Source organism: Lethenteron reissneri, chromosome 32, assembly GCF_015708825.2.
Source record: "Lethenteron reissneri isolate LAM-NWPU_2019-01 chromosome 32, ASM1570882v1, whole genome shotgun sequence".
Lineage (NCBI taxonomy): Eukaryota > Metazoa > Chordata > Hyperoartia > Petromyzontiformes > Petromyzontidae > Lethenteron > Lethenteron reissneri.
Window position 1 is genome coordinate 14000715 of NC_083810.1, and position 52317 is coordinate 14053031.

Genomic DNA, 52317 nt, shown 5'->3' on the forward strand with positions numbered 1-52317 from the left:
GGAAGAGCTGATACCTCGAACCTGGTTCATAAGTTGACAAGTCTGAAAATGCAAGTCCACGGAAACAACAAGCATGCAGCCTCTTTCTGCGGCACAGTGGAATGAGGATAGTATTCTAAACACAGCTGCTGCTGTAGGATAAGCACACCCTTAGACAAAACAGTTCTTGCATTCATTTGTATCATTTGTAGCGTTCAAGGAATCTGGAGTTCGCGAGTGGGTCACCAGGAGGGCTTTCATGCCGGTCCACTGGGAGGAAACCGATGCAGGGAGACTTCAATGGCCAAGGCCTCTGCGAGAATTCCTGAGGCTGCTTGTTCCTGCCCTGTGCACGGTGGGGAGCTTTAGTCCTCACTGTGTGTGTGTAGTCATCACTGTGTGTGTGTAGTTGTCACTGTGTGTGTGTAGTTGTCACTGTGTGTATAGTACACACTGTGTGTAGTTCACACTGTGTGTGTGTGGTTCACACTGTGTGTGTAGTTCACACTGTGTGTGTGTAATTGTCACTGTGTGTAGTTGTCACACTGTGTGTTTGTAGTTGTCACTGTGTGTAGTTGTCACACTGTGTGTGTAGTTGTCACTGTGTGTGTGTAGTTATCACTGTGTGTGTGTGTAGTTGTCACTGTGTGTGTGTGTGGTTCACACTGTGTGTGTGTAGTTGTCACTGTGTGTAGTTGTCACTGTGTGTGTAGTTGTTACACTGTGTGTTTGTAGTTGTCACTGTGTGTAGTTGTCACACTGTGTGTGTAGTTGTCACTGTGTGTGTGTAGTTGTCACTGTGTGTGTAGTTCACACTGTGTGTGTGTAGTTGTCACACTGTGTGTGTGTAGTTCACACTGTGTGTGTGTAGTGCACACTGAGTGTGTGTAGTGCACACACTGAGTGTGTATGTAGTTCACACTGTGTGTAGTTGTCACACTGTGTGTGTAGTACACACTGTGTGTGTAGTACACACAGTGTGTAGTTCACACACTGAGTGTGTGTAGTTCACACTGTGACCTCTGCATTGCTCCGTGTTGAGAGCAGCGCGTGGCAGCGCCGTGTGATCGAAGGGCCGCAAATGAAACTAAAATAACGAGGTCGGTAAACTTCCCACTCACGGGTGCCACATATCACGAATGCACGCGAGTGTATCGCTGGCGTGGTCATGGCAAACGGATCTCATTTTAAGCAGGATTTTGGTTTGTTTGTGTGTTCGCATGCGGCGCTACAACACGTGTCAGCGTCGTGAGCGTGTGACAGATGAAGACGAGGGAAGGTTAATCGCCGTGAAGTGTTAATTGGGTCCCAAATGCGCATGCAATTGATGTAGGCGACTTCAACGTGATTGTTCTATTTGCGTGGCGTTATCTGTCTTTTGTTCTGAGTTTCCATTATTTTAGTTCCCGTAGAAGTGATTCTATAACTGTGTTCATCGCTGTCATCTTTTCTCTTGCAGGGTCTCTTCCCTCGTTGATTTATAAATGTATTAAACAAATGGTTATGATGTTGTTTTATTGTTTGTAAAGATGCACGCTATTATGCCACAGCCTCACATCCAAAATAATTTGCTAGGGATTTGCATTTAGAAAATATCGTTTAAAAGCATTCATTTAGTTTTTAAAGATCTGTATAGGCACCAACGTATTTTTCTCTTATTGATGAATTGTAATTAAACGTTAAGTGCACGAGAAGCACGGTGAGGTGTACACTGGGAATTACATTCAGAGACAGAAAGTGGAGCATGTGGCCTCGAGAGCACTGCACTGTGAGTGCAGGTCAACCACAGGGGTCAACCACAGGGGTCAAACACAGGGGTCAAACACAGGGGTCAGACCGGTCGGCACGTGGGTCTTGAGCAGGACAAAGCGCTAGCGGGGATTGACGGCCGCTGCTAACGAATATCGACACAGGGGCAGCCTAGACATGGAACGCGTCTCAGGATCACGTCCACCGTGGAGATGGAGCGATGGAATCAGTTGAGATCAGTTCGTCGGGTGCAGCGGCTCAATGGATTAGTAACGCTGCAGGATCACCAGAGAGTTGCAGATTGGGGAAGATTTAATTCAGCAGTGGATTGAGCATGGCCGATGATGAAGTGAACTTGAAATGTTACTTTACATTTAGATGCAGTAAAGAGCTGTGGAGTGAAATTACTCTTTAGGATGCTACAGGTTAACAGAGTAATTTCCAATTTTAGTAGCTAGCAATACAGCGCACTTGTTATGGTTATTACCAATTAATGTTTGCTTATAAACTCGTGTTAATTTCCTTCTGTGTGTTTAATTCGATAAACTCATCTCCATTGCCTTAACGTGCCAAATCATGTATTCTCGAGTCTTCTCACCACATTAATAATCACCATCAGGCCAAATAGAGTGAGGTCAGTAGAATGAATCACGCAGCAGAGCTGACATTTCATTAGCGGAAATGAGTCACGCCCACAGGGTAGGACGGCAAAACCATTCCCTTAATTTTGTTCAGTAGCCATCATTTTACCAGCCGAGAGCCCATTGAGGCAATGCCTTTTGTTTATGAGGAAGGGACATGAAATACTGTACATATAAAGAACGTTTGTGGAGTTAAAGCGTGAGAGAGCAATTCCGCCAGAGGAGCAACAGAGAAGAGGGTGCGACCTGCAGTCCCAGGGCTCGGCAATGGAGGGTAGATCTCTGGTTGCTCGCCCGCTGGGAGGCAATGAGTGAGGCTGGGAGCAGAGCGAATTGAGATGAGGCGTGCCGAGTTGGAGAGAGGCCGAGAAGGACTTTACAATGGGGGAGAGATTGTATCGCGAATGCGCCGATAAAGCCCTGCCAGCTGAGATGCTGCTTTGTGTGTTGCGTTAGTCCTGTGCAATGTCTGTGTGTGTGCTGCACAGCTGTGAAGACGCAGCGATGCAATTGTAGTGTTGTAAAGGACGGACTTCTAAACTTCTTTATGGCACACATTGTTTATTATCTTAATACACAGTCCCTATCACACAAAGGGGGTATATGGTCCCCTCACCCGTTACCCTGAGACACAGCCTCCGGACCTTGCAGGCTGTCTAATCTCCCTGCTCTCCCAGCATCCTCTGGCTGGACCTAGGGGTCTCTCCCCGACCACTGGTTACTCTGAGCCCGAGCCCTGATAAGGGCTGGAGGGCTTGGTCCAGGGTCCTAGATGTCTTCGGCCGACTTGGGTCTTCGTGTAGCAGAACTGGCCAAGAGCTCTCAGCGCTCTGGCTTTTATACCTGTTCGTGGCCGAGTTGTCCAATCCCCGGCCACCTTGTGGAACCCTCCGATTGGTCCTTCCCAATCTGGCGTTTGGATCCTACCTCACCCCATTTGACCCTGACCGTTTGATTGAGCGGGAAAACTTTTTTCTTCTTCTTGGTTCTTTCGGTAAAGTCACGTAGAAGGGAAGTAATAAAATAATAAAAATAAAACATAATAAAAACTTTGTTTACGATCCGCTCTCTCACAGTTTGCGAACAGCAAGTAGTTAACACCACTACACAACGACTGCTGCATGTTACACATCCACAGGGTGGGGTTGGTGTGCGTCCTGCCATTTCCTTGGCTATTATTGTCCTCGCAACGGTGGGCTTCTGATCATAAAAATGATCAAATATACCATTTTGACGCATTAATAAACTGTAAGCATTTTAGCTTTCCGTATTATAGTTAACGTTATGTTATCTATAAACAGGTTATCCGGAGTATTTAGTTTATTTCTGTTTATCATGTGACAATTCAAGAAAACAGGAATACAGTATCATTTGTAAGAGTAATCTGGGATCCCCAACATTTTCAAAGTGAAATCAAACAAAACAATATACCGCAATGAAGTAAAGTAATCGGAACCAAAGTAAAAGCACTAACACGTGCCGTATCGAAGATTAACCGTGCCTAAGTCACTTAGTGCTCACATCACCTCAATTGTGCCTGCAAGTAAACCGTGTAACTTTGACGAGCAATACAAACACATGGCACTGTCAACATCTTCACCCTAATCATTCTATATAGGTTGGCAATACAGTTCGTGTTTTACAGCCACTTTTATATCTCCCCGGATAATGGAAGGTTGACTGTGGACGCGTTTAGTTTGCTGTTGTTGCTGCTGCTGTAATAAGGCATCGACTTTTCTGGTGTCCCCACGGCTCTCCCTTCACCCCACCAGTGACACGCGAACAAGACGTTGCCATCTGCAATGGGAAGGAGCTCTGAGGGTGCAGCACAGGACATGGGGCTCGTGGTCGATAACCTTGCCCAAAGAGGTGTACCAGACCCCCACCCACACTACAACCAAACTCCAATGTCTTCCCTCGTGTGATCATTGGTACATGATCAACTTTTCTGGGGTTATTTTGTACAAAGAGGAGCGAGCGTCCCCCCAAAAAAGTATGAAGTGCGTACATGATCGATTACGTCAATCCACTGCTGGACGAAGGCCTGGGCATGGGTAGTGTCGGTCATGGGAATGTGTTTGAGCGTCGGTCATGGGAATGTGTTTGAGCGTCGTGAACCGGTTGTGGTATCGTTAACCAGCGATGTTCTCGGTGTCCGAGAATTAAAACTCGACGGGTTCATAGTGCAACACGCTAACCAATGCGCCACCGTTGCCCCTCTCATCCTTAAACATCAGAAGTCCTGCAGTTTTGAGTGTGAATTTCGTTTGCCATTTGTTGGAGACCGATTGTAGTGCATTTCCATATCGGTGTGTGGACAGCACAGATGTAAATATGTTAGCGTTCTCCCATCTGCAACGCTGACCGCTGCACATTTCAACTCGAATGGACCCTATACAATGATCGAGTGACACTGCTCTCTTAGTCTGGTGATTCATCTTTTTCTGAAAATATGAAAAAAATCCCTTCCGTTCAACGAAACGGAGGCCATTTGAAATGCAAAGTGCCGCATTAGAAGATGCGGCACTTTGCATTTCAAATGGCCTCCGTTACCCAGATCTTCCCATACTTGCCAACCCTGCTGATTTCAGTGATAGGCTGCTGGTTTCTAAAGTCTTTCAAACCCTTTACTGACTTTCAAAACTTACCATACCGAACAAAGTATATACATTTTGGGGATTTTTTCTTTGAATGTTTTAGTTTGTTTGCAGTATAAGGGTGTATACATGTGGCAACCACACACATGTGTGGGTGCGAGGTGGATCATTCCATCGCAGGATCGTGAGAGATGGCGATGACTTGGGGAGGTCTCCATCCAGCATTAGATGAAGCGTGGCTGCTTCTGTTGACAATAACAGATGAATGCGTGCACATCGCAGAAGCAAGTGCCATGCAGCAGCACTCACCCATTTATTACTGCCGTTAGAGTGAATAGGAGGTAATCTGTTGTTAATTATACTGCATCACTGCCGTAGCTTCTCATTAATCTAATTAGCAAGCAGGGCATGAGAACAATCAAGCACGTTTTAAATTTTAACGTGAATTCTCAGCTTCAATTGCTGACTTCTTTCTCATGACAATAACCAAAGTGCACCGTGACCTCGATTTTTCAATCTACCTGTAGTAAAAAAATATTACCCCCATAAAAATACGTACTGTACAATGATGTGGATTGAGACGAAATTAATTGTGAAATCTCTGGCGTCGCAATTTTTTTCCCCTTAGCAGTTCCAGGAAGGTCTGAGACGTGCAATCAATAATCGTTAACATTTCAGCTGAGCGCTGTGTGTGTGTGGCAGCAGCCCGCTACGCTTGCCACAGACCGTCTAAATTAGCATTGTGATGACCCTTTGAAACGACTGTGGCCCACATACAAAGATCGCAATGTAACGTTTTCACGAGGGTCCCTTTATGTTTGTGCGATATTCAATCTTCTTGTAAGATTATAGTCGTAAAGTCGAAAAGATAACACTGGAAAAAATATAGAGCTATTAAAGCAGGCGGTGCAGTGCATTTGTACAAAGTGTGCCGCGCACATCTTGATAAATTATTTAAAGATTTGACACATTTTTCTTCCCCCCACTGCAAGTCTTCATTTATATTTCATGTTGAAACATCAATGCTTTCATTTCTGTGGAAAAAATAAATCTCCGTGCATGGTTAGTGGCATTGCCGTAATTATATATGCAGTGTACACCATATATGCATACGATAAGTATACATTTTATACATTCTGAGTACTGTATTGATATGTACAGTACATGTAGCACAATTCACACTGTGATTTCTCCCTCAAATGAGCATTCAGGCCGTGCTCAGCTCCTGTTTAAAGCCGTGAGCCAGTGGTGGAAATTCCACAACACGATGGCAGAGGTGAGTCTCTCCATAGGATGACCACTGTTGACCTCCCAAAAAAGTGGTACAAATTTTATTGACCCGAGAGGGATGATGGGCTGAGTCAATCCACCCTCCCCCACAACCATAATTTGAACTCGCAACCTTCTGGGTGTAAGCTGCCCGCTGTACTGCTGAGCCATCTGGCCGAACTTTATATCCAGCATCATAACAAAGTGTGCCAAAGCTGTCAAGCTGACGTTGTCTTGCTGACAGAGCCATAAACGAGGCCTCGGAGAATTCAAACTCTCCTCTTAAGGACAGACATTTACTGAGAAACCTTAAAAGGTACAGCGTCAGCATTGGTGGTCTCGTTAAAACCCCCAGCGATTATCCAGCATCAACTGTGCATTAAAAGGGCCGGGAAAAAAATCTATTGAGTGCGTCTCAGCGATATAGCACAAAAACTGCTTCATGCGGGAGATCTAATGGGCAGCGAGGTAGTTTCTGTGTTCGTGGATCTTTATGGAGACTTCAGGAAACATGACGGCGCCTGAATAGTTACGTGAATGGTAATTCACACGTGCTGACAGTTGAGCGACTTGCTAAGTGGGGATAAATGACACAATGAGATTTCCAGCGTGACTTCACAGGAATAAATATGCCGGGGGCACAATTTTGCAGTGTTATTGTAAATAATCTATGCGTGCATTGTTAATGCATGGAGATTTACACTTCTTATATACCAAATGTAAAATAAAGCTGTAAATTCCACTGCCTCAGTCTTTAACTCTTGCTTATGCCGGCTAACGTGCTGCCTTTTTTGTTTTCAATCCACCCAGCGGTTATTTATCGTTTGCACAAATGCACAAAATAACACGGATCATTAAACTCTCTTTTTAAATCGACGCCTGCCAGCTGCTTTTAATTTTGTCTCCATTGATCTCCACTGGCACGGAAGTGTAAACGGGCTGGTGTTTATGGGAACGACGCGAGCAGCAGCAGCGGGGTGCGTTTCGAAGGAGTTGAACGACGAGCCACAGGGCGACACTCGGGTTGCCAGGCTGGAGCTGGGCGTTTGGGTCGTTTCACCCTCCAGCAGACCCTGTGCAGAGGCAAGGGTTGTCTGAAGCAATGGCTGAGCCTCAAGTGATGTGCATGGCTGCGCTGGGCAGTCTACTCCAGTGTGAAACAACATCGTCAAGCGGGGCTGGCCTCGGTGCCATGAGGGCCAGAGGCTGCTTTAGAGAGAGAGAGACCCTCTCTGTATTTGAAGTTGCGTTTAGAGCATTTGGATGCTATAAATATCCACCCGATAAGCCACTCCACTAGGCTATCATTTGTGGGCAGGTTGCTTCTGAGAAAGAGCTGTGTAGCTTAGTGGGCCTTGACCTGGTAAAAATACAAAATATTTCAAAATCAGAATATGTATTCAGACTGCAGGAGGAATCCGATGAGCAATAAAGCTCTTGCTCATAGATGTCCAGTAGGGGCGGGTCAGAACGTTTAAACAAACAAAACATTATCGGAGTGCGAAGTATAAGAAAGGTAAGTCAATCACTTAAATCTTCCTTAACTGTGCTTTTTTTACCATCATCAGACGTTCACAATGCAATCTCGAAAACAGGGAAACCAGGACAGGTGGTAACCCAAGTAGGTACCTGAAGCAAATTCTGATCATCACGTTGGGCTGCCAACAATTGGACTGAGTCAAAAATCGTCCAAAATGGCGTGACGTCATTTATGGACGGCCCTTTATAGGTCATCGGATTCCTTTAGTATTAATAAATATTCTGATTCTGATGTGCGTCAAGTATTCCAAGCTATATCGTTGCAATGATGAGACATGCTAATGCTGAGGGAATTAAATTGAATAACTTTAACGCAATCTTTATTTCTATTGAATGTACGACGAAAGAAACCACAACATGCGAAATTAAATTGCAACGTTAAGTGGAACCGATATCGCGAGAATCGTTAAATATTGAAAATTATTGTCGGGCCGTGGAATATCGTGCCACGAAATGTGGTATCGTGGGATATCGTATCGTGGGATATCGTATCGTGAGATATCGTATCGTGGGATATCGTATCGTGGGATATCGTATCGTGAGATATCGTATCATCACAACCCTGGCGTGGAGTAACCGAACGCGCCCCCGCCCATCCTGTCTGCACCGTCTGTCGATGACAACGCCGCGGCAACTGGGCCCCGAGGTTGTAGCAGCCGAACGCGCTCCCTGGCGCCCACTCCACGTGGGCTGCTCCTTCCGCGCGGTAAGGCGACGCGGTACAGTGCGGGCCGCGTACAGTGCGGCAGTAGACCACGTGCCGCTGATGATGGTGGTGGTGGTGGTGCTGTGTGGTGATGATGGTGATGGTGGTGATGATGGTAGTGGTGGTGATGGTGGTGGTGATGATGGTGGTGGTGGTGATGATGGTGGTGGTGGTGGTGATGGTGGTGATGCTGTGTGGTGATGATGATGGTGATGATGGTGATGATGATGGTGATGATGGTGGTGGTGATGGTGGTGGTGATGCTGTGTGGACCGGCCCGCTCTGTCGCCGGTCTTCTCCACTCAAGCACGAGGGCTGCGCGGCATCGCGATCGCCCCCTGCTGTTGCAACGCGTCCTCGAAGGAACGCGCGTGGATGATTTACCGGGTCCCGCATTGCCACCGGGATGTTTGAGGGTCGGGAGAGCCACTAAAACGCGACATTGGTTTTAACTCGCACTCCTAAAGATCAACAACAGAAGTGCGCGCACAGCAATGCTGGAGGCAGCTGCGTCTCCACGCCGAACCAGGCGGCCCCGCCCAGTAATAGCAATCACAACGTTGGTTCTTTCGGTAAAGTCACGTATGTGAAAAAAAATAAGAATAAAAATAAAGAAAATAAAAAAAACAAATTTTTTTATTTGAAATTTTATTATTATTTATTTTTCTTCTTATTTTTTCCACCTACGTGACTTTACCGAAAGAACCAAAGAGTGTGGATCCTTGCAGTGACGAACACTTCACATCTAGAACTGTCCAACTTCTTGAGCAATGATGGCACGCACCGAGCGCACACAGACACGACCAGAGCCTTGAGTGGCGAATGATGACCGAGTGTTGTGAGTCTTGGGGCTCTCGCTCGTGGCACGGAGCAGAAGCCACCAACCCACACGAACTCAGCAGCAGCAGCAGCGACTTTGCCTCGACATCGAACAAAGACGGCGGCCACCGCATCGCGATGCGCTTTCAGATGCGCTTCTGTGGCCGTCTGGAACAATCTCCCGAGATTAGGAAGCCGCTGGAGCCATGCGCCTTTAAATCGAGGTTGACAGCTGTTTTGTTGTGTTTAGTTTCTTGTCCTTCCCCCGCACCTCCGATCAGCAGGGTTGGCTACGTGCGGTGCAGAATATGAATTCCTGCAGTCACGAAAGCTTTAAGTCAAGATTTATACATTCAATTGTTTTACACACACACACGGTTAATCTACAACCCGGATAATGAATTCGCTCACCGACAATTATAATCGGCCTTTAACTCCCGCTACTAATTTGCACTCATTTTTAGACTTTATTTACTCTTTGAAATGGGTGACTTGTTCATGTTCTGCATAAACCCGGCAGGTGGTGCTGTGCTCCTGGCTCAGCGGTGTTGGGCCAGAGCAGTCGTGGAAGCAGCCTCCTCCTCCTGCTGCTGCTGCTGCTTCTTTCCCAATGCCGCCCCTCCTCCACCTGTGACAAGATTCTTGTGAAACTTTTGATTGCAGTGGTTTCCTGAGTGGCCTCGGGCGCAAACTAAGCAATCGTGGACGATCATCGCCACCCAAACAAGCTTCAGCCACCCATAGCCCACACCGGGCAATATGCATCCTGCATGTGCTCCAGGATTAGACCTGCAATGGGGAACCCCATGTCGCATTACAAACCAACATTCTAACGCTACGCTTTAAACTGACTTTATAGCCTTGAAATAGTAAGCGGTCTATAAAAAGCAGACCCGTGAAGCTTCGGCGTCTGCGTTTCCTTTTCATTTCCCGAGTTTGAGCCGTAAGCGGAGTGTGCAATGTGTGGCTGGCTGTGCGAGGAGGTGGTGGTGGTGGTGGCTCTGTTACCGTTTCGCGTGAGGTGGTGGTAATTAGCTGTTTTGGGTTACATTGCAATCCTAGAAAGTGTCTGGGCTTTAGGTTTTGTCTGCTGAAAGTCTGGCGTCTTGTCTCAAGTTCACGCTTTCTTCTATGTCCACTTCGACCACAGACTCCACGCGTGGTTTTTCTGCCAAATTAATGCAATTGTAAGCATGCGTAATGGCCTGTGAATCATTACCAATTTCGCATTTTAGCTGCGAATACACATTTCTATTATCATCATCAGCCGTGGTCAATCCACCGGTGGATGGAGACATCCCCAAGCTGCAGCCATCTCTCACGATCCTAATAATCCACGTAGCACATGCACTCGAGCTGACTTCCTTTCTGATGGAACACATGTTCCACTCCTCGGCTGCCACTCCATCGTTCCTTGACTCCCACTCAATGTTCATTGACGTTGCGTATTATCATGAAATGGTCGTACGATACAGGATAACAGACCTCTTAAGTGTTACAGCATCTTGCTTCGCTAGACAATTTTAAGAGGGCAGGAAAGTTTCTGTGTTTGTAGTTCGTGGAGAGTGACAGGAATGTGGTATTCAGCTTCTCCGCTGATTTTGTGAAAAGGCTAACAAACATCCACATTTGTAAATAAATAAACACTTGCATCATGTGCCATGTAATAAAATAATAAAAATGGGAATGTGTTTTTTAATACATAAAATTTTCAAGGCATTGTTATGGTGACTAATTGGCGTTGCTGTGCCCTCTGGTTAGGCACTATGTGTTCTGCCCAGAGAGGCCCTGACCGACCGTTCGGTCCGCAAGCGTCGAGCGAAGCATGTTGAGTGACATTGATTTTAGCCGTTTCATCCAGCTGAACCAGAATAACAAGAGCCTTTCACTGTTTCAGTACACGTTTTTGTTTAAAACAACATGCAATAGTTTTCATGATATCCAGCAACATTTCGTGTTTGGCACAGATAAGGCATTTAAGATCGTTTAAGCGACCGGCACTGAACACCCCTGAAACAAAAAACATTGCAGATTTTGCACAGCCCGACTTTGTTGGAGATAAAGTGTCAAAGTCTGTGCCTTTATCTGGCTCCAGTGTAAAATAGATAGCAGGTTACACAGCTGTGTTAAATCAAGAATCAAACCGCCTTCAGTTTGCAACCACGTGCCCACATCAATCGCTTGTTTGTGGAGCGGGAGGCTGTACACCTTTTATGATCTGCTAAATGACTTGGTATGGACAACACCTGTCCATTTGAAGTGGTGGCTCTCTCTGGCTATGTTATTGGTTCCACAGCTAAAAAATGTTAACTAGATATCGGATAAAATTGAGAGAAGGTGCTTCCAAATGGGAAACTGGGGGAGAGATGGAGTGTAGGATTGAAATGACTTTGTGTGTACGAGGTGAATTGAAGCTGGAGAGAGCCGCAGATGAAGGCTTTGGCATGGAGAAGCATTTATCCAGCAGTGGATCGAGAATTGCATCATGGGGGCGTGGGGGAGGCGAGGGACAGTGCTATTAAAGGAAGATAGTTGACTGGTACGCTGATGTTATATCACTTGCTTTGGATTTTTGGCAGACTTTCCATAAATGTTGACAATCTGGAACTGTGGCTCTGTCATCTCGGGAGAGTTTTAATTTATGTTTGGCTTGTGCTCCCGGAGTCGATGATTCAGCCTGAGATGAGAATGCAGTGTTGGTGACGGACCGATTGGGGAGGGAGTGGAAGCAGTCAGGTGCAGCGTTGAGCACCTCCTGTTGTATCTCATGCCAATGTGGCCCACAGTAATGTAATGTGACACGTTGTAATTATTAAACAAAACGCACCAAAGGCAACCCATGAAATGGGCTTGTGCGTCCAATGTCTTTGCCCATTGACCAGAAGCTTGCAGAGTCTGAGTGTCTTCCAAAGAGAAAAGCAACAACAGAAACTATACCTGGTGATTTGTCATGCTCACTCAAAATTAGGCACTGGACAAATCACGCATGTTCCCTCGCCCTGTCCCCACCAGCGAAGTGGTGAATTTTCGTGATTAATTGTCACGCTTCAATAACAATTTTTTCGTCAATTTAATAAAAAATCATCTTCGCAATGTACCATCCACATTTAATTTGCACAAACGGTAATCATCTTACATGTATCATGAGCATAATAATCGTTTTTAAGCGACAAGTTAATGTAATGCATGTCAACTTTGAGGACTCCCACATCTGACGATAGCTCCCACACCTAATGCCCTCATGCAGTCGAGACGGAGGAATGCCGACGGGAATCTCTGGTGTCAGACTCGGCTAACGACGTGGAATGTCTCGCGTTATTCTAAGGGAGGATCGGAGCAGCGAGGAGGAGGAAGGAACGTGAATAGTGCCTGGGAGGGAGGCCCGACATGAGCCTTGCGCTGGAAATGAAAGGGTACGCTGGCCGCTGGACAAGTAACTCTAAATGTGCGTTGCGTGTTTTAAGGACTGACGTAATTGCAGTGTGGGATCGGAGTCTTTTAGTGGCCTTATCTGGTTACTTGTCAAACTGTCTGCAGCACGCTGCATTATTAAACACATTTTTTGGGGGTTATCAAAACATACGATGTATTGCATACAGTGATACAAAAAAGACCATTGCATTTAATTAACGTCTTAAATTGATTAATTTTGACAGCGCACCTAGTGAATGTTGTTGCGGTATAATCGTTAGCACACTGGACTTGCAAGCCAGAGGCTACCAGTTCTACCTCCCAACGTGGCAATTTAAACAATGGGGCAAGTTTCTTAAATTTACCCCTGCCTCTGCCCACACAGCACTGGGCATGTAGTTAGTCGAGCGGCAGGTCACGTGTGGTGGGGTAAAGTGTGGGTACTCCCACATCTTCCAAGATGTCTAGGCAGTGTGGAAGAGTAGGCCAATTACCCGTTAGAGCTCTTGAGGGGCTGTCTAGAGCACCAGAAGTGGTGTGGGCACGCGCTTGCTTGGCCGTACCTGGACCCCATTACATTTGACATGGTGAGCGCACGACTCGTCTGTGGTTCATTGAATGTAATAAGTCCATTTGAGCTACATGCAGTAAAAGACTCACAATTATTGACAATATAATGAATAAGAAGTCCGATGAGCTACTCGTGCCCTGTATTTCATCTCGCCGAGTCTTAAAACTCAGGAGGTGCGTTAGGATGTTTTGGCACGTCGGAAGAAACCAGAATACCCAGAGAAACCCCACACATTAAAGAGGATAATACTCAAAGCTCCACACAGATAAAAACCAAATTCGTCGCTCTCCAGTACTTTGGCCCCCTCTCAGGCAATGCCTACAGCACCTTCTATTCCCAGGCAGTCTGCCATGCAAGTGGCAGCCAGGCGAGTCATGGTATCGAATTTTATAGATCGTGGTATGCAAACACCGTCCAGATAACCCTCGGCTATGGTGCGTGTGGTCCCGTGCAAGTCCTGTGTGAGTGACCGTGCCTCGTTAAAGCTTCCACGGCATGGGTGCACGTTCAACGTCGTCGTCGCACAGATTGACGTGGGCCCGCCACCCTCACATTGCCTCCCTCCCTACAGGTAGAGGCATTCAAAGTGATTTACGCATGCCACTAAATCACCGTGTGCAGTTGGTGCAGGTGCAAGCAAGCAAGTGAGCAGCGTGCGCATGTTATGAACATGCTGGGATGTCCTAGACTTGAGGGTAGTGCGGCCAAACAAGTATCGTTGTCTTTGATAAAGGACTATAGCTCCACGATAGGTGAAGTGTGCAGTGGGAAAAAATCATGTTCACGTCACAAATGTATAGCCCCCTCGACATATGCTGCCTTTGACCAAGTCACCTCGAACCTGCCCGTTCTCATCAAATCTTCGAAGCTAAGTAGGTTTGAGCCTGGATCGTGCTTGGGTAGATGATCACCATGCCTATAAGGTTACCATAGGTCCCCATGTTGTCAAGCATATGGCAGCCTGTTTGTGCATGGCGGTCACACATCTGTACTCCCCACCTTCACCAACCCACACAGGTCGGTGTGGTGAAATATGGTCAAATAACCCATGTGGGTTGTGGGGCTTATTGAGTCCCGCATGCAGTCATGCATTGACATGAAAAATGGACACTAAAAGTTAGAATTGTTTTTCTTAATCTTGTTTATGAAATTCAGTCTTACCCAAAAATCTGACAAAATAACAAGAAAACATTCCCCAGCACTGGAACCTGCCCCTTCGCGTTTCTCTGTGATACCTGTCTTGTGGATCTTATAATCCACAATTTAGTTGAGGGCCTAAATTTATTAAGCACCGTCTGCTGGTGGAGTCTTGTGGCCTTCAGCCTTTGTTGTCACTTGTCTTGTCAATCTATTTGTGTGTAATTCTAGTGTTTATTTGTCTGTTCATGAGTTGAGGATGGGGTCAGGCCTGGGGTTTAATGGTAAGTGTTTCTCGTGGGTTAATGGCTCCGCTATGCGTGAGTGGAGTGCATGTTGGGCTGCGTCCAGTTTTGTCGTGGAATGTGGTTTGATGGGTCTCATCCACATAACTCTTGGCAGATCGAAATCCCCGGAAGCCCCTTATCAGTTCGTCTTGTCTGTTTACACCAGACACTTGTTTACACCTAAACCATTAATGTGCAAAATATTGTCTTTGGGAAGTGGGGGGAAAATGGTCACACCACAGGTGCAGTGACAGTTTTATTCAAATGCACCAGCCATGTTTTACACTGTGTAGGTTATTGTGGTTGTTTCTGCATGGCTCCCGAATGTGTGTTGTCGGGTTATGCCCAGGGCCGGATTAAGATTTTGTAGGCCCCTGGGCTGCAGGTACTGTGAGGCCCCCAGTAATATTTTCAAAAGGAAAACAAAGTTTATTTTTACAAGGCTAACAACAAATAAAATTCACCATTCACAAACGAAATAACTTTTCACTTCATCTCTGGAGGCCCTCCAGCTGGTGGAGGCCTCTGGGCTGCAGCCCCTCAAGCCCCATGCCTGAATCCGGCCCTGGTTGTACCCTGGATTTTTGGGCACAATGTCCAACGTTTCGTTGCACGTGCTGGGAGCTTCAATTAATGAAGTTCCCAGGAAATGAAGCGATATGTTCACGGAGTGAAACGTACGACATCGTGCCAAACAACTTGAGGTACAATCCAATAACACATCGGAGAACCAGCTATATTTTCCATTCCTAGAGTTTTCCCCGATGGAAATCAATCCAATGGGTCAGTCTCCTGCAAGACGATACTTGCTTGGCATGCGGACGATCCAAATGCACAGCGTGCAGTTACGCATGGTGTGTCCGTGTATGCAGCAATCGCACACAGTATGTGTATCATCGTTTAAATGTGAAGTTGGCCCATTTTATCGATGAAACAAAAAGTAATACTTTACAGTACTTTGTTAATCTTCTGTTGGATGAAGTCCTCCACACCATTCCGTGTTTGGGGGTTGTTTGACCATACTTCACCACACAGGCCAGTGTCGGTAGGGTTTGTTGGGGTGGCCGGAAACGAATCGGATACAACTCGCTGCCGATGTTAGACGTTGCCAAGCACAAACCTCGGGTCGCTGGATTTACTTTGCCGGGCGCTAACCACTGCGTCGTTGCTGCCCTGAAACTATCGATACCCGCTGGTGCGACCTGTGATATCCATGCTTATATTGCCTCATCCGGCCAAGGTTTCTGATGTGTCCAGAGTCAATAATTGTTGCGACACATGGCTTGAAATCTGACATTTCCTCTGACGTGAGGACAGTTTGAAGTAAAGTTTACCAATTTGAGTTTCTTGGCTGAGCCCGCGTGTGTTAAATCGATGAAAGGAAATTGCTTGGACCTCTTCCAGTGTTACTGATAAACAACGCGTGTCTGTGGTGAAGCAACCTGCACCGCCCAGAGGGGAACTAATACCGCAGAATTGTCAACATTCTGTAAACCACGTCACCGTTGTCTGATTGAGCTGCCGCGAATTTTGGGTGAAATGAGTAGGGGTGGAAGGAATAATTTTGATTCGTCGATTGCAATTCTTAAGCTCACAAAACGTTAATGAAATTGCACATGTGAGAATGCATATATTTGTATTACATTGACAATAACGTGTTCACAGGGGTACAAAGAGGAACCCACTCTGGAATATGATCACGACCCTGTGTCGTGACAATTGATTACATCACCAGGATGGTTAATTGAATAATAATTTCAGTTGCACAAATATTTGTTTTTATCAGCGTTTTACAGGAATACATTCGGCTATTTTAGTTTGACAATGTTGTTGCTGCACATTTTGAATGGGGAAAAAATAAGACTTAAACATTTGGAAATTTGAAGATAGAAAACTTGCACCCATCATGCTTTAACATTCCCAAAGGTGAAAGTGCTGGTTGAGGGTACAAGGGTGTGGAGAGATGGTGGCGGTAATGGGGGCTAATGTCAGCTTGTTGGTCACTCATGGCCATTCTTGAGTATATACTTTGAACTTCTTTTGCACCGTCTCCCTCATTCGCCCGCTTGTTCCCTCGCCCGCCCTGTTGCCCGCATGCCACGCGTCACGGTCTCACCTCACCGCCCAGGAGCTCGCTGATGCGATGCAGTCACCGTGGCGAGCGGTGCAGGCCCAACAAAGCACCTGCATGCGCTCGGTGGAAGTGAGTTTCTCTGTTTGGAATCCTCAGACTAAATATTCAGGAATATGCACTCTCGGAATGAAAACTATAACGCCCTGTCGATGGGAACCCGCTGCAGGAGTGCAGCAATAACCAGATCGCTGGGGTAGCCTTGTGGGTGTCTGCGCTTTGTAGACAAAATACTTGCGCGTTATTAACGTGCTCGGAGTTACGCTGTGATCGGCGTGGAGATAACGCGCTGATCGCGTCTGATGTCTTCCTTTTCTAAGATACAAAGGCTTACACGTTTAGCTTACATTTTTTGAACAATGGGCCTGCTGAACTCATTCAATGTACCTGCTTATATACAATGGTGCTTTTTACGTTGTTAAGTTGCGAGGCTTAGTTGCTTCCCATCCTCTCTGTGAATGCTTTTGTGTGTGCATTCCTCTGTAGTGGAATTCTAGCACGGCCTTTTTGTCAATCCACTGCTGGATGACGGCCTCCTCAAACGATTCACTTCACATTACTACGTTATTCAATGAACGCATGTGACTGTAACTTCATTTACATTGCCGTCTGTTTTTATTTTCACATTCATAACGAGTAATTTAAAACACATGTCGTGCAATATCAAATAATCTGTTCATATATAATTTGATGCTTGTATATTGGTGGTATAAAAAAAATGAATCTAATTTAAAGAGAATTGTATGGCTTTTGGGATATACTTGTGTTTCCGGGCACATTTTGAAGAAATAAGAAATACTGAATTCTAGCACGACAAAAATGTACTTAATTTTCTCATCAATTCAATGTTCTATTCTTTGCGTGTTTTTTTTTCTAGAGCGGTGACTTTAAATACTCGGTGGCAGCCATGGGTACACAGGAAGAGCTCTCTCACCTCTATCTGGAGTACACGGGCGCAGCAGGAGGCACAGTCACCCCTCTGCAGACGGCAATCACCCTCTTCTTGCTGTCCTACTGCCAGGATGTGTCCGTCAAGGTGTGTGCCAGCGGTGTGCTCTGTGTGTGTTTGTAAACATTACTGTGCTCGCCTTTAAATTGGTGTGGTTTTTTTTGGCAGGTAAAGCCGACTGAGCTATATAGTTATTTTTCAGAAGGCACCTGGCCACAGATGATGGCTCAACAAAGTGGCTTTTCACGTGGAAATTGATAGAAGCTAAATACTCTCAATGCATGATTCTAAATGTGGAGGGAAAAATCTGGAGGACTCGGAGAAAAATCCACACGAAAATGGGGAGAACATGCAAACTCCAAATATACAGCAGCAGGCGTCAGGGTTGGTATTGAACTCACGACCTCCTGCATACCAGGCGAGGGAGTTAACATCTCACCACCGTGGCGCCCTGGTTGCTCAGCGCAGGCCAAATACACCACTTGGCACTGTTGAGGGTTTTATAAATAAAGAGTTGATACGTTTATTGCATCGAGCGAGGTTTAAAAGATGTTTGGAAAAGAGACGATGGCAGGGAAGTTGGTCATTGCGAGTAAAGAATCAGAAGCGACGTATGTATGTTGAACTTCCTTTGCACCGGATGTAGCCAACCGTGCTAATCGGAGGTGTGAGGTGTAAGCAATGAGCAGGTGAAGGAAGATGCAAAGCTTTGCACGTGTCTACGACAACCACCGCATTTGCCCAAACAAATGTGAAAAGTATATCCAGACAAGTGAAGTGATTGATGGATCACAGATTTAGAATGCTTTGGCTGCAGTCGCTATTAACACACATTGATTTAAAGCTGAGTGTTTCTGACAGTGGTCGTTGTTTAGAGCATCCTGAGGGTAAGTGTGCATGACTCAACTCTTACCATCTGTCGCCTCGCTGTGGCAGAGTGGGGGCCAAATGCCCTTCATCGTGGGATGTCCTTTGCATGTGTGATGTCGGCTTTTTGCATCAGACACATAATCGCGTCGTGTGATGTGTTTTGCCCAAGCACCTACGTCTTTATAAGTCTATGTTATGTCTCTGATAAATATTTGTTCTCTCATCCACGTGTGCGTTTTCCTGTCTCGGCGTAATTCCACGCATGCATCTCTCGACAAACTTACCAACGTACTTAGATATGCTGTGCAGGGATGCCGTAGTGGAATGAGAGGAGATGGCAAACATGGGAGACGGGAAGCTGCGAGCATGCATGATGCAACCCGGCAGGATGCCAACTCATTGGCTTGATAGATGCTTCGGACGTGCTCAGCCTGCGTTCCGTTTGCTTTGTCAATGTCAATGTTTCCAATCTCAGTGGTACAGCTGGCAGAATGCGGCGACTGAAAATACTTGTCTTAGACACGTGAATATATACTGGTGTTTCATTATGAAGTACTACAGCATGGGTGAATTTGGTTCTGCACTTAATTTGTCTAAATTGTAGCTCGGATATTTTATTTTTACTGTCGAGCAATGAACATAACTCTCATGCCCTCTTATTTGTCGATCTTAGGTCACTGGAAGGTTTCTCGAAGGTACCTCTTTGATATCCAGTTCCGTGGGCCATTCTCTAACACGAAGGGTTCCACTGCTATGCGAGCGATCCTGATGAATGCTTTGTCTCATGGTGTGATACCCACAACTCAATTGGGATGGAATTGTAAAAAATGTACGAAAAAATGAAGAGTATAAACCTAAAAATCGTCTCATCAACCATACCATACGAGAACATGACAAGCGTGGCTCTTGTGGCTGTCAGGTTCACCTGGTGTCCGAAGAGGAGGGAGCAGCGATCGACGACACGCCGACCTGGGTGCCGCCCGGCCTCCACGTTACGTCCATTCGACGCTCGGACCTCCCGCCAATCGTCCGGCGCTGTCTGCTGCCCGCACTGATCGATGACGCCTCGGATGGGGCGGGTGGCCCGCAGAGCGCCGCTCGCGTTGGCCCGACGGAGAGCGAGTCCGGGCTCCCGGGCGTGCCGAGCTGGAGACGGCTCGGCCGATCCAGGGAAGCGCGCCGGGCCGCCCGCGTCGGAGCGTCCCGGCGCCGAGCTGTGCCGGGCCGGGCTCGCCGTGGTGCTCCGCTTCCTGGTGCAGAGGGCGGCCAGGAGACGAGCGACGCTGCTGCAGCTGCTGGGCTTCCGGCAGACGTGCCTCAAGGCCTGCGCCGAGGTAGGGCCCGTTGCACGCAGCCCCGCCGGCGATGCGGCGTGCCACGGTGTTGAGTGCGCGCTTGAACGTGGGCTCGTGGAACAGTGGGATGCTCAAGTAGATGGTGTCGTCTTGTACATTTGATATTTGCACCTTTTGTGAAAGCACAAAAGTTATCACGGAGGCGCTATGCTTTACAGGTGGGTATAGTTTGCTTTGTGATTTTACCCGGTTCATTAATTTGCAGATACATTTCAAACTTGGCAAATTGGAACCTTGACACCAGAACACATATGGCCTATTATTTTTCGAATAGCTTTCACGGGGTGACATTTAACGTCTACTGTGAAGCAGCAGAAGGTGCTTTATTATTTACGGGTCGAAGCCACAGGCGTCTGCAACAAGCGGTAAGCACGCTACCACTCGGCCACGTCGCTGCAGTTGCGCTGTCCCAGTTGCGTCTGGCCAAGGTACTTTGGCATATTTTACCTATTAACTTTGTGCGTTATCGTTCTCCTGGAGTCCTAGAAGTGAATATCGCTGGGTAGGAGGGAGGTGTCCCACGGGAGAACTGGCCTTGTCCCACATCAATGATCCCAGCCCTCAACCTGCACCTACCAGCGTTGTGAAGGAGTATAACTTTCAGTGGATTGAAAAAGGAACTCTACATAACACAATTTCAATACGATAATATATATTTTAACGAGGTTGTGATGTAAACTGTACACGAGCTACATTGCAAGAGCCGATTATTTAAGTAGTGAATCCAGAAGCTGATCACGATACGATGACAAAACGGTGTCGTATATATAACACGTGCAGTTATTGTTCCACACGTGAGTGCATTGTACTTTTGGAGAAACATTCAAACATTTAGTATTTAGTTTATGAACCCGACACAAGACGTCGGAATTAAGTGACGCTCGTGACGTACCATGATGTGAAAGTGCTTCTGCACATCTGTTCCTCCGCACTAGGCCAGCTGCACGTTGTCTGCCGCACACATCGGTTTTTGATCTTTGTTGTTTTTCTGCCCCCCTTGGAGATTATGGTCAGCTGCGTTTTGTTAGTTTTATCTACCTGGATAAACTTACTTTAAACTCCCAAGTGTATTTAGAGTGATCTGGATGCGACACAGAAAGAATGCAGGGATAACAAATAGAAACAACTCCATCATTCTAAGACCGTATAACTGTTTTGTTTAACCAATTTGAAGTCGTTTGAGCACATGTATGTATGTACGTTGAACTTCTTTCGCACTGTGCGTAGCCAACCGTGCTAATCGGAGGTGTTAAGGAAAGAACAACTAAACACAAAGATCAGTTCTAAAGTAATGAGTTTTCAATCTAGATAACAGAAATATACAATCTGAGAACAAGCGTGGCACAGAGGTGTGGTAGATCTCACAGGAAGTGGTTTATCCGCTAAGTCCCAAACATGCCATGTTGGTATTATGTCAGGGAACTTTGTGTGTGAATGCAACAAAACCAGCAGTGTGACTTTTTAATGTACATTTTTATTATTCCATAATAAAAAAATAATGTAAAGTGAAATATTTACAGCCCTTCATCAATCCACTTTTTTGATGAATACTCCCTCATGCTGCGTCAGTCATGGGGGGTATGTTTGACCATACTTCACCATGCCGGTCAGTGCAGGTTGGGGAAGGAGAATGCTCTGAATGGATTCAGATATCGCTCGCCTACTGGTGATGTTAGCCGTGGCCGGGGATCGAACCCGGGTTGCCAGCTTCAGAGTGCGGTGTGCTCACCACTGCACCACTGCTCCTCCACCATGCTTTTATTTCGAGCTGTTAACATCCGTGACCTTAAATGGAATGAAGATCACTTTGTTTGAGAAAATTGTACAATTAAAGCAGTGAACTGATGTCTAACACTTTACTACAAAGTGACGAAAATATTAGTTAGCAAAAAGCATCAATAGTTAATGGTCTTTTTTTTTACTCGCAATTAATTTTAGCAAATTTTTGAAACGTGTGGATTTTGGGTCCTGCACAGTTTTTTTTTGCTTTCCCCAAGAGATATTTTCTCGTAATCTTCCCTCGGCTAATCTTCACTGCAGTGGAGTCCACGAGTGCTGCTCTCAAGCAAAGTCACCGCGAAGCCACTTCACAGAGCCCCGGCGGAGATGCCCACTACGGAGCGCTCTCCAAACGCACAACAGAAACCTCTTCCACGTTTACTCGTGGCGAAGCCATGCACTCGGTTTGACCGTAGCATTTAATCTTATTAGCTTTACTCTTTGAAAGACCCTGTCCATTGTTGAGATAGCAGCTGCCTGCAGCCAATTCGGCTGGCACCTGCCCAATGCAATATTCACGTTCCCTCGAATACTGAAGCTGGTTAATTCTTTATACCCCCCCCCTCCTTGGAGTTTTCATCGAATAGCCTTTCGTCTTTGGAGCGATAATATGTTTAATTAAATTCCACCACGTGTAAACACACGCGTGCACGCACTGTACTCTGTAGTCAGGGTGTTGGGAGTGTTTTATGTTTACACGATGGGGGCAGTGGAGTGTGGTTGTCGCCTGGCGCTAAGAACCTGGTGCCCTGAGTTTGATTCCCCACCTCTATCCACAACTACCTCCAACACATCTGCCCAGTGTGGAACAGTAGTACAGGAGTAGTAGGCCAAATATACCCTCGAGAGGGGGTAAAGGGATCATCTACCTATAGCTTTGCATTTTTAAGCCAGAGACACTGCAGCAAACATCTTTTTCTTCTCAAAAGTTGTTGAACTAAAGTGTTTATAGATGAAGATTGTGTTGTGTGGCGCTGCGGGAGTGAAGGGTGGCATGGTTTTATGAGGGTTGCGTTTGACAGGTTGCATCGGCGTGCGGGGAATCGCAGGTAACAATCTTGACGCCCTGCTCGCTGCTATCGAGTCTGTTTGGAAAAGGTGTTCGTGGAGGATTTTCGTGGCTGAGGAATACCTTTTCACTAGTCAGGTCTTCTGGCGCACGGCACCCCCGTGCGATCTCTAGACAAGTTAAGCTGATGCGAGGGTCACCGTGAGTTCACTTGCAGTCCCACGATGCTCTCTTTCGAAACGCAACAGCACGTGCCGTGGTTGCATGAAATTTTTTTTCACGTACGAAGAACCAAGCAAATATTGAGGACACCCTGAACACTTTGACATCACGGGAAACGTGGCTCGAATAAGCACTGCGTTGTTGAGCAAAATGTTCGTGATTCGTCGTGCGTGTTTATCTAGCAACTAAAACGGAACTGTTTTTAAAAGTGTACCAGGTAAGGCCCACTGAGCTATACTGCTTTTTTCAGAAGCGACCTGTCCACAAATGATAGCTCAACGAAGTGGCTAAACACGTGGAAATGTATAGCAGCCAAACAATCTTAAACGCATATTTATAAATGTGGAGGACCCAGAGAAAAATCCTTACGTGACTACGGGGAGAGAGACCCGCAAACTCCACGTTAAATTATATATAAAAATTTACACGCAATCTTTTAATTCCTAGCTGATAAGTTTAGAGTGAGGAACTATTTCTTATTTTTCTTGCAATAAAAGAGATAAACTCAAGTCATCATTGGATATTTCAGAGACAAATAATGGAAGAGTGGGTGAATGATCTCAATGGTAAATGTTTAAAGTTGATTATTTTGTGTTGAATCTCAAAGATAATTATACATTTCCTCCGAGGAGTTGGCACTTCCAAGAGTTTTCATTGCACCTGCTGAGTGGGAATTTTTACAGCTGCTCCTAAGGGCCAACGGTGGACCGATGCTTATCCTGAAATTGCTCCCCGTCCACTTATTGTGTCCTCAAGCTGTGTCTCCTTTAAACAGGAAGGAGATATAGCTGAGGTCATCTCCCGATAAGTGGCGTAGCGGTGTATAATGAGTTGTAAACGTCGAGCCTTTGGGATGTGCTCAAAGCGCCCGTTTGGTCGGGAAACTGAGAACTCCAAATCCCGCGTCATCTCCAGAGAAACATTAATTATCGTTGATTTACATTGTCCAAAATACTCGCGTAAAATGTTATTGAGGACAACATTTCACCACCGCGCTGGCTTTTGCTGCACTGGTGGGCATACCATGGACATTGCTGGTTTTACTTCCACAGTTAAACGAATTCCACGTCAAGCACAGCCAAAAGGGTAAAACCAGTCCTGGTAAATGAGCGATGGGTGGTGCTCGTCACCAGGGTACGCGAAGTGTGGGTTGGCTACCAAACTTACGAGTGACCAACTATTTACAAAGTAAACATTTCAGTGATGGTTAAAATACATTGCCTGGCTTGACAACAACAGCAACAATGATACTATATTCAAAATAATAATTGTTTATTATTTGTACAGGCATGCCTGTTTGCAATAGGGTCATGCTTGGGGTTGGAGGGTCAGCTGCTGAGTGTTTTTGACTTTGCCCTCCCCCGTGCTGCCGTGACGTCGCGTGGGATCAGGTGAGCCAGTGGACTCGTCTCTGCGAGGTCACCTTCCCAGCCGCCGTGCAGTCGCTCGTGGACGCCGTGCAGAGCGGTCCGCAGCCGCCGTGTCGCCGGTCGTCTCTCCCGCAAGGTGCTCCCCTCCCCGCCCTCCCGCACGGCTGTGAAGCGATGAGACGCGTACCAGCAGTGGCACTCAAAGCTCTTTGTTGAGTCCCACGTGTAGCGGCACTGCTCTCCCGTTTCCACTCTTGAACCGGGACGTTCCGCATTCGTTTTAGTTTGTTGTCTTCCCCCCCCCCCACGTCCACGTCACGAGACGAATTTGAATCCATTCGAATGTCTTGCAGAGCAGTGCAACGTTTAATCGAGGTTTTTTGGGTTGGATCACCGCCCGACACAGCCAATTAGTAAGGTTTGTCACGTAAACAGAACCTGCGAATTCGTTACTAGTACAGCACTCACCGGTGTGTTTGGCTTTTGCCTGATGATGCTGGTTGTAATTACTGGTGAAACGTCATACTAGAAATATGAATGCTATGGGTTTACTCTCCAACACACCGGTGTGCTGTGCTAATAACAAATTGGCATGTTTGGTTTACGTGACAAACCTCTTATGGATAATATTGGTCGCGAAAGCCGATTGCATTGCAACCCTTCATCTTAGAGAATGCTTCACAGAAGCGAATATCTCCTCGGTGCTACCTCTGAGATCCGATCAGAAGACAACTGCCACACACAGGAGAAGGGGGAACCTTCTCACTCGATCTGCATATGGGATTAATGTTTTTTGCGTAACATTCAATCTGATATTTTCATTCTGAGACCTGGAATTTAGCCAAATGAAGTGCAGAACCAAATTTAATTTCATGTATCTTTTCTGTGTCTTGCATGTCACCGAACCGTGTATATATATATATCCCCATCCTATCCTGACCACCGTTTTAGAGGTGCTTGAGCTGGAGCGTCGGCTGGGTGAGCCTGTCCGTGTGCACAACGACGACAAATTACGGCGCGTTAAGCTGCGGGGACGGCAGCAGAAGCAGCAGCAGCGGCAGCAGCAGCAGCAGCAGCAGCAGCAGCAGCAGCAGCAGGAGCCGGCCATGTGCGGTGATGCGAGCCAGGTAGAACATACGATGCACTGAGAAACTGCACTGAATTCCTCTAGCACGTGGACGGACGAACTGTATTGGGTTAATCAAACACCAAAGCCTAGTTTTCACAGCCGTTTGAAAGCATGCTGGCACAATACTTGCGCTGTGCTGGGCCAGAGAAATTGCGTAGAGCCCAAACCCACCTCATGGAATTCAGACCCGGAGTCCTGAACTCGCTTCTTGATCGGAGCGATACGACTTGACCTTGGTCGACCTTGCTAATCGTGACAGCCTCATGGCTTCCGGCGCATGAGCACTGATGGCGTGGGCCCTTGTGCTGGTCCTAGGCCAGTGCTGGGTCACTCCTAGTCCAGTACACAGGGGTCATTGAGAGTGACCGGCACCACTTTGTGGGAAGCCAACAATGATCGTCGTAGTGGATGGACTCGCACCTGTCATTAATGTGGACATGTACACTGCTTAATCAAGGCCTCCAATGAGCGTTTCCCAATGTTAATAGGGAGTCAAATTTACCCATGTTGATCTGTGTTAAAGATAATATAAGCAGAATTCCATTCTGTATCTACACATGTTAATTAAAAATGTTCTAGTCCATCAGCCTATTTGCTTTCCAATCCGATAGGAAATGCAGCATTTGTTTAAGCAATACAATTCTGCACCAGTTAACAATCTTTTGGGTGCTCATCACCAGAGCCAGGCTTGTTAACTTATTCTACCGGATCACCAGCTGCTATTGGCGAGAGCACTCCTCACAAACGACGTGCTCGCGCCGGATTTCTTCTGCCAAGGAGAGCACGGTGGAGCTGGCGGCCGCTCTGGCGCGGTTGGCGTGCGTGGGGAGCGACGCGAGGCCCGGGCGCGAGGCCCCCAGCGTGCGGCGCGTGGTCACGGCCCAGCTGCCCGCGCTGGAGCACGTCTTCGCAGAGGGCCTCTACTTCACCCTCACGGACCTCGTCCTCTTCCCCTGCGTGCACCTCCTCCTGGTGAGCGCTGCCCTCTCCTTCTCAGCGCTTGGCCAGGGTGGAAACTGACGTAATCGCTGGGGAGTATGCGCAGTTGTGCGGTTGCGTTGTTTTTTGTTCTGTGGCTTTATCTAATAATGCATTTTTGGCCTCAATAAGTGTCGCTAAATTTCAAAGGTGGCCCTTGATTTTTAAAAAATATATAAATACAAACATTTTGCATCATTTAAATGTTTGCGCTACTTTACAAAGACATTTTAAGTCTGAAGCCGAGGCACTGCAAGGCTACCGCGGGCAGGTCATGTGATCGACTGATGCAACCGGTGAACCCGTACACGCCCCCGAGGCGCCTCGGTTTGTAGCGCGCACCCTCTGATGGTCACAACCTCGTAATCTTTAGCTTTTTTGGATGTAATTGTATGTGTGTACGTTGAACTTCATTCGCACCGTACGTAGCCAACCGTGCTTATCGGACGTGCGAGGGAAGGACGAGAAACTAAACACAAAAAGGAGTTTTAAAGAAAATAGTTTTCAATGTAGATGATTTAGAAAGGCGATAGCTCCAGTGGCTTCTGTATAAAGATTGTGCAGTGCTCCTGCAAAAAAAGATCCCCCCATGGAGTTTTCTTTATTCTCCGTAGTTTTTTACTTTTCCCAGCAGCTATTCTGGGAAACCTCAATCTGGTGTCACTGATTCTGGCTTCGAGAGATTTTACTGTGTGTATAACATTTTATTCGCAGCATCTATAATTTTTAAATGTTATATTAACTCTACCTGTAGTAGCTACATTTCTATAAGGAGTCTCGTGGATTGTAATTCTGGCTTCCTGGATCTTGTCCTGATGATGTATTTTCAAATGAACCGTCACGTCTAATTGATATTCGTTTTTGAGAATTATTTTTCTAAGCTACCGGCGAGTGAAAACAATAATAATTGGCACGCTAAACTCTTTCGCACGTGAAAAGTTTAATTTGTTTGGCCTTGTCGGCTGGTGTAGGGTCTTAACAAAATAAATGTTGGCCAGATCATTACGTCACCTCACCCAAATTTTTTATTACGAATCTCAATTTGGCTGTGTTTGAATTGTACCGCTGCTGTTGGCAGCTGCGCTTTGTCGATGCGTAACGCTCGTCGGTGGCTGTGTCGCGAGCGCAGGCCCAGCTCCTCTCCCCTGGCCAGGCCGAGGTCCTGCGGGCGGTGCCGCTCGTCACGGCGTGGTACGGCCGCGTGAGCGCCGTGCCGGCCGTCAGGCAGGCGGCCGCGGGGGTCGGTCTGCAGCCCCTCGACCTGCCCCCAACGCACGCCACGCCGCTTCCGTCCTCTGCAAGCCCGGGGCCCGCGCGCCCCGTAAACCCCGAGGCCCTGGGTCCCGACAAGGCGGCCCCGCCGGTTGCCTCCGCCGCCGACAGCAGCCGAACAGCTTCCGCGAGTCTTGACAAGCATTTCAAAGGCGGCCCTCGCCCCACGCTTGAAAAACTCAAGGTGCTCCACTTTTAAAATATTGGTAGCTTTTGTGAAATCAATGCTCGGTGGGGTCTGTCTATGTGCGGGTTTCTGTTGGCGATCCTCAGCCAGTGGTCGAAATTTCCCACGCAAAAGGCTCTCCGGTGGTACGCATGTTATTGACTTTATAAGGGACGATGATGATGACTTTGTTGACCCCGAACATGGTTTGATCTCATGGTTTCTATATAATCACCCTCCTGCCCAACGACCTGCGCTGTATCCTAGCTGTTTTGTTTAATGTCTGGCCCTTTAAGTTCACTGCTGGATACAATCCATGATGTGTCAGTCCTGAGGGTTGTTTGATCATATTTTACCACGCTGGTCAGTGTGAATTGGTGAAGGGAAGAGGGGGAGGGGAGGCCCAGGACCGGTTTAGATATCACTCACCACTGACGTTAGCCAGGTCCGGGAGTCAAAAACTCAAGTCGCCGGGTTCATAGCGCAGCGTGCGAACCACCACGCCGCCGCTCCCCTTTCCTTCATGCAGCCAAATATAAATAATACAATTGTGTAAAATATAAATAATACAATTGTGTAAAATATAAATAATGCAATTGTGTAAAATATTAATAATACAACTGTGTAAAAACACAATGGCGGTGACTTTGTGACACGTCGCAAGCCACCGGCTGACCGTTGCTTGTGTTTTGATTCTCTGTGCCGTCAGGAAGCGGGCATCGAAGCGTGTCTGGATCCCCACCCTTGCTGTCAAATCACTCTTCCGTGGGGTGACTATCCCGCGGCTGTGAACCCTGAAGAAGGTACCGATTGTCATCGCCACCACCACCATCCATTCCCCCTCCATTGACCGATGGAGACCTCTGCTTTTTGACTCCATTGTTCCATGGCAATTGCAGCTGTGGTAAAACTCATCTCCGACATGTGCACGTAGGAGTCATCGTTCCTTAGTTCATCGCCTCTACCCTGGCCCTCCCCTCCTCTCCGCTTCGTTTCAGCTCTCATTAGTTTAACTCGTCAGTTTAACTCATCTGTTGCGATCCTCTCGAGTGAAGTTTTCTGCTCTAGCCCATTTGCTGTTTTTTTAGATACTGTGAGATCATTGTTTGATTTATTCGTTTTTTTGCTGTTTAAGAAGGAGTGACGCCTCATTTCAGACAATACTTAATTATATTTTTTTATCACGGTTGCTGAGCAAAGGCCCAGAACCCAGCATGTGAAGCAGTCTGCAACAAACAACGCCATTGAACATGAAATCGATATGATTACAAATATTCTTCAGTTGAGCAAGTTGGTCAGAAACCTGGGAAAAGGGACAATGGGAGGGATTTGGTGTGTTTCAGCACTTTTTAAGCGACCTTCAGTGGGTTTACACAGATTTGCGAAGCTCCCAATCTCACTGAGCTGCGAGATAGCAACACAGCTGGTGGGTTTGTGAACCCATCTGTGCGGACCTTGGAGCACGATTCCTCCCAATGCCGGGGGTGTCCTCCAGGCACTCCAGTTTGTGTTTCTCGCACACAAAGCCCCTTCTTATTAAGGACTTGAACATTCAAATGCATGGCCATCCTGACAAAGTTTGGATTGTGGAGCTATTATGGATACATAGATGATATTAGTATCATTATAGCTATTCACAGAAGAGCTCACAGTCGGTCTTGCAAATACCTTTCTTTCATCCGACAACTTCAACCATCCAAAATACATTTTAAGTAAAAGTGCAACTTTGGTGAGTGGTGATGTCTTTCCGTGAACTGAAACCACCGTTTGCAAAAAAAAAAGAGATATAATAAAATAATAAAACTGCCCAAGTGGTCGTCTCCGCTGCGGTGGTCCCTCAGAGGCATTCTTTTTGTTTTATCTTCCCCTGAATTAGCGCTGAGTGATGGCGGCGTCGCGGATGCCTCCTGGCGCTGGAGTGCCCAACTCTCGTAGCTCATCTCACCGCTCCCAGCTGGCGCGCTGCTTCAGGTGGCCGTGCCGTGGCTCCAAGCCCTGTTGAGTGCAGCCGTGGAAACCCGTGGCTCTGAACACGACCCAATGATTCGGCATTACCATTTGGTTGTGTTTCTACTTATCTGTATTTTTGGGAAAATATTAACGAGTCAATCTTCATTTCCGCCTCTTGCAGAATTTTTTTTTTCCAAGTTGTAATTTTTTAAAATTCCTGGTATTAAGCATTACTTGCATATTTTGTTGTAACTGTTCTTGCAGTATTATATAATATACACCTAATTAAAAAGGCATCAATTCAAATCAAGAGAATTATTTTTATTTTAACATTGAAATCAATGATATCTCCCCAGAACAAAACAACATTATAGCCGCCAGATAGCAGATGACTCAAGACCGAGACGAGGTAGACGATTTCGGTGGCTGTGAGGGGCGATGAATCGGACGACTGGAAGACCGATGGGACGTTTTGTCTCAGCTAAGTTTGGGGCGGGCAACATCTAATCCAGCTCCACCCTGCAGAGCGCTGCAACCCGCTGTTAGGGGGATTTAGACTCAGCCCGGGCTGGGAGCATGGCAGGTGGTTGAGCCGACTCGGGGCGTGGATTACGGTCGCTCGCCGGGACATCTCGCTAGTGGAGAAACATCCCCAGGGGCCGGGTGGCAGCCGCGGCTGTATCGCCTTTCCTCCCTCCCTCCCCGCAGCCGTTCCCTTCCGGCTGCTTCGGCTTCACCCAGGTTGCGTTATTGGCACATGATTTAGCTTATCTGAAGAGCGCTCATTCGTTAAATGGGTTTTTTCTGCCGCTCTTTCTCTGCCTCTCCTCGGTTGATTAACCACGACTTGAAACTGGATATGTACCCGTGCCTTGGCTTATACCTCCAGCGCTGCGCTCTGAAAAGAAGTTTGTTTGTTCAAGTGTGATGGGCTCTAACGCCACACCTCTGGGGGCCTAAAAAGGCCATTTCTGCTTGTCTGAACAGAGGTGCTAACACTTTTATCGGGCCTGCGTCGAACGTCACTCAGCAGCAGCGCTACTTGGCCAACAATCGGGCCGAGGTAGCCCCGTGCCTGTGGTCCCAGCTGGTGCCAACGCGTGCGACTCGAGTGCTCGCCGCTTTACCTGCCGCTGCGCCGGTGTCTTAACGCGTCACCCCCCAGACTTCTCCGCCATGCCGTCCTCGGAGGCCTCAGCTCCGTGAATGAGAACAGACGAGGAGTGAGCTCGGGTGGCGAAAGTCGGGTGCTTAGCGAAGGCACGCCGTGTCCGCCCACTCTTCATTAATGTGCCAGCGTGGCCGTCTAGGGCGACTGCGAGTATAATGTTCCATATGCTTGGCAGACGCTAGTTAAAATGTCTTGCTAAATTGTCCGTTTTGTTTCGAGGTCGCAGGCAGGTCAAAGGTGTCGGGGTATTACATTTGGCTCTATTACTCGTCGGCGCCCGAAGAGGTATTGAATGTGTTATTGCTCGTCAAAGTTGGTTCGCTCGGTAAGACGAGTCGAGGCGTCGGAGTGACGAGACCTGAGACGTGCTGCCAGCAGCGAGAGATTCCATTGTTTGGCCGGGTGGCCATGGCTGCTGGCATCTCGGTGACTGGGGTTTGTGGCAAAACGAGGGCTTGCAAATGATTGCTGTGTTTGGAAACACGGCCTCAAAGAAGCCGTCCGCAGTGCCCTTTTCATCCAACCCTGAGGCCAGATTCAAAGCCCACCGGCTTTGTTTTTGTCTTGGTCACATTTAATCCAACAAGGCAAGACTTATTGCCTGGATTTGGGAGAAACGAAATGTAACATTCCACCCCTGCATCACTTTCAGTGCTCGTCGAGCAGATTTTCACAGAGCAACGCAATTACAAATTGTGTGCGCGCTCGTTATCAAATGACACGTGAGTGGGTGAAGACGTTCCGTTTTTCTAAGCAGTGGAACATATTCACAAGATTGGCACGCTATTTTTACATTGCAGAGGACAAACTGTTGCCCCTTGGCTGTTAAAATTAATGAATGGCAGAATGCGGGAGAACACCTCCACACTTTTTTTAAATCTTCCATCACTTTGAACAGATATTCCATTCTGTGAAATGTCACTTGGATAGCGGGGCTTGTTCAGAAACGGCGACGATGATGAGAGCGGCAGGTTTGAGTGAACAAAAGTGATCGTGTGCGATGTTTGTGGTTTATTTTATTGCCATCGCATGTATGTTTTATTGGTTTGTAACCAACAACTTGTCATTATTAAGTTGTTTTAATTTCTATAATTGTAACGTATGACTCTGTTTACGTGTAAGTAAGTGCGTTTACATAAAATCACTGTTCATTTCATGACACATTTAACGAGGAGGCTCAATTAAGCAGCACGCGATAATGTGCTTTGCAATGACGTCATGTCTGTACTAACGCACCGCGTAGGGTTTTGTGGCTGCGCTGTACAGCAGCCCTCTGATGTGCTGTTTTCTGGTCGTACCATGCGCTGTTTGCCACGGTATCCGACGTTCCGTTCCACGTGCTGGGAGCTTCTTCAGGAACTCAGTTGAAGAAGCTCCTAGCAACCTGAAAATGGGATGCTTAACGTCAGACGCTGTCTTTCCGACAGACCTGTTTTTCACCTGAGGACGGCTGCTTGTGTTGTGGCCGAAACGTCGTGAGAATTATTTTATTATGTTTTATTTGTATTATTTTATTATTTCCCTTCTATGTGACTTTACCGAAATAACCAAGAAGATGAATCCCTGCAGTCACGAAAGCTTTACATCGAAATATAGTTCGTCTGGAGGTCGCAGTTTATCCTGCCGCGCTGGTACAGAGCCAGAGTCGGGGCCCCCGAATGAGCCGACCTTGCGTCTCGAGGCGTTGTGCACTGCAGTGGAAGAATTTGAACTGGCTTAAGATTGTCATGGCCCAGTGCCTAAGATCCAAATTGTTTTGTTTCTTTGGGGTCTCCGTTGCTTACACAGCCCATCACTTGGCTGCCTTTTTTGCCAGTGTGATGAAGAGCAGTGCTCAGGAATTCTACCGTGTCACACTTTCCATTTGAAATGCCGTTCAAGGAAAGTAATTTTCTCTCGACAAGCTATATTTACTGTCGGTGCGTTGCGGCAGTTTTGTTGATGACCATCAGCGAAAATGAGATGTTACACTTAAAAAAAATAGGAGTGTAATGGTTCACCCCCCGCGTACAGCAATGAATTTCCACGATTGGATTCTAGAAAAATTCATCTCTTTAACTGTGGTAAATGTAGTGGCTGGTTCTGGTGGCTGGAAAGCGGGTAATGCGAACACATTACATACAACATCCGAACAGAAAACCATCTTACACACGCAGTTCAAAGATTGTATCTTATTGAGCTTGAGAATAAATATTGGTCTATAAATTAATTCACCCATATTTTTCATGTACACATACCTACATCTTTGTGATTTCGGAATTTATTCTGTATAGACTTTTGTAAATGGCGTCTTATAAGTGTAAACTATTAGTATTATAGATGAATAATCGGGCTCGAAATCCGTTGTAATGTCCTTTATCATCCAGACAGTGGTGCGACATCGCATGCTATATCCACGACTATAGCGTCGTTACGCTCCAAAGGCCGTGGCTCGCGCTTGTTAACAGAAATCTACTCGGGGCGAAAGACCCTGTTATGTTTATGTTTTGCCGCTACTTGAAAACGCTGGAGCCATGGCCTGAAAGCATTCTCTTTGTTTTTGCACTTTCGTTTTTTGTGACTTTGAAGTTGACAGCCAATAATTTATAGTCACTTCTCATCGTGACAGCAAGAAGCGTCCCTGGATGATGAATAGTCTGAACGTGTGCCGGGCAGTTGCTCAGTTGAGCTGTCACTGCTTTCCCCAACGGTCCTACTTAACTTTTAAATTATAGGAGCCCCAAGTTGAAATTACTACAGTTCAGTTCAAGGGCCTTGCACAATAACTTAAACACACCAATAATGAATACTGACGTTTTTGTAGAATATACGATCCAATTATAAGCAGTGGATAGAAATCATCAGATTGTATGCGTGCCAGAGTATGTAGTTGTGAATTCACTTTGACGAACAGCACACTGCAGCCCTGCAATTTGTGACGCCACTTCTGGCAGAAGGGTCCCCACTCGAGGGAGCTCTGCAGAGTCCCTCCTGTGGGGAGGGTATCTTGGCCTACTCTTTCTGCGCAGACCAGACATCCTGGAGGAGGTGGGAATGCCCACACTTTACTCCACCAAACGGGAGCTACCGATCGACTGACCGTGCCGTACCCATTTATACTCCGTCGCTGGACAAAGGCAGGAGGGATTTAAGAAACTTGCCAATTGTTTTGCTGTGTCAGGAGATCGAGCCCGCTGCCTCTGGATTCTAAGTCCAGGGTACTCCCTGTTACACCGCACCAGAATCCCTCGAAGGGCATGAATACTCTTTGTTATTCCAGACGTGGTGCTCTTAAGTGCCCATTATAGATGGGCTTTCATTCGATCTCCATGGGATGCATACGGCGTGGAGGACGCGATGAGAACGTTCACATCCGGGGAGAAACCTCATGTGCCATTCCCAGCAGATTGGGTTCCCTTTGAGAGCCTGATGCGTTTTCCAGACACAGAAGTCTGCCCATGGAATACATCAAACATTAAATCACACCGGCGTCTCAGGAAACGACTGAGAAGCTCGCCACCTCTGTGGGTTATTTTTCACGTCTTTGGTGCCTTTGGGTTATGTGGCTGCGATGGCATTTCTTGTGAAGATTGGCCACATTTTTGTACCACACTCACAGCACCGATATTTGCCACAGGCACCCATGACTGATCTAAGCAATTTCCTCACTGAACTTGATATTTTACATTTATCAAACTGCTAATTGTTAATGCAATTTAAAACACCATGGTCTATGCAGGTATAATTTTAAGTGTCATTCTGAATTAAATTTCACTGATGTGTGAAGCCTTGGCAGCATAAAGAAAATCATTAAATATTTCAGCCTTTGGTCAATATACTGCTGGATGAAGGCCTCTGGATTCAATACCTGTCCTGGGGGTTATTTTGACCATACTTCACCACGTTGGTTAGTGCAGGTCGATCAATGATACCAAATACATTGCAGGAATATCCAAATCCAGACAAACCTCCCGCAAAAGAAATTGTAAAAACAACAACACAGTGGGCTCTGTTTGAGTTGGCAGTGTGTATCAGATAAATGTATCTGAATGTGCAACAAGCGTTATACATTCTGCTGCTGTGCCGGACCTTAACATACTTTGGAAGTTTGATTAGCAAATGCAGCACGCTTAAAGGAAATACATTTTTGCATAAATAAAAAAAACCTAATAACGGTTATAAAAAAAATTGATTGTGGTCAAACAAACCCCTATCACTCGCACAGCATGGTGAGGTCATCCTCCAGCAGTGGATTTACGAAATGGTGGTATGTGTGCAATTATATCTGGATGGAAACGTAGGCGGTGAATGAAACTGCAACCCTTTTGCATTTTTGTTTTGTTTTAAAGACTCCGTTGTTTCAGGCCCGCGCTTGGTAAACACTCCGGATGAAATGTTACCACGTCAGGTTTGGTGTACGGCTGTACCAGGAGCCAAGCAGCCCCCCTCATTGGAAGTTCCTCTGGGTTCCTGCCAAACTCCGCTACGATCTGGCACCCCGGCGGCACGCGCTCCGCAGTCTTGACACATTCTCGGTAGCGGATCAGTGAACGGCGGATCGCGCAGTTGCTGCTACGCTGTTGCTTTCGTTACTATTCGGCCGAGCGCCGGGACTCTCGCGGTGCTCAGTTTGTGCGGTTATTAAACTCGTATCGATTTAGTTTTCTTCCACCGCCGCACGTTGATAGCTCTCGCCCACTTCTCAGCTGTTCCCCGGAGATAGTGCACGCCGCTTGCAACGGGGACGGCTGATGGGGCCCTCCCCCCGCCTCTCGCCGTGGCACGATGGATCGTAACTCCCACGTTCACCGAAAAATACGACGTGGATCTCGGCCGCTGCCGTAGCCGGTGGGTTAGCCAGGCGGGCTGGCTGACACACACGTGACGTGGCTCGCTCGCCCAGGCTGCTTAGAAATGTGTGGAGCTCTGAGCTGCGTGTTTGGATAACCCAGAAGATAACTGGAGGCAAAACTCATCACAGTTTGTCAATGTCAGCCTGTTGCTTAGTAGAGATGCATGCGGTGACACGTATTCCAGGGGTGTCATTGTAGTGGGTAGACTCTTCACTTTGTGTGTGTTGTGTATTTCTTGCAAACACAGTGCTATTATGATCTGTGGTTGCTTTACTTTCACTTTTTTATTTTCAATTGTGCTGTTGGCATCATGGCTTGGGATGAAGAAGCAGTTTGGATATCTCACAGCAGTGGGCCTATATGTTAGAGAATGGCTACAGAAGAGATTCTTATCCTCCAAATGACATGCAAAACCAGATTTTAATGTTCTGGCAGTTTTTTTGTGTACAGTAATTGGTGACTTAATTGAGACCATCAACTCATGGCCCGGATGTGAACCCATGTCTTGGAGGTACTGGCTCAACGCTCTGAGTGCTGAGCCACCAAGCCACCTCGTGATCTGTAGACACTTTAAAACGATAAAGGTATGGGTTAGCTTGCAATTCTGATAGGAAAACTACCACAATACAGTATTCTTTTTATTTTTCTATCGAAGGATCCTACAAAAACCAGACCACGGCATTAGTTGAATGTCAAAAATGTGGATTTGGCTGCGAGTATGCGAAAGCAGACTATATAAGGTATTTATGTAATGGCTATGCATCATCTCGCGGTGTGGTCCCACTGACCGCTCTCTGACATTCATGGGTTTCACAATGAAGGCCCTCTTCTTAGCTGCCTGGACGTGAGATCATGGACGGGTGGAGGTGAGGGGTTCCAGAGGCGACTCGTCACCTTGCCTCCTGACCTGCACGGGGCTAGGGCCTGTGACAGGTAAATCCTGTTCGGATTATCTCTGGCTCCAGTTCTGTGGCGTAATCCAGCACAAGAGACAGCTGTCCGTCCGACTTTCACTCATTTGGCCGTTTGTGTGCGCACTCGTGGGGGTTTCCCCCCCCCCCCTCGTCGTCCAAAGAATCCCCCATAGGTGCACTTGAGAAAGATGGCTCTCTCGTCTCTTGTCCATGCGGTCAGCGACTTAAAGTGAATTCTCAAGAGCTTCTCCATTTCTCTTTCTTTAATTATTTTCTTTAAAAGCCACCCTCCCTCACCCCGATACCACGCTAACCATTTGTTATTGTCACGTCCAGAGGTGTTCCCCCGATGCTTTCCAGTAAGTAAGAAACGCACGAGCGAGGCCGCGTCATTACCCTTGCCATTCACGTCGGCAGTGATAGCGTTGAAGCGAGCGTAGGGCCGAGCGAGGTGGCTGCGTGTCGTGTTGTCGGCCCCCGTAGCAGGGCGAGGTGTACGGCGGCTGCAGCATGACCCGTGCCTTGCTAGCGCTGTCTGCTAGTGGTGCGCTTGTGCTCCAGGGCCACCTTCTCCGTCTTGCTGCTCGACAGCTGTGTGTGCTCGAGTGTGCTTCAGGAGTCAAAGTGTCCTCGCCCAGTCGCGTCTCGCGTCAGAGCTCATCTCCATTTAAGGCTCAGTGGCCGCTTGCATCAAATACCTTTCGTGGTTTTTCCCTGTCTTAACTTAAACTGATTTAAATGGCAAATAAGTAAAATTCAGCTTTCGGCATTTATGAAACTGGTTTGTATGCATGTACGTATGCACTTAGAACTTGTTTTGCATGGCACATAGCCAACTGTGCTAATCGGAGGTGAGGCTTGCCAAACCTTTTGTGAAAATTCCACATTCTTCTGGCAGGGCACAGTTTTTGCCATATAATAGACAATGTAGACTTCCTTCAAAGTGTTACTCGATTTATTGACCCTGAAAGGATAATCGGCTGAGTTAACCCTGCAGATGATCGAATTAAAAAACATCGTAGCACAAAGTTATTTGCCCTCGGGATTAAGAGTAACTTCAGACGTCGTGACAACATTTCTACGCTCATTCTCACTCTCATTCCCACGTGGTAATGTCATTTACGTGGAGAATTTCATTACAGTTTTGTTTGGCGCACACAGTGCCACAGAGTGCAGTGCAAGAACACAAGACACTGCAATGCCAAAAGACACAATGCCCTATAAGGTAATTTAATTGCTGGCTCAAAGGCATTAGGGACCAGCTTGTCTGTTTGTGAGGTCCCACGGTTGTGAAGGGGAGCCGGGGGAACGGGGGGCAGGGAGGGCAATGTGTGAAATCCGCCCTGGGGATTCTATAGAAGGTTGTGTTGCAGTTGTTGGGGATTAGTGGAGGGGAGACGTGCCTACACGATGCAGGGGCACTCGTGTTTGGGGCATCGGGTGTGCGGTGGACAACACGGTGGGGGGCGCGCTAGGTGGGGAATGGAACTGAAGTGTGGACGTGCAGGGGCCGGAAGGGGATTGAAGGATGCGGGTGGGATATGGCACGCTGAGCGACATGGGCAGTATGTTGTGAAAACTTGTGAACTCAAGATGACTATGTTGGGAGGCTACGGGGCAGAGAGAGCGTTGGAGAGAGGCGGCTCTGAGCGTGGCACAGAGACACGGTGTGAGCGCGTGTGTGGGTAGGAACTGTAATGGGCATATGTGGTGGTGGGGGGCGCAGTGGGGAGGAGCAGTGGTGGGGGGGGGCAGTGGTGGGGGGGAGCAGTACATTTGAATTGCGGCTGTTTTGGTTTGGACTGTGACACCGTTTAATCTTGAGCGCTGAAGCCGAACACCTGTGTGTGACCTTGAGGTCCCTGATCCCAAGGCTGATCCCCACCCAGCGAGCGCTTCATGCCTGGATTACGTCCCCTTCCGTGGCGAACCGCTCGCCGCGCTGAGCCGCAGAGGTGTGGCGTGACCCCAACGCGGCTCTCGCTCTCCGTTCACGCTTCCCTGTTGTCTCCCCTTCTCGTTGAAGCTTCCCAGCGAAGGTTGAAATGCGTTGGCGTTGCCCGTCTCTGTAACTCTCACGAGGATGATTACATAGAAATTGAATGTTTGTGTCGAGTTGTGCAAGGGACAACTTGCCAAATTTATCAAAGTGAGGCTAGAATCTTTGGTGATAAGCGATAATAGATAAGGCTTTACCAATGAAGGCGATGATGTCACATTCTTCCCGACGATGTCACACGTTGTATGCCTCTTGACGTCATCTTGTTGCGTGACTTGGAAGGTATTGTTATCGTCACTAATACATGTCGGGACAAACGCACGTGGGAAGGCATCACAAGTCCTGTTGGTGATGCAGGATTCATCTTCCTCGTTCGGTACACCTTCGACTGTTTTGGGATTTTCTGAATATCATTGATGATTTTTACTGCACCTGGGGCACTTCGTGTTGAAGATTGCAACTGTTTGAATCTGACCAAAGGAAAATCACGATATATCAATGGAGCATATAAGGTAGTCACTAATACTGAGTAATCTGTTGAAGACAAAAGTAAATTCAAAGCTGCAGATCAAATTGTTTATATGACAATGGATAAGCCAAAGTATGTATGTTGAACTTCTTTTACACCGTACGTAGCCAACCATAATAATCGAAGGTGAGGGGGAAGGACAACCAACTAAACACAAAAATCAGTTGTAAAGAAATTAGTTTTCAATCTAGATGATTTAAAGTTGCATAGCTCCATTGGCCTCCAAATATCAGAAGGAAGAGCGTTCCAGACGGCCGCAGAACCGCATCTGAAAGTGCAGCGATCCAGTGACCATCTTTGTTCGATGCAGTACATATGTCACATGTCATGCTGTTTAGAAACGTACCTTGTCTCATGTCCTCATGAATGAATTTGCCAAGAGAGTGAGAGACCGGCTCGCAGAGCAAGACGTGGCTTAGCAGCCTCGACCAGGGGGTGGAGTGCCATCAGCGCAGTGGCCGTAGTGGAACGCTACGCAATGAATCAATCGCCCCACAGCGATTCTGTGAATTGTCACGTGAATTGGTTGTCCTATTTGTACCATCTCGTGTTGAATGTTGAGGATGCACGTACTGTGGTTGTGTGTTCAGGTTGTACATATTGAGGCTTTGTACGTTGAAGCACCGTGTTGAGCCTGGAGGCTGTGAAGTGTGGCTGTGCGGCTGTGTTTGTTGAGATCATGTTGAGGCCTTGTGCATTAAGGCTGTGTTGAGGCTACTTGTGTTGAGGCCTCCTGTGCTGAGGCCTCCTGTGCTGAGGCTGCCTGCCTGTGTTGGTTCTGGGACGGCACGCGTTAAGTCCGTGCGTTGCCTGGCGCGGTGCGGCGAGCAGGAGAGCTGTCTGAGGCAAGGGCCCTGCGGAAACGGCAGCAGCTGGAGAACCTCGTGGGCTGCGTTCGCTCCCTGGCCCAGCCGGCACACGTCATCGTCGACTTCTGCAGCGGAGGGGTGAGCCGGGAGCCCCGAGGAGGCCACTGAATGGAATTATGTTATTCAGTGATTACTATTAAATCATTATTACTTATTATAATAATAACAACATATATCTTCGCCCTCTGATGTGTTTTCGGGTAGTGCCGTGTATTGTTCAGTATGATGTCTGATGCTTCATTCATCGTGTTGGAAGCTTCTTCAGGAACTGAACCGATTTCTATTCCTGACACAGCACGGCGGGTTCCAGCAGACAGCCCCGATGAAACCCCGGGACCTCCCTTTTATGCCCCCCCCCTCCCCCAGCGTGGCCTGGCTCCGCCCTCGGCCACGCCCTCTTCTGGAACTCACCAGAAGATTCTGGGCCCTACACCACGTGTCCCTTCTGTCACCTTTGGCCCACATCCTTACCCTGTCCCGTCACGTGCCCTTGCCAGCCAATCGGGCTGCTACGTCCTCAGATGCCCCTTCTCTGCCAGCCACCAGAACCATGCCCCCTAGGGACCTCTTCCATGACATCGTGCGCTCTGCTGGCAGAGAGGGCTACTAGACACGCAACTCCTCTCTCTCTGTCGGCAGATGGCGCGAGGCGCCGTAGTGACCCATTATATGTCACTACACTTGTGATAAACATTTCCAAAAATAACAATGTATAACTGTTTTTAGATGATTAATTTAGGCTTATGGGTAAATCCACGAGTTATTAAGTTACGACAACATCTCAGGTGCGCCGGTCATCCGCAAATTGGATAAACCGCGCGGATAATCTAGAGTCGACTGCATTGTGATATTAACTGAATGCATCTTTTCCTCCATACCTGGAAAAGCAATTCATAAGAACCTAGATTTGAAGCTTTCGTGACTGCAAGGATTCATTCTCTTAGGTTTTTTCGGTAAAGTCACGTAGGTAAAAATAAAAAAAATATAAATAATAATAGTAGAAATAAAATTATTTTGTTTTTACTATTATTTCTATTATTTTTATTATTTTGTATTTTTACCTACATGACTTTACCGAAAAAACCTAAGAGTATGTCATAAGAACCTCTTCAAGCCTCTCCCCCCTAATCTGAGCGTGGTCTCGTCGCGTGTTTTCTTGTTTCACCGCCACTGTGCGTGGCTTCACAGGGCCACCTTGGGATCGTACTGGCCTACCTGCTGCCCCAGTGCCAAGTAAGTCACGTCGCTGCGCGTATGGTGTTTCACTCAAGTTATTTTTTCTGTTTACTATGATCATGTGCTTAGTTCTCTTGCCTCTGTTTTACAAAACACTCCTTAAAATGGAATTAGCCACAAACATTCCGATGTCGGACCCGCATGAAAAAAAAGAGTTATTGAGACTTGGTGAGGCTTTCTGAGATAAATGACATGATTATTGTTATTACAAAGCAAGAGACTTTTGAGACAATAGTTTTGCTTTGCAATTGAAACTTGGAGTAAACTTAAACGATTCAAAAGAGAAATGTCAACAATTTGCACAAACTGTGAAAAACAAGAACAAAGCTTGCAAAAATAAACATTACAGAAGCAAACACATTACTCAAACTGAATATTAACTTTAAACCAAAATGTTAAATTTAATTTACAACAAAGTCTCTGTGTTAGAAAAAGATGTATGTCCTGTATATACTTGTTTAATGAACAAAGTCTTGATGCTATTCTCTCGGTTGTAAAAGTGCATTTAAACGCACTTTAAAATCTAGATTGAAAACTCATTTGTCTAAAACAGCTTTGTGTTTAGTTTGTTGTCCTTCCCCCGCGTAAGGGGAGAAGGAAGTTCAACATACACACACCGCAACTCCGATTAGCGCGCTTGGCTACATACAGTGCGAAAGAAGTCCAACATGCGCACGTACGTACGTGCACACGTACACACGTACGCACGCGCAGGTTGTGCTGGTGGAGAATAAGGAGCAGTCGCTGGAGAGGGCCCGGTCTCGGTGCCGGGGCCTGGGCCTCAGCAACGTGTCGCTCTACCAGTGCAATCTCGACTACTACCAGGGCACCTTTGACATCGGGGTGAGCATCACACAAGGGACACAACTGGTCTACATTCATTCGTTTTTGTGCAAGTTTAACGATGTGTAAAAGTGTAACATCGGTTTAAAAATGTAGAGATGCAGTGATTTTTCACGTCACTGCTGGCAGAAGGGCCTCCACTTGGAAGATTTCTAGAGAATCCCTCTCGAGGGTATTTGGCCTTCTCTTCCACGGTAGCCAGATGTCTTGGAAGAGGTGAGTGTGACCACGCGTTGCCAATCGACAAACTGTGGTGTCGACATCCATGCTGCTGGGTGGGAGGATTCTAGAAACATGCTCCAAGGCCATTGGTTCCCCGTGATCCCCTTTCCCTCGCCCCAAAAGCTCAACGAAGGCCACACGACGGAACGGTCACACGTGCACACCGCTAGTGAGCGCCCTGTTATTTGTCGCACGGCCGCATCACCGCTCCGCCCCTCGCCCCCCCCCGCAGGTCGCGCTGCACGCGTGCGGAGTGGCGACGGACATGGTGCTGGAGCGGTGCGTGCGGGCGCGCGCTGCCTTCGTCGTCAGCCCCTGCTGCTACGGCTTCATCCAGAACACGGACAAAGTGTCCTTCCCCAAGAGGCGAGCGACACCCGCGTGCGAGCGGCGGTGACTTTGCCCTCCGGTGTGCACGCCGGGGGGCACAGGTGGTGCATCCGCCGGTCATCTCGGTCGGTTAACCCAGAACACCTGGGTCTGTCTGTCCCGTGACCTCCTGCCACGAAGCCTTCCATACTTCACGTGGAGTTGCCTCAAAGTGCACCTAGCCTGGCGCAGGCACTGTGGCGACGTCGCCGCGACTTAGTGGCGAATGGTGGCTGTTGTGCTGTGCCTGGCAGGCTGGGGCCTACGCTGGGGCCTACGCTGGGGCTGTGGTTGGGCCACTGAACTGTGAATTTTGATCCCACGAGCCGAGTTTGATTCCGGCCACGGCTAACATCGGTGCCATTTGCCGGAACCAGGCTGAAGCCTCCCCTACGTGGACCCAGCCGTTCATAATTGGAATATAAACCTCTACAACATCCAGTGAAAATCCTGAAGTGGAAAATAGTTTTGACTGAATTTAAATGATCCAAAAAGCAATGTGGAATATATATTTATTTATCGGTTATTTTGCAGGTTAGGCTGCTTTGTGCTTTTCTCAATGTGTTCATAGCACACGAATGATAATATTACGTTTATGTGCTAAGGGTGATATATCGTTACTTAGATTATCCCAATAAATTACGACACCAACCTCAAAATTATTATTTCTTCAGTGAAATGTACGGTTGTGTTGACAAATCACGTGCCTTGTCTCTCTTCAGTGTAATCTTTGTTAACCTCCACGCCATGAGCCAAATGTTCCCGAGTGTGAATTACATCACCACATGTGGCTGAAGTCTGATTTTTCCTTTGTGCTGTGATTTATGACCCTTTCAGCCAGATGTTTCACGAGGTGTTATCCTATCGGGTAAGTGTGACTTTACACGACTAGGTAGGTTCTGCATTCCCATGCGAGGAATTCCCACTTTCTACAACGTCTTCACTGTGTACCTATCATCGCGTAACGCAACACCATTACATTTGTAGGGAAGCATGTAAACTGCACCTCCTGGAAGAGTTATTTACAAACCTTTAACATTCATCGATACACACAACGTGTCGTTGAAATGATATATACTGTTGGTCTGCCACTGGATGTAGACCTCTCCCTCTGTGCGCCGTATTCATGATGGAGGTTGGGAATTAAATTCCGGTCGCTGGATTTTCTTGTGCACTGAATGAACCACGATTGCCACCACTCTCCCGTACCCAGAGCTTTAGTGGGTTCTGTTTTAAGGCTCATATATCTTGGTTATAAAACAAAACAGTGTTTCTAAAAACATTTTTCAGTAAAGACTTTTAAAAAATACACACAATGCTGCTTTAGTTTGTAGGATGGGGTAAGAGTTTAGACAAAAATGTTGGGCAGCCCACCCAGAAGGACCTACAGCACCAGGAGTGATTTTATGTATTTGGCTGCATATTCCATCATTTTGTCATTATTTTATGTTGGCTGTAAAATTAATGCACCTATTTACGAGCAATATGCTCTGGACCATGTATCCCTGCCTGCATACAACAGCGGGCATTGTGGGTGAGGTTTGAACCATCAGAGTGCAGTTTGTGTTTAATAAGAGGCAGTGAACAACACTAAGGGTCATCTGGCTGCATTGCAAGCTTGAAAGAAAATCCATCAGTGTATTCTTTACGGTAATCTATGTGAATCTGGGGCACATGTTTGCTATAGATTTACACATCTTAAACCATACAGGAATTGGATTGGCCTTCATGAGCATGGCGACCAAGGGAAAGACCTGAGAGAAGCCAGTGGGACACTGTCAGGCCAGATCTTGGAGGCCACTTGGGGCACCACGGTAGCTAGGAGATGTTGACTACCTCGCCTGGTGTACAGCAGGTCGTGGGCTCGATCCCGACCCTGACCCCTGCTGCTGTATGTTTTGAGTTTGCGTGCTCTCCCCGTGCTCATGTGGATTTTCCTCCAGGTTCTCCGGGTTTTCCCCTCCACATTTAGAATCAACGTGCGTTTAGAGTATTTGGCTGCTGTACATTTCCATATGATTAGCCACTTCGTTGAGCTATCATTTGTGGCCAGGTCGTTTCTGAAAAGGAGCTATGTCGCTCAGTTGGTAGCAAGCGTTGGTGAGGTATTGTAGCATCGTGCTGCCTTTGGCCCTGATGGCATCTTGGTCTTGAAACCAGGTGTACACTGGCAGCACAGGCCTCGTGTTTGAGAGTTTTGGACACCTCATTGCTATTTTTAGTTACCCTACGTTTTTGGAAACTTCAAACACTGATGGATAATATTTCAGAGGATCGTCATCTCAAGTGAGTGATACATTAGTTAACATGTGAGTTGTATCGGTGCATATGCAGCGTCCATACGGCCTTCAGAAATCACTGAATTTCAACACGATCTTGTAAAGAATAATTCATATTTGACTTTAGATGTTAACATTTCCCACAAATTTAATTATTCTTGTTTTTTTTTAATCCTCGGACACAGCCTCAAAGAAAACTATTTAAACATGTGAATATATATTTTGCACCACTTAATTTTATTTACTGTTGATGTGTACAGCATACAGTAGGCATACATGACATGTTCGTGACATAGTTAAGATGTTTTACAAATATAGCAGTTGAGGCAGTAACATGGCTTATCTGCAATGCGTTGGTTGCTTGTTGCAGAGATTCAAGGTTCGGTTTCAGTGGCCGTCCTGGTTATTGTGGGTGTCTCAACAGTGGACCTTACAGGACCCTGTGGCGTCTTTTGCAAGAGTTGGCCATTGTGTGTGGGGTGTCTGTGTCAAAATTGACCAAATTAGAAAATTACCCACGAATGAATCGGTTGGGATTGTACAAAGCGGATGTTGCCCTCGCCTTGCAGACCACAGAACTTGGGCAATTGTTGGTGCCAGTTGTGGATTCCCTTCCCACTCGTCTGTGGGTTCCTACCGCTTTCCTTTTGAAAACCGAATGCGTTACAAATCTTACGGCGTTGCGATATGCAAATTGGATGAATGACGTCGCTATGCAAAATAACGCATTGCATTACTCACATCCTTACGACTACATTGATAATTTGTGCAACAAAACAGGACAGTGGTCGGGTTCAGACGGGTGAATCGTTCCACCCCTGCCATACAGAAGAAGAACAAGCAACCCGCGTATCTCCAGAAGCTAGCCGGCTACGCCTGATTGCGGCGACGGCCGGTTTGTTCGTCACGGCGTGGCGGTGCCTCCATGCCTGCTTGTTTATGTTCGTGCTCCCCGCGACTGCCGTTGTGTGTCTGTGCGTGCGCGCAGGAGCACATGGTCTTGTGCAGGTTCGCCGACCAGACCGCACAGCACCTCTCCGCTGACAGACGCAGCACAGGTGAGGAGGACGGATGGGGGGCGGGGTGGGGAGGGGCCGTGTAGGACCCCATCAGAAACGGAATGGCGGCCAGCTTGGGGTTGTTGATCAAGAGGCCCCTCGCGAGCACCTTGGGATTAGCACGTCCCCTCGACGCAAGGCACGCTGCGGCACGGACTCACTCTCCCGAGTCAGCATTTTGAACATTTTGCCGTTACCAGTTTTGTGCGCCGACCGCTTTGCTGTGAACAGTGTCACCCTCAGGCGTCACGTCTCACATTCCTGTCATCGCACTCCCACTAGCCGCCTTCCCATGCACAGTGTCCCCATGCACAGTGTCCCCATGCACAGTGTCCCCATGCACAGTGTCCCCATGCTTACCAATGTTTCCAATCACGTGGATAATATCTGCGTATCGGTGTTTTGCGCGCGTGTGTTCATTTATAGTACGGGTTAATCTGAATCATTGGAGATGCTGTGTATGGGATGGTAGTCGTAAAAAACTTTATCATCATTGTCTCTGCACTAGCTAATCTCATGTGGACTTGAATCAACAAATCCCCAAAGCTCAGTACAGATTGTCCCAACGAGCACACAGATATAGACAACATACCATTGTCATCATTGCACACTCTTTTAGAAACGTCAACCATCATGTCAGCACACCGTAGCTTACCCTCACAATGAAAATTCAATACGAGGTCAACTGTCCTCTCTGTTAACAATCCTACTTGGCCTTGAGCCCGGCTACCCCTCTCCCCTTTCTTCTTGCTCTCTTGCCCCACTTGTACCTTGCACTGCAGCAGCAGCAGCAGTAGCAGCCAAGACCTCCTGGTGAAACCTCTCTGTAACTCTCTGCTCAGGAGGCGATTGCTCTTCCTCTGCTGCCCATCCTGTTTTTATCTCCCACCTCTGACTCGATTCCCCCCTTTTTTTTGTTAGTCTGAGCTCAAATCTTTATCTTTATCTTGTAGAAATCTGAGTACTGAGACGTATCGCCGGTAATTACAACCAGCTTCATCAGGCGATTTTGCCAGAAATGTTACGTGCCAAAATCTGCCTGATGAAGCTGGTTGAGATTACGTCGCACTCAAATTGTTAATGTTGTGGGATTACTCTCCAACACTGGTGTAAAGAAATAGTAACTAATTGGCATTTTTTTTCGTGATAAACTTTATTAATTGGCTGTGTCAGGTGGTGGGCTCACAACACATTTATATTTACGTGATGTAACCCAAAAAAAATTCATTATAAATAATGTTGGTCGCGAAAGCTACGTGATAAATCATCCTTTGGCGTCCTACTTCTCACGCGGCATGAAATTATGCATTGGTTCTAATCGGTTCTCACGCTCGTAGGCTCACAAAGAATCAACTCTTGAATTGAATCCTGGGACCAAATCGTGGGACCAAATCGTGAAAATTTATGCAACCGCTGACTGAGTAATCGTTGGATGCCTATTTGGTGACACTGCCTTAGAAGTGGTGCACTCCCCATACCACGTCTTCCCTTTCTTGCCAACTCTCTATACCGGATCTCTGTATGCGCTCAAATATGGACGGGTAAATAAACGTTTTCTTTTGTGTTTACATCAAAATCTTTTTTTTTTTTACCGGAATATATTTTTCAGGGAAGGCGTGCATGACGTTGGTCGACCAAGACAGGGCCGCAGCAGCCGCCGAGAGCGGATTCCACGCGCACGTCCACTCCATGACTCCAGGAGACGTGCTCTCCCAAGAACAGCATCCTGGTGGGGGTCCCGGACACGCGCTTCCTGGCGGACACGACTACCTCCCCCCGCTGCTCCTCTCACACCGGTGTTTGCTGCCAACAAGCTCAGCGCTAGGCCCCCGAGCGTCCAGGGGCAGAGACGCAGGACGGGTGGAAGAGTGGGGCCAGGCTCGACGTGTAAACAGAGCTGAGCTCTTCTTGTGCACAGTTGTGGAATTTAAGCTGACAAAAAATGCACACGTACGGGTTTTTAATTGGAACCGTGCGTGTGATGCGGCGCAAGTTGGTCACGGCCTCCTGGGACTTTTATTTTTGAGTCTGAATTCCAAGAAGTGGTTACAGATTTTACCCTGATTAATTGAACAGTTATTTTTTCAAATTCCTATTAGTTTGTTTGGATAGAAACATATCTTGTTTATATTACTTATGTTTGTAGTTGTCACTTATTTTACTGTCATTTAAACTAACTGTTAAGTAAATGCCTGCGATGAATATACATGCATTCAAGCAAAATATTGACTTGGTTTCATTTATTTTACACTGGCTTCAACGGGACATGTTTTGCAGCACCTGTTGAGCTGATAACAAACGAACTTGATGAGGGACTTCATGTCTGCCAATCTGCTCATATCAGGGTTGATGTTGACCCAACAGTAGGAAGACGACAGCATATATTGCCACATCCACAGTCACTTTTTCATTATCATTTTATTATAGATGATAGGTAATTGTAATTGTTCAAATGATAATATGAGCATGAAACTTGGCATGTGTGTTTCACTGGGTAATTTTTCAACAAATATATACACAGCCTCTTGAAATTCCAAAAAGGCCGCTAATGTTCCATATACTGTAATATCCTGTTTTGACCCGGACATCGATTGGATTCTCCCAACTCATACGGACCACGGGTTGCACGCATCACATTGCATATCAGGCAGGTGACGTGGAGGCAGAGAACTATCAGCCTGACACCCAAAGTCCTGTTGATGTGGGGTGGACCAAACAAGGTTTCATCGTACCTAGACCACTATTCCATCTATTGCGAGAAATTTCCAACAAGTGACAAAATGCGTCTGCAAGACAGAATGTTGTCGACGCTGAAAATGCCACCACTGCAGTCGCAGTTGTTACACAGCGGCATGCTGCTGTGAGTGCTGGGCTGCGTATTGAATCTCACGAACCTCATCTGATGTGCAGACGCCAGTTGTGTTGGATAGAAAATAATAATAGGTGGTGAATTTAATGTAACTGGTGAATGTATCTTATAACGAAGTCTGTCTAGCTGATGCTGGACTGAAAAGATTTGGTGGCACGAACATCCTGATGAGACGTGAAAGGTACATTTGAGGAATTTATTTCGGCGTAATTAGTTTAACAAAATACAATGATCCCCCCCCGTATAGCCTGTAACCGACTGTTGGGGCAAGTGATGTTCGCGAGCACCTATGAAGGCCGGCAAAGCACACGAGGGGGCGGGTGGTCAACACAACGCCCGGCCGCCTTTGTCTCCATCATGGCGATGTTTACACATTGCACCGGGTACTCATTTGAGGCTGAGTCGACCTAGGGGAGGCCCAGGACCGGCTTCAGATAATCGTCACTGGTGTTCTAGCATGGCCACAGACACAAACATAGATGGTTACTCAAATTGAACAACTGTCAATTTCAGTATCGAACGTGGCTATTTGTGTCAAAAATATGACACCTGTCTTGAAAAATAGCAGCCATCCTGGATTTTTCAGGCAGCTTCCGTTGTGTTGACTGGCCCAATGCAAACGTACATCTATCGACATGTTCACGCTCGTCTCATTTGAACAGAGTCGTAATCCCCTGTTAGCCACTCCGCTCCTTACCACTCAGACATGCGTCGGGTTTGATGCGGCTAAGAAGACATGTCTGGCAACGCCAATGAAGGTGTACATTGTTAATGTAGAGCGGCGGTGGCTTCTGTGATGCTAAACTAGACAGGGTGGGATCGAGGCGCATTGGGGGGGGGGGGTGTTTGTTAAATACACTTGAGCAGAGGAAATGTTGACTCGGGTCACCCTCATGTCCCTTGTCCCTGCGTCCACTTACACCACCGCCACTTCTTCCCATCACCAGGAGCTCTCATCTCGCCTCATCTCCCCCTCCTTCATCTCCTTTTAGCGGCAGCATAGTTTAGACTCCATAAGTAAACAGATGCAGGAGCAATTATTCCTTCGCTGCCGTAAATCCTTCACACGGTGATGGGTGGGGGGTGGGTGGGGGGGTGCTGTCCAGACCTGACTGGCTTTTGTGTCACAATAAAATATTTTTGAGAACCATTGTTGGAACCCGTTGCTTTGGAAGGGAAACTGAGAGAAGCTTCGCTACGGCGTTGTTGAAGGATTGGCGGCCTGCGTTTGCGTTTGTTTTGAAGTTTGTTGCACGTGTTGGTGTCGGGCAACCTGCAGGAGGTTTTGTTTTTCGTCGAGAGAATGCAGCCAACGGAACGCAGAGAGAGGCTTCTGGGCCACGGGGGCTCTCGCCTCGCGCTGTGCCACAGGTGAGCTCGTCGGTAAGCCGCGATGTCACGGACGATTCGTCAATTCCCCCAGTGATTGGGTTCAGTGCCGGATTATATCCTCGTAGCACAAGTCGCTACACATGCTGCTACGGGCCCCGCACTTTCAAATGCCCCGCGCTAAATCCTTTGAAGCTATCAATTCCGGTTCAGTGATTCTGCACTTGCTCTATTACTATAGTACTATACTGCCTTCAACTTTTACGAACGTCTGGTTGTTTAAGGTGAGCGATTTGTTGTATTATCTGGCTGTATAGCAAATGTAAAAATACAACTACTTTACTATGCAAGTAAACAATTGGTGTTTTAATATTTATGTGTGTTTTTTATGTATGGCCCCTTAATAACATCATGATCGAGGCCCCGCACTAGCTTAGTCCGGCACTGCCGGGGTTTATAAACGCAGCCCGCAACATGGACCGGTGCCAACAAGGTGCACGGTCGTTCCCAGCCACAGCGCCACAAAGCGAACTCTTGAACCAACAGCTTTTAGTTCACTTGAACTGAACCTTGCTACTACTTCGGCTTCATAATGGAGCCCTTGGCAAGCGTTCACTTTCAGCAGCGTCGATACGAAGCTGTCAAATATACTCTCGCTGCTGCTGCTGCTCTCGGGAAAACAAGGCACGAGAACTTGCCATCGGAGTACAATGGGAGAGTTGTGCGTGACTGTACTTTACTGGGCAGACAGGTGGGTTAATGGTGTGTGCTCTGTACGAGGGGTTCATTCATTAATCATTGGCGAAGTTCAAAAGTGCTGCTGCTGGTCTTGCGAGCGCCAGGGCTTGATGGCCGTGGCGGTGGTCTGGGCTGGTCATGGTGTGTAGGAAGCAGGCGTGCTGTCAGCTCGCTTGACACATTCATAACATCTCGTGGCCATCATTGTGTGCTGACATCAAGACAAAGTGAAGCCACTCTGCAACAAGTTCATGGATGGGCGAGGGCCCTTTGTGATCTGCTGTTACGGGACAACACTGCGTGGGCGAACACGTGCATGATGAACACGGCGTAGTTACTAATGTACTGGCATTGTAGCAAACGAAATGGGACGATAATGCATTATACGTAATGCTGTACTACAGTCCTTCAAAAATGTGTATTAAGTCGTGAAGACAGTGAACGTATAAACAAACGTATTGAGAACATTGTGATGGCCATTATTGCACATGCACTTTCAGAGATCTATATTTCTATATGCACTCGATGTATTAATGAACCTGCATATCCAGACTACTAATATGCGGGGTGGGTATGTTAACATTTTCAATGCTAACCTTATTTTGCTCAGAATATGTTTTAACCGAGATAAGTCCATAGCCGGACGTGTTGTTGTTTATTCACGGATTTAGATGAATGCCATTCACACTGAATTTCTGATAACCAGACGAGTGAATCAAGATAAATGTTAAAGCTGCAACTCGGATACAGAAAATGCGGACCCATTGATGTAGATGCTCGCTCCACCTGGCAACTGGGCAGTGCCGATGAAACATCTGAATATGAACATTTCGGTATCTAACGTTGCAGGATTTGATTTCATTTGCACAGTACTTAATGTATTTTATTTAGACGTTTGAAAAAAATGTAATTGTAGCTTCGAATATAAATGTATAACAGCTGTGCACATGAGTATATACAAGTTAATAATACACTGCTGGATATATTGCGATATTTTCGCCAATATCAGCACACTTAATATAAATGGGGTTCGCCCACAAAGACCTCTTTCATGCCAAGTTGTTCCAAAAAAGCAGGGCCAACGTGCACGTTTGGGGGCTCGTTCAAGAAAAACATTCGCGACCGCAGTGATTTAAGAAAGGTAGACACTATTTGGCACATCGGGCTTTAAGCAG

General features: G+C 47.1%; 1 protein-coding gene across 1 annotated transcript; it reads left to right on the plus strand.

Annotated features, from left to right (window-relative positions):
- Window positions 1–8337: 8337 nt before the first annotated feature.
- On the plus strand, window positions 8338–50156 carry GSTCD (glutathione S-transferase C-terminal domain containing). The gene is given in 18 exon segments (XM_061564082.1): window positions 8338–8480; window positions 17714–17872; window positions 19575–19798; window positions 19800–19989; window positions 24412–24526; window positions 25342–25517; window positions 26297–26491; window positions 27627–27953; window positions 28645–28738; window positions 40162–40277; window positions 41388–41432; window positions 42150–42278; window positions 42733–42866; window positions 43707–43737; window positions 46137–46206; window positions 47816–47904; window positions 47906–47975; window positions 47978–50156. Coding segments are annotated over 18 exon segments (2547 nt in total). The 5' UTR covers window positions 8338–8390; the 3' UTR covers window positions 48271–50156.
- Window positions 50157–52317: the final 2161 nt, after the last annotated feature.